The sequence below is a fragment of the Benincasa hispida genome, unplaced genomic scaffold (assembly GCF_009727055.1).
Source record: "Benincasa hispida cultivar B227 unplaced genomic scaffold, ASM972705v1 Contig446, whole genome shotgun sequence".
NCBI lineage: Eukaryota > Viridiplantae > Streptophyta > Magnoliopsida > Cucurbitales > Cucurbitaceae > Benincasa > Benincasa hispida.
In genome coordinates this window covers 1,241,527-1,313,615 of record NW_024064858.1, presented here as the reverse complement: position 1 = coordinate 1,313,615, position 72,089 = coordinate 1,241,527, and the positions used below count along the sequence as shown (strand labels likewise).

General features: G+C 38.4%; 1 protein-coding gene across 1 annotated transcript; it reads left to right on the top strand.

Moving 5' to 3' along the window:
- The first annotated feature begins 41,458 nt into the window (after positions 1-41,458).
- Positions 41,459-42,364, top strand: LOC120069503. Its single transcript, XM_039021278.1, has 3 exons — positions 41,459-41,607; positions 41,722-41,800; positions 41,891-42,364. Exons 1-3 carry the CDS (start codon positions 41,459-41,461, stop codon positions 42,362-42,364), a joined length of 702 nt encoding a protein of 233 aa, XP_038877206.1.
- Positions 42,365-72,089: the final 29,725 nt, after the last annotated feature.

The window sequence follows — 72,089 nt, the reverse complement described above, 5'->3', positions numbered from 1 at the left end:
GATTACGAATAAGTTGACAGAAGAACAGATGAGACTATATAGGAAAACAGCCTTTGGTTCGCTGTTGGATATAGATCTTGTTTTAATGGACAACTTTTGCAGCACTTTTTGTAAAAGGAGGTAGCGGATGCAAACCCATATGTTATATCATTCAACATTCTAGATAAGAAGGTAACATTCTCCCCAGATGATTTTAACTTGAAAATTTGGTTGTGGTCGACCAGGGAAATAGTTGAAAGAGAAACAAGTGGTAAAAGACTGCGAGAACTCATTCTTGGACTGAATGACCCAAATGAAAAGAATAGTTCTCGTAAGGATGTGGAGACCACATTTGAGAAGTTCAATTTTACTAATGACGAAGATGTTGTCAAGGTTGCATTGGCACTATTCATTGAAATGGTGATGATTAGAAAATACAAGAAAATCCAATTCGATGTGAATATATTTTGGATTGTCGATGACCATGAAGTCTTTGTACATTACGACTGGTCTTCTCTCTTTTATAAACATACATTGAATAACATGAAGACTATCATGCATGAGAAGAAGGAGGTATATGATTCAAAGAAAGTAGAAAATGATCACCATGCCTCGTAGTACTGTATAAAGGAATTCGCACTTGCATTCCAGATATGTACTTTTGTTTCTGATTCACTCTAATATACATTAAACCTGTGTGTTATGTACGTGTAACAAAGTTCCCATATTATAGGTCTGGGCTTACGAAATTTTATCCACATCAAGTAAGTTCATAGCCACCAAACTCAACAACCTGTGTGTTATGTACGTGTAACAAAGTTCTCTTACAAATCATTGAGCAATAAAGTTTTTCAGCCAAAAAAAGTAAGTAACTGATTGTTTATGACTTGTTCCTTTGTTTATAGTATTATGCATTCTGACTTGCTCATTTGTTTATGTATAGACTATTATTATGTCGATACTTGTACCTAGCGCAGAGGAGATAAGGTATAAGGAGGACCGATTGGAAGGACTTAATGTGGTTTATGTTGTTGGAGAAAGAATGATCGAAAGGGTTGAACACTTCATCGATACTCATGAGTCCTTTGGGGGGCTCGAAGAGCATGAACCCCATGTAGATCAGCCTGTAAATGTGAAACGTATAGAAGAACCATAAATGACGGTTCAGAAAAACCCTTTGAAAGGTAAAAGGGCACGTGACGAAACATCAAATAGGTAGCAAAAGTCCTTAAGACATCATGATTCCAAATCCTACATGGTTCTTAGGGAGGAAATTAATGAAGTTTGCAAAGATTTGGCGAACTTGACTACCATGGTTTGTCAGATGGGAGATACATTTACTGTCCAACAACATCTGATGGGCCAATAACTGAATGAAATAAAGATGATAGTCCATCATCTGAATGAGGTATGTTTTTCTGTATAGTCGTATAGATATTCTCAAATGGACGATCATTTACATAGTCTTATAAGATTGTTTAGATAATATAAACGATCGTGTAAATGATTGTTTAGAAAATCCAATTATCTAAATGATCGTCAAAGAATATTTTGTTTGATTTGTTCAGGATGGTAACAATATAAGGACTCATCATGATGAGAGGGACAATAATGAGGGGATTTCTCGTGATGATCATAATGATGATGGTAACAATACAGAGGTTCATTAGACCAGTGTATAAGATCCCCCCATACCCATAAAGAAACCCAACATGGAGAAGATCCCCCTCAGACCAATGCAAATGACACATGTCAATGAACAGCCAGCTTGGATGATTAATAAGTAGTCCAAAACTGAAGAACTGACTCCAATATCTGAATTGATGGACACTACTATCAATGATCCAACTGTCAATGAACAGCCAGTTTATCAGGTCGCTGATGAAATACATGAACTGCCCACCCAAACATTCAATCTTAGGGGCCCTTTCGATTTAGATTCAGCCAAGGTTGTGGGGACTTCAACTCAAAAGGATGCCACTGAAGTCAAGGTAAAACTATAGCATGAATTAGTTATCTTAACATTGTACTGTCACTAATTTATAATTTAAATGTAGGATAAAAATGACTGCGAGTGCCGAAAAAGGAAAAAACCAGCCAAATGTGAAAAAGGGGGAAAATGGGAGATTCTCTTTCTAATGTTCCTCAACCCCTTCATTCAAGTGATCCTTAACCACCTCCTTTGAAAAAATTTTAACCTCATTCACCTTCAAAATCTTTTGAACCTCAATCTCAAGAAGCTCAACCACCTATAGTGGGATTGAAACCGACCACTGGTGTTATCAACCTTAACCCCTTGGTCCTTACTTAACTTCCCCATAAGGATTGTTAGTTCCTATGACCCAGGCTTCCCAATCCCAGATGTTCTGTGAAATGCATACAAAAATGGAAAAGTCATCCTAAAACCAAAAATGAGGAGCAAACGGTAGTATATACTTTTAGGACCAAAGATTTCTTCAAAACACTTGAGCATAAAACATGGGTGCTTGGAGACATGAGTATTTTTATTAATTAATTAACCATAATCGAACTTTTAGAAAATTATAATCAATTGTTTAAAAGTTTCTAAACAATTGTTTAAATATTTATAAACTATCGCATAGCAAAGTCTAAATGATCGTGTAGACATTACCAAACGATCGTATAGAAAAGTCTTAGCGATCGCATAGAAAGCTCTCAACGATCAGTAAGATAGCTGTATTAGACATCGTACATTGACAAGATGTTGCTCAAGTACTCGATGTAGAACTCCAAACGAGCCCTACTACCTTTCAGGCATGGAGTACTTTGTCTAAGGAAATGTATCCTAAGACGCCTCAAGAGGTTGGATATTTCATTGATGATTACCCATTCTAATTTCAAGAGAACATGAATATTTTGTTACTTTGAGGGAATCACTTTCTTTCATTTTTTTTACACGGACCCTCCACCTATATTCCTCCACCAAACACTGGATAGATACCAAGCTCTTTGTTGACTTTTTTACACAGTAGTCAAAGTTTTTCTTATTGCAAGCACCGATAATTTAACTAACAAATCATATTTTGAAAAGAAAATTTGACCGACCTTTATATCCTCGTAGTCCATGTTTAGTATCAAACTGTTAAGTACATCTGGGTTCATTATTTTGACCAAACCAAGCTTCACTTTGGTCATCCCCCAAGTTACATGGCTCAATATGATCACCCAGTGAAGACATGATGTGAATATTACGTGTTGGAGTAGTTGGAAACCGAAAGTTTTGACTAGTTGAAATGGGTTGATCGGTTGGATTGCAATGTTGGTACATATTGTTTGTGTGTACTCCATGACTTTCACAAGGTGTAATTGATACAAATACCAGCATCTGAGATGCATCATTTCCTTCTAAAAAAAATTGTAACAAAATTTGATATGTATATCAAACATATCTGGATCAGTATTCAGCTATTGGTGCATAATACTCACTAATTCATTAATTGTTATATCATTTTTTACTTTCAGACCTTTCATATAACCTCCAACATAATTTCTTTTAGACTCATCCCAATCCCCACCAAATCGTACAAAGATATAAGTAGCATCATTGATCTGCAATGGGATAAGTAAATCTTAAGCAATGTCCCATAGACGTTTAAGAAATCGCCCAGTAGTTGACAAGTGATCACCCAACTATTTATAATTTACTTATTATTGTATATGCGATCATATATAAATTTCTAAATTATCGTTTATATAATACTACACGATCATTTATAAAGTATACACGATCGTTTATAAACTACTACACGATCGTTTAAAACTTACTACACGATTGTCTAATAATTTATGAATGATCGTTTATATTGTAATGAAAAATTTTGTATATATATTACTACGATCATTCATTTAGTACTAAACGACACTTATTATGAAAGCGATTTGCGATAAGAAATATTGTAGAATATCACTTACATTCACTCCATTTTTTAATTAGACGATAAAAGCGATTGACAAGGATGTTGGACTAAAACTCTGAGAGAACACTCCGAGAGAATAATGGGAGAATTTCATGGGGGGGTTCAACAAAAAGTGAATATTGAGAGTGATCTTCCATTATGTTCATACTAATGTAATTCAATACTATTGGTAGAATATTAGTTGGGAATAGATGCTTTGGTGGAATGTTGTGTTGCATTGAATACATATTGAATGAATGCTTGAGAAATGGTTGAAGGAAGAAGATGGAAGGCTTTGATCTGAAGGCTTTTTAAAATTGGGGTTAATTTTGGAATTTCGCATGGGCAAAAAGTCAGTGGTAGAAAAGTTTTTAGAAAGAGGTCATTGGTAGAAAAGTTTTTGTTTTTTGGTTCATTTTGTGAACTTTTCCCCTTAGAAATGAAGGATGAGAGAGAAGATACCATAAATGCCTGAGAAAGATGATCGAGGGGAAATGGTCATATTGGGGTTGATGTCTTAAATCTCGTAGGGTCTTATAGTTTGTAAACATTGTTGAACAAACTCATTATGGTTTTAATAAAATATTTGATATTTTATTCATTGTCTATAAAATATATGATATATTAGTTGCATTAACCACCAATAATCTAACATCCAAGGTTATCCTTGTAACTTAAACATGTATGTGGAGACATACGGGTAGATCATGTTTAAGTGATACCCTAAATGGTCTGCAGTAGATGGATAAGGCTGGATACCTTATCCTGGTGACACTACGAGTATCGCCCGCTTTGTAGGTGTTATAATTGTTGTAAAGTATTACAAATGATTTGATCCTGATCATTCATGTATGCACATGCAAACGGAGATATTCTATACAAAGGAGTTTGTACAAGACCGAACCGCGAAATGTTTAGTCTCATTATATAACGCCACTCATAATAGAGACTTACATTTCATCAGGATGACCATAGATAACATGACCTGAATTCTGAATGAGTTATGAACCTCTACCTATGAGGGCGGTCCTTTGATTTGTATGAGTGAGAGTGACCAGATCGCCGACTCAACAAACCTACCGTTTTGGAGATTCGTCTGATTGGGGAGTTAGGAATACAGCTACACAAGATGGAATTCACTCCTTCCCCGAGGCAAGGGTAAGTAGATAAATTGCTCCCTTAAAAGCTTATTCTGGGTCTTGAAAAATGTGGTGCCACACCCTCTCCTTGCCCAAGAGGGGTTTAATCATAGTTGAACTATGATCTATTGTTCATTAGAGGTAACTAGGGGCAAAACGATAATTTGGCCTAGCTATACTTACGAGCAATTTGTGAAGGGTCATCGTACTGTTGATTGGTTATATCTAATGGACACAAAAATATATATATATATAGTGCGAAGAGTGCAACTGTTGGTCTTTAGTGGAGTGTGCGACAGTTAACGGATAGTGAATAATGTAATTAAATAGTTTAATTAATTATTCATATATCGTTAGAGCTTCAAGTTACAGGTCCATGAGGTCCCCTTGGTAGCTCAATAGGATTAATTGAGAATCAGTTTTTGGACTAATTTGAATTGTTGAAATTAATAGAGGGATTTAATTATATATAATATAATCAAGTTGTGATATAATTGTCATAATGTATTTGATGCATTATAGCATAATGGGAGGAAATAAATATTTGAATGAGATTCAAATATAGTTTCTATGAGTTAGATTCATAGTTGTTAAATTTAATATAAATATTATTTATAGTAAATGCCATATAAAAGAGAAAAGAAACTATAGTTTATATTGTATGTGATACAATATTAAAACTATAAGTTATTTGTTATATTTGATATAACATAATTTAATACATATATAATATGGTAAGTTAGTTATCATATTTATATTTATATTATTATTATTATTTTAATAATAATGAAGGGAGTTACAACTCTCTTCCCATTCTTTTCTCTCCACCCACGTAAGTGGGTGGTGGTTATATTTGGCAAGTAGAAAAGAATTTTTCTTCTTCTTCTTATAAAGGTTAATCGAGATTGAGAAAAAGAGAGAAAGACAACAAAAGAGTTCTGTGGTTTTGAGTCTTTGAGAGAGTTCTCTATGTAACGACCTGACCCCTAGGACTTAAGTTAGGCCTTTACTAAATACATGCATGCATGGAACTTTTAGGCCTTTACTAAATACATGCATGCATGGAACTTAAAATGACACACTTTTATGGTGAAATAAATGCTAAAAAATAAGGTAAATGCAAAAGGCTTTCATTAAATTCAAATATTAAAAACAATAATAGGGTACCCATAAATCATAAATGATAATAAATAAGTCTGAAAACGATTCTTAATAATAAGTTTCAAATATCAAAACTGAAAGTTAAGAAAAACATGAAAAGAAATCTAAATCTCATGAGCGGAATCATAAAATTAGTCTTAGTGGCTCGATCACGAATTTCGCTTGTCAATCGTCGGTACATCTTTACCCTTACCTAAAATAGCAACATGAGAATGAATGAGTATAAAATACTCAGTAAGTAACCCCACTACTGGGTTCAGGTTAGGCATCCATGTCCTCTAAATGCCTACCTCTGGTGGAACATATAAGCTGTCCTAGTCCTCATAGGACACATACATACATGAAAAACTGAGTTCTATCCTACTGTAGCTAAATATGCCCACTACCTCTAGTGAATCCTGAAGGAAACACAATCTGGTGAATCCTAAAGAAAACACAAACTGGTGAATCTCGAAGGAAACACAAACTGGTGAATCCCGAAGGAAACAAAAACTAGTGAATCCCGAAGGAAACACAATAACTGGTGAATCCCGAAGGAAACACAATATCTGGTGAATCCCGAAGGAAACACAATATCTGGTGAATCCCGAAAGGAAACACAAACTGGTGAATCCCAAAGGAAACATAAACTGTGTGAATCCCAAAGGAAACACAAACTGGTGGGCATTCTAACTAATCAGTAAAATCACTATCACAATCTCGACATCACAATCTCAACATGGTTCTATAAACATACATATACATTTCATCATCATGATTCTACAATATACATAGAAATTTCTTCATCATAGCTTTACAACATATGTATGCATCTCATCCTCCTTAGATTTAGCAGGATCTCCAATAAAAATAATATACTCAAATCATACTAGTATTCAAACATCTCTATGGCAACTAGCCTTTTAAACTCTCATATCAGCAAGGCATACATAAACATCAAACTATCAATATATCCTCAGTAAATCATATTTGTCAATTTCTGACTCAAGTCATTTCAAACCTCAGTCAATGAAGCAGACATAAATATTCATGCTAACTAATAATCCTCAGTAAATCATAATTATCATTGTCGGGCACTAGGGCAGTTCTAGTAGTAAGATTACTTACCTCTACTTAGTAAAAAACGCAAAACAAATCTCCTTAGAACTTCTTTACACAACTTGAATCGACCTAAAGTTGTGGCTTGGTCCAAGATAAATTTCAATACTCGATTTAATTAGCCAATCTGATCATGAATTAAATCCAAAATCAATAACTTAATTTTTCCACTATTACTCTCAATCCAAAAGAATAACCATCCAACAACTTACAAAACCTACCGATCTTCACCAATTTTCTGCAAAACAAAAATGGTATCTAGCTTGATGGTCAATGCCTCAAAATTTCAAACATTGAATCAAAATTTCAAACTAAAGAGAGGTTACTAATTTAACCCAAAATCAAAGGGTGGACTTCACCTCCCAAATTAATAAGGAAAAATAAGTTTTACCCAAGTTTTAGCTCAAAATTCGGGCAAAGATTGAGGCAATGGCAGCCGACGACACGTCGACTTGTGACTACCATAGATAGGCAGCGTGTGTTGCTGTCGAACGACATAAATTGTTTAGGCTAGCGGCTGGTGTGAGGGTCTTACATGAGGAGGGTTTGCGAGAGTGGGGAGAAGGGGAATTTCTAGTTTACAGATTTTATTCAGCAACGATTACGAACAAACCAGAGCTTGAAACAAAAATCCAACCGTTTAAAATGAAACTCTATATGTCTTGAATAGATTGACCAAATTTGAGCACGATCCAACGATTCAAACTTTGACAATCAACAATTTTGTGGAAGCTATTGCTGAAAAATCGAATTACTTTCTCCCAATTTTTTATCTCTTTTCACTCTCATTTAATTTCGAAAAAATCTCAATTCTTTATTTTTTTCCAAATTTTGAAAATATAAATAAATTTTTTATCACAATATCTTTAAATTCTCCAAGATTCTATTAAATTTAGAAATCAATTAACTTTTCAAATTATCTTAATTTAGGCTTCAAAAACCAAAATTAAAGGGCATAAGATCCATCAATTTGATACAAATTAAATCCTTCCGAATATTTAAATGAATTCAAAACCAACATGAAATTAATTGTCTTTTTTAATTTTTTTTTTTTAAGTTGGCCCTAAAATCCAAAATCAAAGGGAAAGAAAATTCAATATTTTCAAGATAATAAGTTCGAATATCTAATCAATTAAATTCAATTTAACCAATAAAAGTTTTTCAATTATTTCAATTATTTCAATTTAACCCCAATTTTCCAAATGAAAGAGAAATTTAAATTCAATAATTTTAGATAATTAACTTAAATTTTCCTGAAATTCGAGATGTTACATCTCTAGCTTTCCTCCTCTACATTAAGTTTTCCCTAAAAAATCTAAAATAGCCAGAGCCCACCACTCTTGGGATCTCACTCTGAGAATACCAAAGTAGCATTTGTGGTAGTGTTCGATTTTGTTCGAGGAAGAAAGTCTTCAAGTTGTTCGTGAATTGTTCGAGGGAAAACATAAAGAAAGGTCTTCAAAAGTGAGGTTTCTTGAAACTCTTTCCAAAGCATGCTGTAATTTAGAATTAAATGCATATCTTGTTTACTTGTTTACTATAAACTTTGTATTCAATGAAAATGGAATTTGGTCGATCCACTACGACTCAAGGTTCTCTCCCGTTAGAGTTCCTTCAGGTCAAAATGGGAAAATTGTGAGACATAATTTGCTGAGTTTTCATCTTTCAAAACTAGCACTTCCTTTCAAAACTCGTTACAATAATTTTTTTTCACTACATCTTGTCCGAGATTGACTACTGAGATTACATAAAAATTTAACTTTTTTCTAACTTATTGATTATTTAATATTTGAAAGGTATAAAGAATCTCGATATATCTTGTGCAAAATTAACACCAACAATGTATATATTTGGGTTTTCTCGGTGAAATCTCGGATAGATTAACACTCAGATTCTTTAGTTCCAAATTTTTTTTATTTGCAAAATTTGATCTTTTACAAAACTTTAAAATCATATTGCACTTGAGCTCCATTTGAAAAATTATATTTGGTAATTTATTTGGAAATTTGAAAATTCATATAATCGTGGAAACAAAAATTATGGTAAAGATTTGAAAAATCATGTAAGAAAGTGATATAAGATTTGGTAAAAATTATTGAATTTAGAGAATATTTGAAAAGATATAATATTTAGTATAAGATTTGGAAAGATTATATAATATTTGGAAAAATTAGTAAAATTCCAGTGTTAATACTACTCGAGATTTCACCAAGAAGACCCAAAACAAACGCTAAGTTAGAAAAAGTTAACTTTTTAAAACTAAATCTTGGTGGTCGATCTCCCTGGAGATGACCGAGAAAACCTAGTTTAACGAGTTTTCAAAAAGCATGTTAGTTTTGAAAAGTGAAAACTTGATAGTGTTATTTCTGACTATTGTACCCAAAAGTTTTCATCTTTCTTTTTTGAAAACTCATTGAAATAGTTTTTGTCGGTGCATCTCAACCCGAGATCCACCACTGAGATTTGAATAAAAGTTGACTTTTTCATTAATCGATTGACTTGGACTTTCTTAATGAAACCTCATGCAAAATGAACATCAAGATTCTCCAAATTTTTCCAAATATTACGTAGTCTTTACAAATTTTAGATCAAATCTTACATCTTTTAAAAGGTTCTTTAAATTATGTTGTTTTTACCAAATCTTATATTAAAATTCTCAAACCTTTTGCTCAATTTTTGTTTCAATTATATGAATTTACAAATCTCAAAATGGATTTACCAATTATCTAAATTGATTTTCCAAATGGATCTTGATAATTTTTAAATTTTGGGAAAGATCAAATTTTGCAAGAATATTTGAAAAAAATACGTGGATGTTGGTTCATTCCGGGCAATGTGATTTTTATTTTAGAAATAGTTCCAAAGATTAAGTAAGATTTAGGAAAATTATGTGAATCTTTGTCCTCATCCTAACCACTGAGAAAGCCCAAATAAAATCTTATAAATATGCATTTCATGACATGTATCAGACATAGTCAAACTGTTATTGGGTATTGCATGTCTCTTGAAATTTAAATGATAAGGATGGATACCTTATCCTTGTGACACTACGAGTACGACCTGTTCTGTAGATGTTACAATTGTTGTAAAGTGCTACAAATGATCTTATCCTAATCATTCATGTAGAGACATCTGAGCGGGAGTATTCTATATAAAGGAGATTGTATAAGACCAAACCACGAAATGACTAGTCTCATTATATAACACCGTTCATAATAGAGACTTACATTTCACTAGGATGACCATAGGTGACATGACCTAAATCCTTAGTGAGTTATGAACTTCTGCCTATGAAGATAGTCCTTTGATTTGTATGGGTGAAAGTGGCTAAATCACTGAGTGGAGATCTGGGGATTCGTCTGATTGGGGAGCTGGGAACACAACTACACAAGACAGAATTCACTCCTACCCTAACGTTTGGGTAAGTGGATAAATTGCTCCTTTAAGGGCTAATTCTAGGGCTTGGATAATGTGGTGCCACATCTTCTCTTGGCCCGAGAGGGGTTTGGTCATAGTTGGACTATGACTTATTGTTCAATAGAGGGATCAATGGTACTTAAGAAGTTAGATGTAACTACCGGGGCAAAACGGTAATTTTGGCCCAGCTTGACTTACGAGCAATTTATGAAGGGTCATTGCACTGATGACTGATTATATCCAATGGACACAAAAATATTTCTGTAGTGCGAAGATTGCAGCTGTTGGTCTTTAGTGGAGCAACCGACAGATAATGGATGTTGAATAACTTAACTAAAGAAGTTTAATTAATTATTCAAGTGTCATTGTAGCTTCAATTTACAGGTTCATAAGATCCCTTTTGTAGCTCACAGGGATTTATGAGAATTAGTTTTGGATTAATTTGATTATTCAAATTAATTGAGAGAATTAAATATATGTGATATACTTAATTTAACTTAATTTTAAATAATATAATTAATAAAATGTAGTTGATATATTATATAAAGTTTATTTAAGAGGAAATAAATGTTTGGATATAATTCAAATATTAATTATGTGAATTGGATTCATATAATTAAATTTAGTATAAATGGGATTTATATTAAATACCATGCATTAATGAGAGAATTAAAACTATAGATTATATTATATTTGATACAATATTAAACTATAGGTTATGTGTTATATATGATATAACATAGGTATATATATATATATATTACACACACACAAGCACACACACATATCTATAACATATTTATTTAAATTTAAATTAATTTATTTAAATTTTAATTTTAAAATTAAAGGGAAGCCCTTAATTCACATCATGAGTAGGAAGTTAAGGGAGATCTGGTTCATCTTCTTTACAGAAGACTTGTGACATAGATCTTCTCTGGTTTTTTGAGATCTCTCTGAAAACTTTCCCAAATCTTCTTTTCTCCTCCCAATCTACTCTCCCTCTCACAAAATCTTATAGCCCACGCAACTCGTGAGAATTCTCTTCCCTAAAACAATACATAGGAAACTCTTGTGGTGGTGGCCATTTTGGATCGTTATTGTTCGTGATTGGTTTTGGAGAGGGGATTTCATGAAGAAGGTTCCAGTTCTTCAAGGGTAAGTCTTTCCTAAACCCTAATTCATTTTTCCCTTTCCATCATGCTGTAATTTTTGAAATAATGCATATTTTTTGTTCTATTAAAATTCTTTTTTGTGAAAATAGATTTTTGGGACCAATCCCCGCTTTCGCAATAGAACTTCACTGTTCCTTCAATTGGTATCAGAGCCAGGTTTTGGTCTCAAATTTTCTTGTTCTAGAATTGATTTTATAGAATTGGTGGGTTTCATTCTGTATTTTTTCATATGATGAATGGAGGTTGAATGTGTTGCAATCATTGGATAATTCCAGGATTGTATCACAACTTTTAGCTTTATTTTACAAATTTTGTTTGTAAGGGCTCTTTGTTTTTTGGCATAATTTGCAAAAGAGTATGTAATTCTTCAGTCTTGAGTTGCTCGTGTTGTTCCCGATGACCCGATGATTTTCTAGAGAAAACGAGGCCAAAATTGGAGAAGGATCGACAGGATTCGCAACTATACAGTAGCATTTCGATGGTTTGCCCTAGCATTGCAAGAATTTTCCGTAGCATTGCAATGCTTCAAGAAGAAAACTTTTTTTGGTTCATGTGCAGTTTGTGGTTCTCCCGTCCATCTATTTCATTTGGTTTGGCTGGTTCTAGCCAGTTCGGGTGTTGAGTGGCCCGGTTTGTGCGGTTCAAGGACCAGTTCATCTGTTTTGAACTGGTTTGCTATTATTTTTGTAATAGTTAGTTGTTTTTAATTAATTAAATTAATATATGTGTTATATTAATTTAATTAATTTCTTAGGAGTCCAATCTCGGTCTAATAATTGTTATTTAAATTATGCATTTGATGCATGATTCAATTTTATTTATATATGTCATATAGTAAAATCCTGCAATAGGTTATACATTATTCATGCATCATCAATATTATAAATGCTATAATAAAATGTTGTATGATTTAATTTTATAGCATGCTTATGCATCGTATAATTTAAACTTATAATATATGTTTGCATGCATTAATAACATAGGCATGCATCATTTATATTATAAGTGTTATAATATATAGTTCGAATGTAAGGATGGATGTATGTTATTAATTATTTCATTACTTTAGTATATAAGTGTAGTGTATGTTAAGTAATGAAAGGGAATTGCATAAAGAATGTCACTACTTTAGGTTATTTAATAATTGTTATAATTTACCTAAGTATGCTTTAACATGCAATGATTGGTTTTAATTTATTTTATAAAAGTTATAGTTAAATAAAGTTAGAAATTAAAATCAATAATTTTGCATACAAACCTTAAGTTAAAATTATTTTTTAAAATATTTTTAAAACATGATTCACATAGACCTAAGATCACATTTCTAATGAGATCAGAAATAAGTTTAATCTTTTAATTAGTTTAATAGGATTAAATTAGTTTTAATTAAAAGATTAAATTTGTAGCAAATGTATATATATGAGACTTTTGTCTAAGGCTAGTTTTGTCTAAGTTGGAGTATTTAAGTTGATGAAAACGGAATACCCCTACCTGGGAATGACTTGGAAAGGTGAATTAGATAGATTTGCTACAAGCATGCAATTGTTGATTAAAGTTTATTAAAGTGTTTAATGAACATTAATCAAAATTGTTTAACTATCCAAAGTAAATATTATTATTGGGCAAATTTAAACAATCACTTAGTAAAATAATTAGTCGTATTTTTCTAAGTTAAATTAACCCTAGGTAAAACACCCAGTGGGAGGAAAATAGGCTATATGACACTTCATTTTTCCTTTTTCACGTATCTTCCTTTAAGTACAAACTGTGAAATCTATACTCGGCCTCGAGGCACCTTTGCTTATATCCCCCTATAGATGGTGTTTGTATAGGTCAATATCAAGGTGAATGGAGAGACTGCTTATAGTAAATGGGAGTGGGTCGTGTGTCAACACATCCTACAATCTCTCTCATTAGTTTGTACTAAATTTTCATGCTCGACCTCGAGGCACCTTTGTTTGTGTCCTCTTATGGATCACATTTGCATGACTTTTTACTCAAACCCTAGAGATGGATAGGATTGCTTTAGTTGTTTCCTCAATCGGTTTTTCCCTAAGGTTGGTTCATTGGGGCGGAACTTTACAATCTAAAATGAGGAGTTACACTTCTAAGAAAATGTTAAGCAAGTTAACATTTTCTAGACCAAATAGTGGTGACTGATATTTACAGTAACAACGAGTTGTTATGTATATTGGTTCAGATGGTTTCATTTCAATGAAGGGGTACCTGATCACCCTACGGTGGCTTTTACTCTGCCTCATTGAAACATCGTCGCAAAATAGATGTCACATAGGGTGCATTATATTATTTTACTAAATTTGATTGGTTTTTCCAAAAGGTAATGCTTGAATACTAATTTAAATAAATTGTATGTTTCAACAATTTTTCCATTATGACTTCCACAACACCAATCTTACTTGCCACCAATAAACTTACTGGCAAAAATTACACTACATGGAAAAACACAATCAACACAATATTGATCATTGATGACTTGAGATTTGTCCTAATAGAGGATTGTCCTCCTGTGCTCAAAATGATCCTTGAAATGTTCGGAGACATATAAGCACTGGATACGGGCAAATGATAAGACCTGCACATATATCTTGGCAAGCCTTTCTAAAGTCTTGGCCACGAAGCATGAGCTCATGATCACTGGACCTGAGATCATGGAGTCCCTGCAGGGGATGTTCGGACAACTGTTCGCACGACTCAGGTAGGACGCTCTGGAAAACATCATCAATGCCCATATGCAAAAGGAGACATCTATTAGAGAACATGTTCTCAACATGATGGTTCACTTCATCGTGGCGGAGATGAATGAGTTTGTCATCGATGAAGTCAGTCAAGTTAGCTTCATCATGGAATCTTTACAGAAAATTTCCTACAGTTCCATAACAATGCTATTATGAACAGGATTGACTACAACTTAACCACCTTGCTCAACGAGCTACAAACATTCCGATCCTTGATGAAATCCAAGAAACAAAAGGGTGAGGCAAATGTTGCTTCATCATTTAAGAAGTTTTTTAGAGGTTCGACCTCTAGAACTAATTTTGTGTCTTCTTCTTATGGCACTAAAAAGTAGTAGAAGAAGAAAGGTGGAAAAGGGAAAGCTAACCCAGAAGGGCAAGAAGACCAAGGCTGCAAAGGGAATCTATTTCCATTGCAACCATGATGGACACTGGAAGAGGAATTGTCTCAAATACTTGGTAGAAAAGGAGAAGGCCAAGCAAGGTAAATGTGATTTACTTGTTTCCAAAACTTGTTTAGTAGAGAATGATGATTGAGCCTGAATAATAGATTCAGGTGCCACTAACCATGTTTGTTCTTCATTTCAGGGAATTAGTTCCTGGCAGCAGCTAAAGGCTAGGGAGATGACGATGCATGTTGAAACTGTGTATGTCATCTCAGCTATGGTAGTGGGAGGACTCCTGCTTACTTTACAAAATAGATATATTTTATTGGAAACTATATTTGTTGCTCCTGACTTAAGAGGGACTTAATTTTTGTAAAGTGTTCGATTGAACAAAAATATTTTGTACATTTTTGTATGAATAAAGCGTTCTCTAAGAATGGTATAGAACTTAGTTCTGCTAAGCTGGAAGATAATTTATATGTGCTCAGACCGTTAGCAACTAAAGTAGTCCTGAAAACTGAAATGTTTAAAACTACGGTAATTCAGAATAAAAGACTTAAAATTTCTCCTAAGGAAAATGTCGATCTTTCACACCTAAGATTAGGACACATAAATTTCAATAGGATTGAGAGACTTGTCAAGAATGGACTTCTAAGCGAGGATGAAAATTTTTTACCTGTGTGTGAGTCATGCCTTGAAGGCAAAATGACTAGAAGATCTTTTACTGGAAAAATTCACAGGGCTAAAAAACCCTTAGAACTTGTACATGTAGACCTCCGTGGTCTGATAAATGTTAAGGCAAGAGAAGGGTTCAAACATTTCATCACTTTTACTTATGATTATTCTAGATATGGGTATGTTTATTTAATACAATATAAGTCCGAAGCCCTTGAAAATTTCAAGGAGTACAAGGTTGAAGTTTAAAATGCATTAAATAACACCATTAAAAAATTTTGATCTGATCGAGGTGGAGAGTATTTGGATCTAAAATTCCAAGACTATTTGATAGAACATGGAATTGTATCCCAACTTTCGGCACCTGGTACACCTCAGTAGAAACGGTGTATCAGAAAGGCAAAATTGAACCTTGTTGGACATGGTTTAGTCTATGATGAGTTATGCTTCCTTACCTGACTTGTTTTGGGGTTATGTAGCACAGATTGAAACTTACATTTTGAACTACGTTCCGTCCAAAAGTGTTACTGGAACACCTTCGGAATTATGGAATGGTCGTAAAGGTAGTTTATGCCATTTCAGGATATGGGGTTGCCCAACACATATGCTTGAGGAAACTCCTATGAAATTGGAACCTCGTTCAAAATCGTGCCTATTTGTAGGTTACCCTAAAGGAATGAGAGGTGGTTACTTCTACGATCCTAAGGATAATAAAGTGTTTATGTTGACAAATGCTACCTTTCTAGAAGAGAACCAAATAAAGGAGCATAAACCCCAAAGTAAGATTATGTTGAATGAATTTTCCAATGAAACTACTGAACCTTCAACAAGAGTCGTTGAAGAACCCAATACCTCAATAGAGTTGTTGAAGTTGGTTCATCTAGTAGGTCACATCTACCTCAAGTGTTGAGAGAACCTCGGCGTAGTGAGAGGGTTGCGAACTCACCTGTTTTTTATATGGGTTTAACATAAACCCTAGCTATCGTAGCTGATAGAGATGTTGAGGATCCATTGTCTTACAAGAAGGCAATAGAGGATATTGATAAAGATGAGTGGATTAAAGCTATGGATCTTGAAATAGACTCTATGTACTTCAATATTTTTTAAGATCTTGTAGATCGAACTGATGAGGTTAACCTATAGGATGAAAGTGGATCTACAAGAGAAAATGGGTGTCGGGAAGGTGCAAACCTTCAAGGCTAGACTTGTGGCAAAGGGTTATACCCAAGTTGAAGGAGTTGATTATGTCAGACTTTCTCACCTGTTGCCACGTTGAAGTCTATTTGGATCCTTCTATCCATTTCCTCATATTATGACTATGAGATTTGGCAAATGGATCTCAAGACTTCTTTTCTGAATGACATTCTTGAGGAGACCATTTATATGGAACAGCCTGAGGGATTCATAACCCAAGGTCAAGAGCAAAAGGTTTGCAAGCTTAGTCGGTCAATTTATGGATGAAGCAAGCTTCTCGATCATGGAATATAAGATTTGATACTGCAATAAAATCTTATGGATTTGATCAAAATGTTGATAAACTTTGTGTTTACAAGAGAATCATCAATAGTTCAATAGTGTTTCTAGTGTTGTATGTAGACGATATCTTGCTCATTGAGAATGATGTAGGCCTACTAACTGAAATTAAGAATTGGCTAGTGACTCAATTCCAAATGAAATATTTAGGAGAGGCACAGTTTTTTCTCAGCATTCAGATCTTTAGAGATTGAAAGAACAAAATGCTAGCCCTGTCTCAAGCATCATACATTGACAAGATGCTTGTCAAGTTTTTGATGCACAACTTCAAGAGGAGTTTACTCCCTTTCAGGCATGGAGTTATATTGTCTAAGGAACAGTGTCATAAGACGCCTCAAGAAGTTGAGAAAATTAGACGAATCCCTTATGCATCGACTATTGGTAGCTTGATGTATGTGATGTTATGTACTAGACTTGACATTTGCTATGCGATGGAGATAGTCGATAGATATCAGTCTAATCTAGGATTTGATCACTGAACTGTCGTTAAGAACATCCTCAAGTATCTACAGAGAATGAGAGACTACGTGCTCCTGTATGGTTCTAAGGATTTGATCCTTACAGGATACACAGACTCTGGTTTTCAGAATGATAAGGATTCTAGGAAATTGACATAAGGATCAATGTTTACTTTTAATGGAGGAGCAGTAGTTTGGAGGAGAACCAAGTAGGGGTGCATTGCTGACTCCACTATGAAGGTTCAGTACATAGCGGCTTTGAAATTGCTAAGAAAGCTATGTGGCTCAAGAAATTACTAAAATATCTAGAAGTAGTTCCAGAGATATCTAAGCCCATCACCCTTTATTGTGATAATAGTGGTGCTGTGGCTAATTGCTGAGAGCCAAGGAGTCACAAGTGCGGGAAGCACATAGAGCAGAAGTATCATCTCATCTGAGAGATTGTTCATCGAGGAGACGTGATCGCCATGAAGATAGCTTCGGAGCACAATGTTACTAGTCCATTTACAAAGGACCTCATGGCTAAGGTGTTTAAGGGTAATCTGCAGAGTATGGGTCTATGGGACATGCCATCTAATCTAGGGCAAGTGGGAGATTTTGTACTAGGCGCATATCATGCCTTTGTTTATTTTTTTGGTACTTTTATTAGTGTGTCTTTTATATTGTACACCTCACTAGCTTTAGGACAAGTGGGAGAGTGCTGGGTTGTAAATCTTGTGGGTTTTATAGTTTGTAATCATAACATACAAACAATTTATTTATATAATAAAATATGATATGTTTTATTTGACATTTAGTAGAATTAACCCACAGACCAATAAGCTAACATCCAAGGTTATCATCTGTAGCTTAAACATGTATGTAGAGACATACAGGTGGATCATGTTTAAGTGATAACCTAAATGATCTGTAGTAGATGGATAAGGTTGGATACCTTATCCTGGTGGAATATAAGTCGACTTTGTAGATGTTACAATTGTTGTAAAGTGCTATAAATAATATGATCCTGATCATTCATGTAGAGACATGTGAGAGGGAGTCTTCTATACAAAGGAGTTTGTATAAGACTGGACCGCGAAATGACTAGTCCCATTATATAACACCATTCATAATAGAAACTTACATTTCACTAGGATGACCATAGGTGGCATGTCCTAAATCTTGAGTGAGTTGTGAACTCCTGCTTATGAAGGCGATCCTTTGATTTGTATGAGTGAGAGTGGCCAGATCGGCAACTCAATAAGCCTACCATTTTGGGGATTCGTCTGATTGGGGAGTTGGGAACACAACTACACAAGACAGAATTCACTTTTTCCCTAATGTCTGAGCAAGTAGATAAATTGCTACAAGGGCTGATTCTAAGGCTTGAACAATGTGGCACCACCCCTCTCTTGGTCCGAGAAGGGTTTGGTCATAATTGGACTATGATTTATTGTTCATTAGTGGGATCAGTGGTATTTAAGGAGTTAGATGTAACTGTGAGGGAAAAACAGTAATTTTGGCCTAGTTGTACTTACAAGAAATTTGTGAAGGGTCATCGCATTATTGGCTTGTTATTTCTAATGGACACAAAAATATATTTGTAGTGCAAAGAGTGTAGCTGTTGATCTTTAGTGGGGTGACTGACAGTTAATGGATATTGAATAATTTAATTAAAGGAGTTTACCTAATTGTTCAAGTATCATTGGAGCTTCAATCTACAGGTCCATAAGGTCTCATCTGTAGCTCAACAAGGGGACGATCGGTTACTGGTGCAACTTTGAGAGACTCAACGAGGAAGGAATCCGCATGGCCAGGTGGTGACGACAACATCCAAACAAAGACTAGAACGAGAGACCGAAAGTGGAGGCTAGTGGACAAAGGGATCTGGTCGCTCACGAGGTTGATGGCAGCTAGGGTTGGACGATGTCGAGCGACAGAGGCTTTGATGTCTAGTAGTGCTAAGGTTTCACGACTTGGACGCTTTGCATGTAGGAGAAGATGCTTCAACTTTTTTTTTTTTTTTGTAATTTCATCCTCATTCAACGTGTGAGAGAGAGAAGAGCTAACAATATTTCTTTTTCTCTTCTTGCTTATTTCATCACTTAATTCCAATATATATACACATGAAACAGATCCTTCCTTTTCCTTCTCCAATTCCAAATCCACAATCCTTTGGATTTTTTTTCATAAAAAGCCCAAATCCTATTGGGAAAATAGATTTAAATTAATTATCTCAATAAATCAATTTAATTTTAATTATCTCCTCCAAACTATAAACATAACCAAATCTCCTAATTTTAATCCAATTTTTAAATTAAATTACAATTGAGACAAATTGACATAAATCCCAAATTCTCCTTAAATTAAATTTAAAATCCAAAATCCAAAATCCAAAATCCTTCACTGAAGCATAATTTTTAAAATTGACTTATCTTTTCACAATAATTCAATTCAACCTCCAAGATTCAAAATGATTCTCAAATATTACAAAATAACTGAATTTAAATTACATAAAAATTTGGGATGTCAAAAGAGTTCTTTGTGTTATTCCCTTTCCTTCCACAAGGTTCCCACAAACTCTTCCTTGTCCAAGAGAATAGCAGATAAGTCTCTTTGAATAGTGTCTTGCTCGTGGAATCTATTCGTGCAGTGCTATGAGGATTCAATACTCATTGGGTGAAGGTTTTGAAGGCTGATCTTCAAAGGTAACATCCTCTTCCTTTCAATTCCTTTACAACATGATTAATTTTATAAATATTGTTCTGTACAAATGAAGGCAGACAATAATCACAAGCTTTCGCACAAGGAAATTGATTACATCAATTGGTATTAATACCCAATTTTTCCTTGAATTGTTGTTCTGAATTTTGTAGAATGTTATGGTGGGTTCTTTTGTGCATTTTGATGTATGAGATTGGTTTACGTAATAGATGTTTGCAAGATTGGCACTTAGTTTCAGATTAATTCCATTCATATAATCGACGTAAGAGCCCAGTGTTCTCGGCATTTATATTCTATAATCGTGTCTATAAGTCCGAGTAATTATTTTTGGCAAGAGTTGCTGAGCATGGAGATCAACTTTGGAGCAATTCGGATAAAAGAGCGAACTAGAGTATTGCATTATGTGTTGGAGCGTAAGGAACAATGTTGCACCAACTATTCTTTATGCTGCAGCACAGAAGGCCCAACATTGTGGCTCGGTAGGAGCGTTGCAACGCTATGAGGAGAGTAGCGTTACGCTCCTCCTAGACGAGCATTGGTATGCTTGGAAGGAGCATTGCAACGCTCTAAGCATCAGATGCGCGCGTGCAGGCAGTTCTAAGGTCGTAGGTTCGATCCTCAAAGCAGTTTTTGGAGCAATTTTTGGTGTTGATTTTGTTTTTGTTTTGTTTTTTTGATTAATTAAATTAATATAATTGTTATATTGATTTAATTAATTCTTAGGGGTGCCAATCATTGTCTATTTTTATAATATAGTTTTTAATGTGCATGAGATATATATTTTTTTTATTATATTGCCTAATGTATATTGCATATTGTATGCCATATAGTCTAAAATTCCACCATAGGATTAATCATGTTCATGCATCATATTAGAATATAATTGTTATATAATATGATAGCATGTTTAGATATTTCATTAGTTTAATATAAGAGTTGTATTATTTAGTGAAATTGTATGATCATGCATATTTTATATTTGATATATATGTGCATGATGTATGTTAAATAGTATGCATGTTATAATATAATTGTTTTATTATATAGTTTCATGTATGGTTAATATTTGTATACTATATCGTTTTATTTTTCATTAATTTTATATAATCGTCATACTTTAATTTCTTTGATATAAAATTTATATGACATAGAAATTAAAATCTAGTAAATAGTTACATGCAAATATAGAGTTTTAATTAATGTCTTAAAAGGACTAAGATTACATGCTAAAATATTTCTAATAAGACTAGAAATAAGAAGGTCTTTTACTTGTTTTAATAAGATTAAAATGAGTTAATAAAAGATAAATTTATAAAATATTGAACATAAGAGACCTTTGTCTAAGGAAGGTTCTGTTTAAGGATTGAGGTATTTAAGTTGATGGAAAGGGAACACCCTTACCTGGGAATTGACTTGGAAGGTGAATTAGTCAAGATTTTATAAGCATGTAATAATGCATTAATTCACTAAAGTGTTTGGTGAATTAAAACATTATCTTAAACTATCCAATATAATTGTTATATTGGACAAACTTAAACATCACTTAGATAAATGGCTTAGCCTATGTTTAACTAAGTAATGTAAAATACTTAGTGGGAGGAGAAGTATGTTTGATATACATTTGCTCTCACATTCTCCACTAAAAGTTCACACTGTGAGATCCATACTTGGCCTTGTGGTGCACTGGCCGCATCTTCCCTACAGAAGGTGTTTGTATGGGTCAATCCAAGGTGAATGGATAGAGTATTTATAGTGAGTGGTAGAAGGAACATGTGAGATTTCATACTCAGCCTCGTGATGTCCTGGGTGCATCGTACCTTCAGAAGGTGTTTTTATGGAGTCAAGATCCGGGCAAAACTCTAGAAATGGATGACTTGTTCTCCAATTAGGATACCATCAGCTAGGAGCCCCAAGATTAAAGACTTGTTTGACCAATTTCAGGGAGCTACGGTGTTCTCAAAGCTTGATCTCCGGTTAGGGTGGTACCATTAGCCGAAAATAAAGGATAGTGATATACCCATGTCGTTTCGGTTTGACGAACGATCCAACGATATTTATGGATCTGATGAATAGGGTGTTCAAGGAATTCCTCGACACCTTTGTGATTGATTTTATTGATGATATCTTGGTTTATTCCAAGATAGAGGCCAAGCATGAGGAGCATTTGTGAAAAGTTTTGGGGATGTTGAGGGCCAATATGCTGTATGCTAAGTTCTCTAAATGTGAGTTTTAGTTGAGGCAGGTGTCCTTTCGAGGGCATGTAGTATCGAAAGAAGGAGTCTCCGTGGATCCTGCAAAGATTGAGGCAGTTACAAGTTCGGCTCGTCCAACCACAGTTAATGAGGTGCGCTGTTTCCTGGGGTTAACGGGCTACTACAGGAAATTTGTGAAGGACTTCTCTCACATAGCCACCCTATTGACTCAGTTGACCTGGAAGAGTGGTTCTTTAATTTGGAATGTGGCTTGTGAGAGCAGTTTCCAGGATCTCAAATAGAGGCTAGTTTCAGCCCCAATTCTTATAGTACCAGATGGATCAAGTGATTTTGTCATTTATAGTGACGTGTCCAAGAGAGGATTGGGATGCATATTGATGCAGTAGGGCTGAGTAGTTGCTTATGCTTCTCGTCAGTTAAAGAAGCATAAACAAAAGTGAAACTCAAATTTCAATTTCCCTACTTAAGTAGGTAATTAAGGGAATTAACTAAGTATAAGTTAAATTCTATGTTGAAGAGAAGAAAAATTTCTGAGTGTGGAATAGATTTTCCTTGAATAGCTTTGAGTTGAGTAAATTTGGTTAAGTATGAAGTCAAAAGGAACTATGCGTTGGGTGTTAGGAAACATTAACGCGTGAGATGAGGTTGAGTTAGTAGAGGTTTAAAAGAGATTAAGTGTTGAAGCCAAAGGTAACCATGTGTTTGTGAGGTTGCACGCATGTTGGCCGAAGCATTGGCAAGAGGTGTTGCCAAGAGTTGGTCATGCGTTGAAGCTGCGTGAGCGAAGAGCGAAGAGATCGAGAGAAGCTTGAGCGCAAGTTGCTGGACCAACGATCGTATCGTTTTTAAGTGTATGTAACTCGCATTTTTTATTATGTAATTTAAGTAATTTTTATTATTTGAGAGCATTTTTGGAATTTTTGACTTCAAGTGTAATTGTGGGAATTTAATGGATTTGACGTTGAAATTATTCAATTTGAAAATTAATGGCAGGAATTAATTTCCTTTTTGGGAAAGAAAGAAGTAATAAAATAAAGTGGAATCAGGAAAGAATAAAATAAAGTTTATTTTATTTCCTTTTTAGTTATTATTATTATTATTATTATTATTATTATTTTATAAAAACAGAATTTCCCTTCTCCTTCTTCCTCACGCCGTGCACCCCCCTTGTATTTTCCTTACTTGCCGCCGAACTTGCCCAGCAGCCCATTCTTCTCAGCCGTTCGTCCAGACTGCCGCTGCCCGAGCCCAGTAGCTAGTCTCCACCGTTGCTCACCACCAATCTCGACCAGTAGGCCAGTCGCTCGTTCAGCATCGCTCGCCCCTCCACGCATCGATCTCGCCTAGCCAGTTAGAGTAGCATCCGCGCTGCCATCGCCCCAGCCACTTAATCGTCACATGCCGCGCCCATGTCCCAGCAGCTCGAGCTGCCACCACGAGATCCAGCCATGTCGTACCTGTTCGACGAAACTGTCCGCATCAGGACTGCCATCCCCGCTGTCGCCGCCTCCAACAGATCTCCTCCACCACCCATTGCCGCGCTGCCTAGCTTTTGTTACGTGGGTCTTCGTCGGACTCTTGGATTTGGGTAAAATCTTTTTTCTATTGGGTCGGGTTTCTTGAAGGATTTCTTTTGATGCCCATTAAGTTGGAATGAAAGTTAAATTAGTCGCATTATTTTGATTTTAAATTTGAGCTTGGGAAATTACAGAAGCAGCTGTCCAGCGGATTCGAGATTGTTCGGCAAGAGTTTTGGTAAGAGTTGTGGTCCTTGTTGTTGGTTTGTGGGCACGCTTTGATTATTGAATTAAATGTTGACTTAACCATTGTATCTTTAAGATTCCAAGACATCGTCCATTGGGATTTAAAGTCTGTTAGGAGAAGATGTTAGAGTCGAAATCTTAGGAGTGGTTATTGATCAAGTTTCTTTGGGTAAGCTTTTGGGTATTTTGGATTTGGGTCTGAGGTTTCGTAGTTATTGTTGGACTGAAATTTATCGTATGTTAGGGTCGTTACTTCAATCCGTTGTTATCGTTTGGTTGTCTGATTTTATCTATGGATTTTCGATTAAACTAAAATTCTTACTGGAATTGCCCACGTGCCAGACACTAGATATATGCTAGCATGATAGATGAATATTAGGACAGAATGATAGCATGATAAATGGATAGTATAGTATGACCATTGTATGAGAATCTGAAAAATTTATTTGTGCACATAGATACTTGTATGCTAGTAAGAGATGATACTTAATTCACTGAGGTTGTATGTTATATGAGGATATTGAGGCATATATGCATGTTGTATAACCATGATGTTGAGGTGTATATGTATGTTATAAAACCATATTATGATAATTGTGATGTTGAGACAGTGATAATGTCTTTACTGAGTAGTTAGATGCCCATTAGATATTGTGTTTCCTTTGAAATTCAGCAGATATTATGTTTCCTTCGGGATTCACCAGATATTGTGTTTCCTTTAAGATTCACGAGGGGTTATGTTTCCTTCGGGATTCACTAGGGATTGTGTTTCCTTTGGGATTCACTAGAGGTAGTAGGCATTCTTAACTATAGTAGGAAAGAAATCATTTTTCATGTATGTATGTGTCCCATGAGGACTAGAGCAGTTTTTATGTTCCACCAGAGGTAGGTATCCAGAGGATATAGATGCCTAGCCCGACCCCAGTAGGGGGGTTACTTACTGAGTATTTTATACTCATCCTTTCTCGCTGTTGTTTCAGAGAAAGGCAGAGACACACCGACGATTAACAAGAAAAATTCGTGATCGAGCCACTAGGACCAGTTTTATGCTTCTGCTCATGATATTTAGATTTATTTCCATGTTTTTTTCAACTTTCAGTTTTGTTGTTTGAAACTTACTATTAAGAAGTGTGTTCAGACTTATTATTATAATTTATGATTTATGGTTACCCTATTATTTGTTTTAATATTTGAATTTAATGAAGGACTTTTCAACTTACCTTATTTATTCAACATTTATTTCAACGTAAAAAGGTGTCGTTTTAAGTTCCATGCATGCATGTATTTAGTAACGGCCTAACTTAATTCCTAGGGGGTCGAGTCGTTACAGTTGGTATCAGAGCCCATGTTTTGGGTTCTGTAGACTGACTTACTACGTAAGTCTAGGTACTCCCTATGGCCTAGTAATAGATTCTTCGTCGTCACCAGGTATGTCATACTAATGAAAGTTTTCAGTGCATATATGAGATTAGTTATGTAATGCTTTAATAGCATGATTCCTGAGAAAGACCCAGAGGTAGATAACTAATTTATGAGTTCATGATAGGACATGACACCTAAACCTAAAGCAAGAAAGACTATTAGAGGAGGGGTGCAAGAAAAGGGAGCTGAGAGTAGCAAGACTGTCCTGACAGCTCCAAATCCACCTATGGCCCAAGTCAATCAGAAGGCAATGGAAGCCAGAATTAGTGAAGCTGTTGCATCCTCCCTAATGGAAAAATTGTAAGAGCTGATCCGTAACACGATGGCAGGATAGATTGCCCAGAATAAGGCTCAAAAGGAACTGGTGCCACCTGAGCAGTTACAGCAGACCTGACCGCAGAACAGAGATGTGCAGGGCCTGTCTCTTGAGGCTAAACATCTGAGGGATTTTAGGAAGTTTGACCCTCGCTCCTTTGATGGATTGTTGGGGATGCCACCCAAGCATAGATGTGGTTGTCATCTATCGAGAATATTTTCTATTTTATGAGGTGCCGGAAAGAGCACAAGCTCCAATGTGAAGTTTTCATGTTAACTGGCAACGCAAAAATCTGGTGGCGTTCAACAGAGAAAATGATTGATACTAGTGGGGAACTTGCAACTTGGGAGCAGTTCAAGGAGCATTTCTATGAGAAGTATTTTTCGGTCAACATTCGGTATAACAAGCAGGCAAAATTCTTGAACATGAAACAGGAAGTTATGTCGGTGGAGGAGTATGAGCAGGAATTTGATAAGCTATCTCACTTTGCTCCAGAACTAGTAGCCACTGAGGAAGCGAGGACAGAGAGATTCATTCAAGGTTTGAGGAGCAGACTGTAAGGTTTGGTACATGCCTTGGACCTCAAGACGTATTTGGACATCAAGACGTATGTTGCGGCAGTGCCAGTCATTGTGATGATTGATGCCGACTCCCAGGCGAGAAAAGAGTACAGGAGATTGCTCGGGGTTAGGTCCTCTGCAGGTCAGAAAAGAAAGGCTGAGCCCATGGCTTCTGAGCATCAACAGAGGAACCAGAACATAGTGATTGCTCCACGTTTGTGGGGACAACAGGGCTCCCAAGTTGTGACTGTTAAGGAGGATAAGTCGATATGTACTTCTTGTGGTAGACGACACTGGGGACGTTGCCTAGCTGGCATTGGGGTCTGTTTTCGATGTGGCTAGAAGGGGCATATATCAGAGAAATACCCAAGGAGGAACGCGCCTAAACTCAAGGGCTAGCCCGTAAGCTCATTTTAGGGAGGCTCGAGTCGTCAGCAATAGTAATAAGGGTGTTTTCTACCATTCGGCGTGAGGCCGAGAAGTCAGGCATGGTGGTGATAAGTATTCTTCTCATTTTGGGGCACCATGTTTTAGTTTTGTTTGACTTTGGCTCTTTGCACTCATTTATATCTTCTGTATTTGTAAGGCATGCCATGTTAGAGTCAGAACCTTTGCCCTTTGCACTATCTATTTCCACTCCATCAGGAAAGATCATGTTATCTACAAAAAGGATAAAAATATGTCAGGTAGAAATAGCAAATCACGCATTAGATGCGACCTTAATAATTTTAGATATGCGTGATTTTGATGTGATATTGGGCATGGATTGGTTAGCAGTTAATCATGCTAGCATAGATTGCCTCCGTAAGGAGGTCATCTTTAACCCCCCCTACAGAAGCCAATTTTAAGTTTAAAGTGGTTGGGACCGTGGTCCTACCCAAAGTGATTTCAGCATTAAAGGCCAGTAAACTGTTTGACCAAGGAGCCTGGAGCTTTATGGCCAGTGTGCTTGACACTAGAGAGGCTGAAGTCACCTTGACTTCAGAGCCAGTAGTGAGAGATTTTCCAGAAGTGTTTTTAGAGGATCTTCCCAGACTGCTCCCATAGTGGGAGATATATTTCACTATTGAGTTAGAGCCAGGCACAACCCTTATTTCGAAGGCTCCATACAGGATGGCACCAGTAGAGTTGAGGGAACTGAAGGTCTAATTGCAGGAGTTGTTGGACAAGAGTTTCATACACCGTAGTGTGTTTGTAACGACCTGAGTTCAGAAGGGGTACATGAATGAACTGATATCACATCTAAATGAGAGGGATCCTAAGGACATGAAAGTATGGTTAAGAAAGGCTTAAAAGAATTGAAAGTTACTACCTATACCATTAAGGTGAACCTTCCTTTTGGTGGCTCAATCATAAGAACTCCAAAGTTAAACGTGTTTTGCTTGGAGAAATCCTATGTTGGGTGACCTCCTCAGAATTTTCCTAGTATGCATGTGAGTGAGGAAGCATGCTGAAAGGACCTGTATTGGTTTGTAGGGACAACTTTCACTTCTAGAAGCCTTCAAGGCAAGTGAGGATGACGTAGTCAGGTCGCAAGTGGTATCAGAGCGGAACCTCTCCCAGTAAGATGTGGTTTCAGAACGAACCAAGCGGAAGCTGGTGGGCATGTAACAACCCGAGTTCAAGAGGGGTACATGAATGAATCGATATAACATCTGAATGAGAGAGATCCTAAAGACATGAAAAACTCCAAAATTAGCTAAGAATAAAGGATAGTACATACCCAAGACAACTTTTTGTTCGAGGTATGGACATTATGAGTTCGTAGTGATGCCGTTCGGTCTAACGAATGCCCCAACAGTATTCATGGATTTGATGAATAGGGTGTTCAAGGAATTCCTCGACACCTTTGTGATTGTTTTTATTGACGACATCTTGGTTTATTCCAAGATAGATGTCGAACGTGAGGAGCATTTGCGGAAAGTTTTGGAGACATTGAGGGCCAATAAGTTGTATGCTAAGTTTTTTAAATGTGAGTTTTGGTTGGGGCAGGTGTCCTTTCTAGGGAATGTAGTATCGAAGGAAGATGTCTCTATGGATCCTGCAAAGATAGAGCCAGTTACGAGTTGGGCTCGTCCAACCACAGTCAGTGAGGTACATAGTTTCCTGGGATTAGCAGACTACTATAGACGATTTGTAAAGAACTTCTCTCGCATAGCCACCCCATTGACTCAGTTGACCCGGAAGGGAGCAGCTTTTGTTTGGAATGAGACTTGTGAGAATAGTTTCCAAGATCTCAAGCAAAGGTTAGTTTCAGCCCCAGTTCTTATAGTACCAGATGGATCAGGTGGTTCTGTCATTCACAATGACACGTCCAAGAAGGGGTTAGGATGCATACTGATACAGCAGGGCAGTGTAGTTGCTTATGCTTCACGTCAGTTAAAGAAGCATTAATAGAATTATCCCACACATAACATGGAATTAGTAGCAGTAATTTTTGCTCTCAAGATCTCGAGGCATTACTTATATGGAGAGAAGATACAGATCTTCACCGATCACAAGAGTTTAAAATACTTTTTCACTCAGAATGAGTTGAACATGAGGCAAAGAAAGTTGTTAAAGCTGGTGAAGGATTATGACTGCGAAATTTTGTACCACCCAAGAAAGGCAAATGTAGTGGTAGATACCCTAAGCAGGAAGGTGGCTCATTTAGCAGCCTTCATTACTAGACAGACTCATTTGTACAAGGAGCTAGAGCGGGCAGAAATTATAGTGGCAGTGGGGAAGGTCATGATACAGTTAGCGCATTTGTTAGTGCGATTGAGTCTAAGGTAGAGAATTATTGATGCGCAGCGTTGTGTCACACCCCGCCCCAGACCACCCTCTTAGCCTAGGAAAGGGCGTGACTGCAGCAGTTATCAACCCTGTGGCTAACACTTACTGCCTACTAACTGTTGCGGAATAACTCTGATACCAATATCAAACTCATATACAACGGAATATCTTTAGGCCAAAATTTATTAATTCAGAAACATAACATATTTAGAGTCATTACAACACTAGATTCATAAGTCCAAAAACCCAAAAACCCTAGTCCCTATATGAACAACAGTAACATGTGTACAATATTAACAAGAACCACCTAAACTGACGGGTTACAAATCTCTTATTCCTTTAGTGGCAGAGCAGATGAAGAGCTATCTTCAGAGGATTGATCTATGGAGGGGGGGGTTAAAGAAAACATTTGTAAAACGGGTGAGCTTGCGCCCAGTGAGTGACTTAAGAAAGATAATTGATTCTATGCAAAATCTCAATAAAGAGTTTACTGAAATATAAGCTTCTACAAGTACTGTACTATAGTATAAACATTTTCCAAATTTAAACTATATAAAGTTGTTTTAATCATAAAACAGTAAAACTATTATTTTTTCTGAGATACGACGTTGAGAATAACCTTTGGATTAAATAATCCAACACAATTACTAGTCAAAGAGAACCCTTTTGCTCAATCTCTGACTCTACCTACGTGCACGTGGCCATACTAAGTACCGTCATACCTCTAGGTACTCATTCAGATACCTTCTCAAACGTCCTTCAGTATATTGGTTTGGTTTGGTACCTTCTCAAACGTTCCTTCAGTACCAATAGATACCTTCTCAAATGTCTTCAGTATCTAGTTGGGCAGATACCTTCTCAAATGTCCTTCGGTATCGTGTTTTTAATAAAACTAGATCATAAATGACCTTCTCTTTAAAGCATGTAAAGTATAAACACGATTTATTAAAAAACATGGCTTTAAAGATACTAACGCATGTTGAGTATATTTAACATATATAAATCGCTTTTCAACAATTTCTCACACATGCATGTGTTTAAAACATAACTCATGGTTTGCTTGGAAATTACTTTGTAAAACTAGCTGGCATGAGAATAATCTTCTTTAAAACATGCTTTTTATAACACGTTGTAATAAAAAATTTTAAGCAAATGTTTTAGTCAAAACGTTTTAGCCATTCACCCTGATTGCTTAGGAGCGTTTCACTCTAATAGCTCCCGTTTCTACCTCGGGCTCCCTTTTCACCCCTAGAATCTAGATTCAACTTACACCTTAGATTACTCATAGTTCTAGAGCTTATTTTGAAATACTTTCTTCTGCAAAAATATTCTACAATGTCTCAAGAAGCTTACCCTAAAAGTTTAGCTTATAATTCCTCGTGGTTTGGCCGAAATCATAGAATATTTAAGACTAGCGCAAACTGATTCGACAGCCTGACTCTTCTGTATTCTTCTCAGATTCCAGCCTGATCCCTTCAAGCTTTTCTTCCATTAGCCCTACCCTCAAAACTAGACTTTCATAGCTTTCATGTGGCTTTGAAATCACTCCAAACGCACGAGTAAATTGGAAGAACTTCTCGTCCCAAGTTGATGCATCCTCTTCAGATTTCACTGTCCAATGCGTCCTCTATGACTAACGCATGGATTTGGCTCCAACGCAAGGTTTGCTCAACTCTCCCACTCTTTTTATGGTATTTATAAATTGTGAGCTAAAAATGAAGTCTTTTGGTTCTATTTATAGGCTTCCAAACCTTCTCTAGAGTTGACACCACCTACTTGGCTGCATGGCCAAGTGTCTCCTTCTCACCCCATCAACGCAATGCTGTGATCATCGCAAGCTAAGTGTCTTCCTCCCACGTTGCCAACGCATGAGCCTCCAATATGATGCCACCACCTCAAATTATTAAGGATTAAGGTTTTCCTCCCAAGAAGACACATGGTTTTGATGATGTTCTCCTGCTGATCTCATCCTTTGTATGCGTCAGACTCTTGAATGTTCAACACATAATCCATACTCAATGCATAGCCGATTATCAATGCATAGCAAGCCAATTCACTCTCATTACAATTCAACTTAGCCATCGCAAGAAGCTAACCATCACCAACGCATAGGTGACCATCCATCCTTGATGCATGCTTACTAGGTAGCATCATACGGCTTGCTTGGCATGGGCGCATAGTGCTGGCCACCAACACATAGGCGCACTGCATAGGCTGGTCGCTCGACGCATGGGCGTGATGCTTCGATGGATGGGCGTGCGGCGTATGCTGGCCATCGCTCGCTCGATCTCTCATGGCTTCTATCACTTTCCACCAACTTCTCAACCCCTTTTCTGAGCAGAATGTCGCTAACTCGACCTTATGCGTCCTCAGGGCACCTCATAACCTTAAAACATTTCTTAATCAAATCCAACCAGATCTCAGCATCTACTGGTCTGGGGCTCCATCGAACGTCATAGCTCTTAAAGCTTAAAGCCTCTCGATGTCAAATTTTCTTTTCTGGATCATTTTTTGAATCGATCCTACCACTCACCGCCAAATCTTTGAGTGATTCTATCAAATACTTGATCCTTCTTAGGGTTCTACATTACCCTTGATGTACTCGACTCATTTACAGAAGTCGCTTCCTACTCTACTGAGTCCTCTATCTCTTTTCCCCTTCGGATATGGTCCTGTCTAACTTCAGGACCTCCCGCGCGTAGGGTCCAACATTCCTCTCCTCAGTTTACTTACTCATGCTTGCCACTTTTCCTCCAGCACTTTTGCCTAATTATTAGGTACACGTAGGCTATAGGGACTTATCCTTATTGGGAACTTAATCTAGTCCAATAGAACCAACTCTCTTTCACCCAATCCATAATATGCCTTTTAGTTTAAGTTAAAGTAATCGTTCCAGAAACTTTGGCTCCTTCCAGAAAAGATTATACAGTGTAAACTAAATAAACTTCGTCATATCCCTGGTAACACCAAAGTTGTCAATACTAGAGAACCTCATTTGAGCTCAGGCAAACAAAATGGTCGGTGGTGACTTGCTAGCTGATCTCTCCTCCAACACTGTTGACTGACGGAAACGTGTGCTCCTGCAAAAAATCTTAAACGAAAGGGACTAAGAACTTATCCCAGCAAAAGTCCTGTGGTATTTCCCCCAGTTCCACAGATTTGAAAGAAATTCGCCTATTTTCAGCTAGTTGAGGTATAAGACATCATGCGCATACCAATATAGCTTATAAACCTTTGTACGTGCATGCTAATATAACAGCGGAAAATCTTTAGGCCAAGAAACATTATTATTAAATGTCAGAAATGATAGAGTTATTTTGAAGTCTTTATACAACACATAGATATTAGCAGAGAATCCACATTACCCCAAACATAAGGTCCCCTATCATGAATAACAATTAGTGAAACATCGCTGTCACCCAATAATTATCACGAGTAAGCACCATAAAAACAAAAAATAGCACATAAATTATGTAGTTGTGCCAGGTCATTTACAGCATTCTTATGGTGTCGATAGGTCTCAAGACCAATTACGACACAAAACCCTAGATCCTTATATGAACCACACTCTCAGTGAAATTGTGTTACTAATTAGTTAACCGTTATACACCTTACATGAGTACAAGCGAGTTAGCAAATTTTTTATCTATTTAATGGAAAAGCCAGATGCCAGAGCATATCTTCAGAGCAATGTCTGACCTCGCTACCTGAGAGGGGGTGAGGGGCGGGACAGAAATACGAGAGTTTTGGTATACCGAGGTGAGTCTTTGCAGTCACCGCAGTGTATTGAAGCATTAAGATAAGATATAATGGATGGGATTTGCAAATTTCTTCAAATAAGGTTTAGACTAAAATATAATCCTTCTACAGGTCACTCTCTCACACTGCAGTATAAACATTTTCGCAAGCATAAAACATACAAGAATGTTTTTAGATGTATAAAATATAGTAAACTGATTTTCTCTAAGGTTAGGAATAACCCTTAGGTGGACTGAAGAATAAACAATCACCACACATAAACTGTGTACGTCAAGAAGGAACCTTTTATTGGCTCAATCTCTGACTCTAAACCTATTGCTCGCAGTGGCACATACTAAGTACCTGTCATCCTTAAGGTATTCTATTCAGATTAGCCTTCTCAGAACGTTTTTCTGGCTCGTATTTTGTTGTTGATACCTATATTAAGTCCTTCAGTACACAATAATACCTTCTCAAAATGTCTTCAGTATCTAGGTTGGAGATACCTTCTCAAATGTCCTTCGTTATCGGTTTTTAAGTAAACTAGTCATAAATGACCTTCTCTTTAAGAATGTAAAGTATTAACACATATAAAAAACATGGCTTTAAGAGTACTAACCATGTTAGTATATTTAACACTATATAAATCGCTTTTCAACAATTTCTCACACATGATGGTTTAACATAACATAACTCATATAATGTGCTCTTGGACAATTCTTTGCTAAACTAGGCATGGCATGAGAATAATCTAGCTTGTAAGAATATGCTTTATATAACTACGCTTGTAATAATCAAAATTTATAAGCAGAATGTTTTAGTCAAAACGTCTTTAGCCGGCAATTACACCTGATTGTTAGGAGCTTTATTCACTTCTAGTGAGTCCCCTTATATCTTACTCTCTTCGCTACCTTTTTCACCGTCTGATAGTATCTAAGTTATTAGCTTCATTACACCTATTTAAGATTAATCAAAGTTGTTTTATATCTCTCCTTATCTTTTGTCTAAATTACTTCTCTTCTACTACAAATCACATATTCAACATGTTTCTCACAAAACTGCTGTATAGCCTCCAAATATATTGTGTTAGTTGAGAAAAAGAAGAGCAAACAATTACCCTAATGGTACGAGACATAAAAGCTAAAACACTACAAAAAAGCCTGTCCCACCGAAATCTCTTTCGTGTTTTGGCCGGCCCACTACGGTCTGTCTTTCAATAAGCGAGCTCACAGAATACTGATCCGTCGGTGGACTAACCGCTTCTTCATAAATTCCTTATACCAATATATATACCAAGCCCTGACTCCTCTATCGACCTCTCATTGTCTCTCTGGAAAGCCTACAACTTGTAAATATGGGACGCATATTCAGAGCTTAGAATTAGTGTGCTATCTTGACACACTACAAACGCATACACTGAAAATGTGGAAACTTTTCAGTCACCCAACGATACTGAATGCTGATCTACTTCTTCTCAGACTTCACTGTCAATGACGTCCTACCTTAACTATTAGCTAAATCGATCCGACAATAGGATTTTGGCCTTCGCGAACGCAAGTTTTGCTCAAATCTATTCCCATACTCTACTAATCTGGTTTGAATATAGAGCTCACATGACGGATTTGTAGGATCTATTAACTAATGGAAAGTCTTGACTCTCGCGCAATGAGCTACTCTTAGCTAGGCGATCGAACATTCGATGAGATGTGCACAACTCCTACCTATTGGCGTGCCGATAGCATGCTATATACTGAGGCGGCAAGCAGGTACTACTATTACACAAAACATCTTCGTACTACCCGGATGCATAGCATAGGCCGAACTATGTGCTTCTTCTAGAATAGCTTGTTTAAGTGATAAGTCCTTAGGTACGCATATCCTACCTTCTTTCAATAGCACTTTGTCAGCTCTTAATTGGTAGTCTGTCCTCAATCCTTTATCTACTTTTTTAGCTAAGTTCTGAAGATTAGAATCCTTTAACTGCTTATGTAGAATATCTTCTATGAGTGTAGGGCGCACTTGAAATGAAGCTAATAACCCTTCTTTTTGATCGATTGATAATGCCGCTCTAGCATTATACAAATCATGAATCAGTGTACCCTTCACTGAATTGATACTAGCTCTAGCTGATCTAGTTTTTCGACTTAAAGTATCAGGTACTAAATTTGCTTTACCTAAGTGATAGTCAATGGTACAGTCATAATCCTTGATCAACTCGAGCCATCTTCTTTGTCTCAAGTTTAGTTCCTTCTGATCAAAGATATGCTTTAGACTTTTATGATTCATGAATATATGACATCGCTCACCAAACAGGTAATGTCTCCACAACTTTAAAGCTAACACAACTGCTGCTAATTCTAAATCATGTGTAGGGTAGTTACATTCATGCTTCCTTAATTGTCGAGAAGCATAAGCTACTACCTTTCCCTCTTGCATCAGCACACACCCTAACCCTTGTCGGGATGCATCACAATAGACCTCAAACTCTTTACCTGGTGTAGGTAGAGTTAATACGGGTACTAACACTAATCTCTGTTTCAATACTCGAAAACTATGCTCGCATTATGGCAACCACTCAAACTTCGCATCTTTTTTGGTCAGGTTTGTCAACGGTAGAGCTATCTTAGAGAAGCCCTCCACGAATCTCCTATAATAACCTACTAAACCCAGAAAACTGCGTACTTCGGTTATATTCAGGGGTCGTTCCCAATTAACTATTGCTTCTATCTTTTGGGAATCAATGCTAACTCCATCAGCTGAAACTATATGCCCAAGGAATACGACTTGATTTAACCAAAAATCAAACTTACTAAATTTGGCATATAACTCATTTTCTCTTAGAATCTGTAACTCCATCCTCAGATGTTTTTTGTGCTTCTCTGCACTATTAGAATACACTAGTATATCATCTATGAAAACCATCACAAACTGATCCAAATAATAATGAAATATCCTATTCATCAAGTCCATAAATACCACAAGAGCATTTGTCAATCCAAACGGCATTACTAGGAACTCATAATGTCCATACCTAGTTCTGAATGTAGTCTTTGGAACATCAGTGTCTTTCACCTTCAACTTGTGATAACCCGATCTCAAATCTATCTTAGAGAATACCGTGGCTCCCTTTAACTGTTCGAAGAGATCATCTATACGAGGAAATCCATACCTAAGATAACATCAAACTCTAGTAATTTTAATGGAACCAAGTCAACCCAAAAACTCTGATTTCCAAGAATTACTTCACAATTTCTGTAATACTCATGTACAACTAGAGTATCTCCTACAGGCGTAGAGATAAACAAATCCTCATTCATACGCTCAGGCACTCTATCTATATGTAATGCACACATGCTAGATATGAATGAGTGCATAGCACCAGGACCAAATAATGCATAAGCGGATTGATTACATAAAGTTATCGTACCAGTTACGACATCTGGAGCCTCTTCCGCTTCCTGGTGTGTCATAGTGTATACTCTACCCTGCTGCTGCTGCTGTTGCTGTTGTTGTTGGGGTCGTCCAGCTATCCCTTTCTGCTTAGCTACAACGGATCCCTCACCTCTAGTTCCGTTCACTCTAGGATGGTTTATAGTCTGTGCAACCCCTCTTTGCTCAATCTGTGCTCCATGACCTAGTTGAGAACTATCTCTCTTAAAATGCCCCGCTTGTCTGCATTGGAAACACACATTCCTGTTTCCATAACATGCTCCTGTAAGGGGTCTACCACAGTTTACACAAAGTGGTTTCCTCCCTATACTAGCTACTGACTCGCTAGCACGACCTGATACCGATCTACCACTCGGTCCAGCTGCAGGTCTTGACCTCTTTCGACCTGAACTTTGTTGGCTCGTGCCTCCAAAATTCCTCATACCTGACTATCCAGAGAACGGGGGTCTAAATCTCTTACTTTTCAGTTTCTCCAGACATCTTAAATTGTCCTTCACCTGGCTGGAGTACATCTCCTCGCTACACTCTACTCTACTCGAATAGTGGTCTCAACTAACTGAGTGAAATTCACCCAATTGGATGTAGAGGTAACGGGTGTACGTATCTTCTTTCTTAGACCATTCTCAAATCTTCTACACCTCCCATTCTCTTCCGTGATGATAGGAAGAGCATATTGAGATCACTTAGTAAATCTTTACTCATACTCAGCAATCGTCATTACTCCCTGAGTTAGCCTAAGGAATTCCTCCCTCTTTGCTTCTTTAAAATAACTAACGTGGTAATTATCCTCAAATACCCGTTTGAATTCAGACCAAGTCATAGTTTCCGAACTATTCCTCATGGCTTCTATCACTTTCCACCACTTCTCAACCCCTTTCTGCAGCAAGAATGTCGCTAACTCGACCTTATGGTCCTCAGGGCACCTCATAACCTTAAAACATTTCTTAATCAAATCCAACCAGATCTCAGCATCTACTGGATCTGTGGCTCCATCGAACGTCATAGCTCTTAAAGCTTCAAGCCTCTCGATGTCAAATTTCTTTTCTGGATCATTTTGAATCGATCCTACACTCACCGCCAATCTTTGAGTGATTCTATCAAATACTTGATCCTCCATCTAGGGTTCTACATCTACCCTTGATGTACTCGACTCATTTACAGAAGTCGCTTCCTACTCTACTGAGTCTCTATCTCTTTTCCCCTTCGGATATGGGTCCTGTCTAACTTCAGGACCTCCGCTGGTAGGGTCAACATTCCTCTCCTCAGTTTACTTACTCTGCTTGCCACTTTTCCTCAGCATCTTTGCCTAATTATTAGGTACACATGTTAGGGACTTATCTATGGGACTTAATCTAGTGCATGAACACTCTCTTTCACCCAATACCATATGCTTTATTAGTAAACTAGCTCAAACCTTTCCCAAGTTTACGTATACCTTTGCTCTGATACCAAGTTGTCATACCCCACCCCAGACCAACCTCTTAGCCTAGGAAAGGGCGTGACTGCAGCAGTTATCAACCCTGTGGCTGACACTTACTGCCTACTAACTGTTGCGGAATAACTCTGATACCAATATCAAACTCATATACAGCGGAATATCTTTAGGCCAAAATTTATTAATTCAGAAACATAACATATTTAGAGTCATTACAACACTAGATTCGCAGGTCCCAAAACCCAAAAACCCTAGTCCCTATATGAACAATAGTAACATGTGTACAATATTAACAGTAACCACCTAAACAAAACATAACATATTTAGAGTCATTACAACACTAGATTCGTAGGTCCCAAAACCCAAAAACCCTAGTCCCTATATGAACAACAGTAACATGTGTACAATATTAACAGTAACCACCTAAACAGACGGGTTACAAATCTTTTTATCCTTTAATGGAAAAGCAGATGCAGAGCTATCTTCAGAGAATTTGACCGCTACCTGGGGGGGAGGGGGGGAAGAAAACATTTGAAAACGAGGTGAGCTTGCACCCAGTGAGTGACTTAAGAAAGATAATTGATTCTCATGCAAAATCTCAATAAAGAGTTTAACTAAAATATAATCTTCTACAGTACTTGTACTGCAGTATAAACATTTTCCAAGCATAAAACATACAAAGATGTTTTAATTATAAAATAGTAAAACTATTTCTCAGTTGAGAATAACCCTTACTGTGGATAAAACAATCCCAACACTAACTGCTAGTCAAGAGAGAACCTTTTTGCTCAATCTCTGACTCTAACTACCTATGTGCATGTGGCCATACTAAGTACTGTCATACCTTAGGTACATCTATTCAGATACCTTCTCAGACGTTTTTCAGTATTTAGTTGGTTTGGTACCTTCTTAAACGTCCTTCAGTACCAATATATACCTTCTCAAATGTCTTTCAGTATCTAGTTGGGCGGATACCTTCTCAAATGTCCTTCGGTATCGCGTTTTAAGTAAAACTAGTCATAAATGACCTTCTCTTTAAAGCATGTAAAGTATAACACATATAAAAACATGGCTTTAAAGGTACTAACACATGTTAAGTATATTTAACACATATAAATCGCTTTTCAACAATTTCTCACACATGCATGCGTTTAAAACATAACTCATAGTTTGCTTGGAAATTACTTTGTAAAACTAGCTGGCATGAGAATAATCTGCTTTAAAATATGCTTTCTATAATACGTTGTAATCAAACATTTTAAGAAAATGTTTTAGTCAAAACGTTTTAGCCACTCACCTTGATTGCTTAGGAGCTTTTCACTCTAGTAGCTCCCTTTTCTACCTCAGGCTCCCTTTTCACCCCTAGAATCTAGATTCAACTTACACCTTAGATTAATCAAAGTTCTTTATCTTATTTTGTAATACTTCCTTCTATAAAAATATTCTAAAATGTCTCAAGAATCGTACCCAAAAATTTGAGCTCCGAAATCCTCGTGGTTTGGCCGGAATCACAGAATCTTCAAAACTGGCTCAAACTGATCCGACAGCCTAACCCTTCTATATTCTTCTCCGTTTCCAGCCCGATCCCTTCGCACTTTTCTTCTGGAAGCCTACCTTGAAAACTAGACTTTCAGAGCTTTCAAGTGGCTTTGAAATCACTCCAAACGCACGAGTAAATTGGGAGAACTTTTCGTCCCAAGTTGATGCGTCCTCTTCAGACTTCACTGTCCAATGCGTCCTCTATGACTAACGAATGGATTTGGCTCCAACGCAAGGTTTGCTCAACTCTCCCACTCTTTTAACGGTATTTCTGATTGTGATCTAAAAATGAAGTCTTTTGGCTCTATTTATAGGCGTCCAAACCTTCTCCAGAGTTGACACCACCTACTTGGCTGTATGGCCAAGTGTCTACTTCTCACCCCACCAACGCAATGCTGTGATCATCACAAGCTAAGTGTCTTCCACCCACGTCTCCAATGCATGAGCCTCCAATTAGATGCCACCACCTCAAATTCTTAAGGCTTAAGGCTTTCCTCCCAAGAAGACACATGGTTTTGATGATGTTCTCCTGTTGATCTCATCCTTTGTATGCGTCCAACTCTTGGATGTTCAACACATAATCCATACTCAATGCATAGCCTATCATCAACGCATAGCAAGCCAATTCACTCTCATTACAATTTAAGTTAGCCATCGCAAGAAGCTAACCATCACCAACGCATAGGGCGACCGTCCTTCCTCGACGCATGGCTCACTAGGTAGCATCGCACAACTTGCTTGGCATGGGCGTATAGTGCTGGCCACCAACGCATAGGCGCGTTGCATAGGCTGTTCACTCGACGCATGGGCGTGCTGCTTCGATGGATCGACGTGCGGCATATGCTGGCCATCGCTCACTCGCTCGATCACATGGGCTGCACGCTTGACTGCATGGTAGGGCACCTCGATGCACGGTATGGCTGCTCGGCAGGGCGCTCAACACATGGGTATGCCCACTCGATGCATTGGTAGGGCGTCTGGCCGAGGCTGCTTGATGCATGGCATGAGCGCTAGCCAAGGCTTCTCGATGCATGGCATGGCTGTTGGCCGAGGCTGCTCGATGCATGGCATGGGCACTAGCTGAGGCTGCTCGACACATGGGTTGCCTTTCTATGCATGCCTCGCCTATTTGTGTGCCTTCCAATGCATCATCTCCTTTTTCCTTTTTCAGCCGCATGCCTTCACCAACCACTCTTCCAACGCATCAACATATAAAATTCTATACTTAGCCAAATTTTCAAATTATTCCCAAAAGTTAAACTTCCAAATTTCCTCTTTTCTTCAAATCTCCACTTTTTCCTCTACCATTCCACACTAGTTTCCACATCAACCAACTCATCACACTAGTCTTAGTAGGGAACATACTCAAGTAGAGAAATTAGGATTTGGGGTTCAAACATTGTGACCCTTATATGGAGAGAGAGTTTGTAGGGTAGAGTCAGGCCAGGATGGCGAATTCTCGGTATCAACGGGAGGTGGTCTCCTCTATCAGGGACATTTGTGAGTTGTTGTCAAAGGCTCATAGTTCCTTATTTTTTATTCTCCTTGAAATGTATCAGGACTTGAAATGTTATTACTAGTGGAATGATATGAAAAGAGAGATTGCAGAGTTTGTCAGTAAGTGCTTGGTGTGCCAACAAGTGAAAGTCTCGAGGCAAAAGCCAGTAGACTTGTTAGAGCCATTAAGTGTGCCATAATGGAAGTGGGAGCATGTATCGATGGACTTCATCGTGGGGTTGCCACGGACAGCCAAAGGTTTCACGGTAATTTGGGTTGTGGTAGACAGACTTACAAAATTAGCACATTTCATACCTAGAAAGTCCACCTTTTCAGTAAATAAATGGGCACAGTTATACATGAAGGAGATGGTGAGATTGCATGGAGTGCCTGTGTTCATCGTGTCAGACAGAGACCTTCGTTTCATGTTTAACTTCTGGAAGAGTCTTCAGGTAGCTTTGAGGACTCGGTTGGATTTCAGTACAGCTTTTCACCCAAAGACTGATGGGTAGACAGAGCGATTGAATCAGATATTGGAAGACATGTTGCATGCCTGTGTCATAGAGTTTTCAGGAAGCTGAGATGCTCACTTGCATTTGATGGAGTTTTCTTATAATAATAGCTACCAGTCCACTATTGGGATGTCACCATTTGAGGCCCTTTATGGGAAGAGTTGTAGGTCTCCTGTGTGTTTGGATGAGGTAGGAGAGAGGAAATTTCTAGGACCTGAACTAGTGCAAACCACAAATGAGGCAATTTAGAAGATCAGGGCTCATATGCGAATAGCTTAGAGCAGACAGAAGAGCTATGCCGATGTGAGACGTAAGAACTTGAAATTTGAGACTATTGTTAAACTGTTCTTAAAAGGGGCACCCATGAAAGGTATTCTAAGGTTTGGCAGGAAAGGGAAGTTGAGTATGAGATTCATTGGACCTTTCGAGGTCTTGGAAGGAGTTGGCCCCATAGCTTACCGTTTGGCATTACCCCTAGCACTGCCTTCAGTTCATAATGTCTTACATGTTTGGATGCTGATGAAGTATGTGACAGACTTGTCCCATGTAGTTGACTTTGAGCCCTTGCAATTGAATGACAACTTGAGCTACGAGGAGAAACTTGTAGAGATTCTTGCCAGAGAGGTAAAGACATTACGCCGCAAGGATATAGCATTTGTGAAAGTCCTGTGGCAGAATCATCAGTTCAAGGAAGCCACTTGGGAGCTAAAGGATGAGATGAGGGCCCAATACCTAGAGCTATTCCAGGAGTAACCTTTCGAGGACGAAAGTTCCGTAAGTGGGGAAGAATGTAACACCCAAAATTTTGTCAGTAATGTAATTTCAGTATTTTCCTTTTTTTGAGGGCTTTTTTCGAATTTTAGACTTTTAAGTGTATGTAACACCCCACATTTTTTTTTATTAATTTAATTTCAGTAATTTTTATTATTTGAGAGAATTTTTGGAATTTTAGACTTCAAGTGTAATTGCGGGAAATTAATGGATTTGGCGTTGAAATTATTCAATTAGAAAATTAATGGCAGGAAATAATTTCATTTTTTGGGAAAGAAAGGAAGTTAATAAAATAAAGTGGAATAAGGAAAAGAATAAAATAAAGATTATTTTTTTTCCCTTTTTAGTTTTTTTTAAATTATTATTATTATTTTTATAAAAAAAAAATTTCCTTCTCCTTCTCCTCACGCCCGCACACCCCCTCCCTTGAATTTTCCCTGCTCGCCATCGTACTCGCCCAGACACTCATTCTCCTCAGCCGCTCGTCCAGACCACCGCTGCCCGAACCAAGTAGCTATCTCCACCGTTTCTCGTCGTCGATCTTGACTTGCCGGCCAACCGCTCGTCCAGTTCACTCGCCTTTCATGCGCCGATCTCGCCCAGCCGGTAAGAGTAGCGTCCATGCCGCCATCGCCGCAGCCACTTGACGTCCGCGTGCCGTGCTCGTCTCCCATCAGCTCGAGTCGCCATCGCGAGATTTGACCATGCCGTACTTGTTTGATGAAGCCGTCCACGTTAGGGCCGCCGCCCTCGCCTCCAGCCGATCTTCTCCATCGCCCATCGCCGCGCTGCCCAGCCCCTGTTGCATGGGTCTTCGTCGGAATCTTGGATTTGGGTAAGATCTTTTTTCTATTGGGTCGGGTTTCTTGAAGGATTTCTTTGGATTCCCATTAAGTTGGAATGAAAGTTAAATTAGTCACATCATTTTGATTTTAGATTTGAGCTTGGGAAATTATAGAAGCGGCTATCCAGTAGATCCGAGATTGTTCGACAAGAGTTTTAGTAAGAGTTGTGGTCCTTGTTTTTGGTTTGTGGGCACGCTTTGATTACTGAATTAAATGTCGACTTAACCATTATATCTTTAAGGTTCCAAGTCATCGTCCATTGGGATTTAAAATCTGTTAAGAGGAGATTTTGAAGTTGAAATCTTGGGAGTGGTTGTTGATCAAGTTTCTTTGGGTAAGCTTTTGGGTATTTTGGATTTGGGACTAAGGTTTCACAGTTATTGTTGAACTGAAATTTATCGTAGGTTAGAGTCGTTATTTCAAACCCCTGTCATCTTTTGGTTGTCTTATTTTCTCTGTGGATTTTGGATTAAGGTACGTAATCTTACTACTGAAACTGCCCACGGGATAGACACAAGATATATGCTAGCATGATATATGAATATTAGAACAGAACGATAGCATGATAAATAGATAATATAGTATGACCGATATATGTTCTTGTATGAGAATCTGAAAGATTTATTTGTGCACGTAGATACTTGCATGCTAGTAAGAGATGATACTTGATTCACTGAGGTTGTATGTGATATGAGGATATTGAGGCGTATATGCATGTGGTATGGCCATGATGTTGAGGTGTATACGTATGTTATAAAACCATATTGTGATAATTTTGATGTTGAGACTGTGATAGTGTCTTTACTGATTAGTTAGATGGCCATTAGCTATTGTGTTTCCTTCGAGATTCACCAAATATTTTGTTTCCTTCGGGATTCACGAGATATTATGTTTTCTTTGGGACTCACAAGATATTGTGTTTCCTTCGGGATTCACCAGATTGTGTTTCCTTCGGGATTCACTAGATATTGTGTTTTCTTCGGGATTTATCAAGGGTTGTGTTTCCTTCGAGATTCACCAGGGGTTGTGTTTCCTTCGGGATTCACAAGGGGTTGTGTTTCCTTCGGGATTCACAAGGGGTTGTGTTTCCTTCATGATTCACCAGAGGTAGTGGGCATGCTTAACTACAGTAAGATAGAAATCAGTTTTTAATGTATGTATGTGTCCCATGAGGACTAGAGAAGTTTTTATGTTACACAAAAGGTAGGCATCTAGAGGACATAGATGCCTAGCCCGACCTCAGCAGTACGGTTACTTATTGAGTATTGTATACTCATACTTTATCATGCTGTTGTTTCACACCATACACCCAACAGCCGTCGACGTTGCGCCAGCTCAGATCTCACCATGTTGGCCTTCGGCCTCTACCACTTGCCAGATCTTCTCCGCCACTCGTCCTCTAGGCAAGCCATCCAGCCCAGCCTCGTGACCTACACGTCTCCTAGCCATGCTGCTCCAGTTGTCAACCTGTGTTCCCAGACGTGCTGCGAGCGACTCCACTAACGACCACCATTGGCCGATGTGTCAGATCACTTTTTCCCTGTAGCGAATCGGTCGACCTGGCAGTTTTTACTCATATCATCATTCTGATTGACGTTCAACCTCAGGTTTTCGCCAAAATCTTGGATTTGGGTAAGATCTTTTCTTGTTGGGTTGGGTTTCTTGAAAGATTTTTGGATGCCCATTAAGTTTGGAATGAAAGTTAACTTTCGTTGCATTATTTGACTTTAGATTGGAGTTAGAAATTGTTGAATCAGCCATCAACCGGATTCAAGGTTGTTCGACAGATGTTTTGGGTAAGGTTTGCAATTCTTCTGGTTACTCTTGAACACCAATTGGTTTGGGGATTGTTAGATTAAAATTTATATGTGTTGGTTTTGGGTTAAAATTGTTCAAATATCCTTGGTTTGGACTTTAGATTCAAGATTTGAGACTTTTAGAGGCATTTCTCATCAAAGTAGAAGCCATTTTTCTTTTGAAGTTTGGTAAGTTTGGAGTAAGTTGTTGGTTGATTATTTTTTAATTAAGATTAATTGTGGAAAATTAAGTTATTAATTTTGGAATTTGTGTATGTTCAGATAGCCAACAAAATTGGGTTTTGGAATTAAGATTAGACTGAGCCATAGTTTAGGATTAGAGGTCTTTGAATAATTTTGTTAATTGGAGTTAGACCCAAAATATTGAGTTAAATATTGGATTTATTTTAGGTGTTGCTTGGATAGAAAAGGATAAGCTTGCTTGGGTTTATTTAGATTTAACTTTGAGGTAAGTAATCTTACAACTGGAACTGCCCACGGGCCAGGCACTAGATGTTTACTAGAATGACAGATTGATATTACGACAGAACGATAGCATGACTCACTGATAGTATAGTATAATCAATGTACGTTTTCTTATGAGGATTTGAAAGATTAAATGCACATATAGATATTTGAATGCTAGTGTTCTTTCCCCATATGCCAACGCAAAAAAGATATGCAATGTCTGAATCATGCTCACAGATTATATATGCAATGTTACAGAGTTTGCTGTAAAATACCAATTGATGCGTTCAGATAGTGTTATGCGTGTCACAAGTTTTCTCGTGATAAAGCAAAGTATAATTCCACTGCGAGTTTCTCAGGATGATCTGAGGTCGAACGCGGGGATTTGCGATGTTTGTGCGAATATGAGGTGATATGTGTGATAGTAAACAAATTATGATTGTGAAGTGCTAGAGAGTAAAATGCAATGGTAAATGAACAAACAGGTAGCAAATAAAGCTGAAATTATGCAAGGTGTGCATGAGTGAATGTGATGGCAGGTCTTGGATAGAAACGCAGAGTGAAACAGGTTAGGGGAAAAGATTATCGCGAGTTTTTCAATCCTGTTAAGGATGCAACTAAGGTTCCGTCTTCCCTTGGCTTACACTTCTCGGTGATCGCCTGCATCACCATATTTCTATGATAATCAGAGACGAATGTTTCCAAACGCAAGGTTGTTTACATCTCTAGAAATAATTCTTGCTTTAGTTAACGTATTCTATCAACCTTCTTTCGAGAGGTGGATTAACATCTTTACTTCATCTCTCGTAGGTGAAGATGCCATTGAGCACACGTTAAATAAACTTGGCTGACATCTTCAACATGGATTGACTCACTCGCTCAATCCTTCCCCCACACCCTAGAAGTTTAGTGACTCATGGTGAAAGAAATGAAGGATGAATGCATAATGGTGAATAGAGAGATGAAGATGAACATGGTAGTGATATTAATTGGTAAAGTGTTTGTTACAGAGATATGAATGATAGACAGAAAATGAACAACAAATGATGAACAGAAAGTAAGAACAGTCGAGAGCTACATGTCAATTTCTTGGCATGGATCTCGATCGAAGCTGCTTCTTTGCCAGTGCGTTGGATGAGTGGAGGAATGAGGTGGAGAACTTCCTTCTCAGTAGAGTTCTTGGGAGAAGAGTGCTCTTTACACAGAACTTCTTTTTGCTATTTTCCTCGTCTCTCCCTCTCCTCTTTAGCTTGTGTTGAGTGCTGCTATTTATAGACTTTAGCGCCTCTTGCCTCAGTGGTCCTGCTCTGAAAAAGTTAGTTTTTCTTGTCGCGACTGGTAGGAATGTTCGCTCTGCTCCACGTTCCATTTTTTCAGGTTGTACATCAGGAAAAGCTGCACGATTTTAGAAATCCCCAAGAATGTGTTGATCTTATTGTCTATGAGCAATTTTCGCATGTGGTGATACCTGCTACCTACAAAAAAAGGTTTGGATATCCTTTTTGCCCTCGTGATAACGGGAAAAAATGCACATTATTACAATGCATAGATATAAAACAATGTAGGATTTCGACAAAAATATGTAAAATCGTGTCCAAAAGCATTAAGTTAAGAACATTGCGATCGCATGCGCTCATCACATTAAAGCAGCTAATTTACGTATTTTGTGTAGGAAGAAAGTTGGCGCAAGGCAGATTGCGATCCAAGGAATTCAGCGCCCGAGCGCATTAGAAGATTGTGACCGCAAAGTTATGTGATCGTATGCATTCACAAAGATCTGCTCAAAGAGGTGGCCGCATAAAGACGGCACATCAAGGTGAAAGCTTAATAAATCATGATGGGACTGAAAGCTGATGACGGTAGAATCCGAATTTAGTTGACAATCCATTAACGACACACTGTAGCAAGTACACTCAACTTTTCGATGACAATTAATCGGCGCATCAGACAAAGATTTAATAAAATCCCATCAGTGCAATCATTTGAGAGAAAAGCTCTTCACCCTAAAGTTCTATAAATACCGAAGGCCACCTTCGTTAAAGGAGTTCAAAAGTTTAGAATTTTGGAGTTCTCTTTCACCATATACATAAAGATAATAGATAGTCATAGTCTGTTATTTTTATACTTAGAAGGCGGAGGCGAGTGAAGAGAGAGGACGCTGGAAGATCGTTCCTAGTCAACTCGAGAGACTGTCGGGAAGCACTGAGAATGAAGAGAGGGCCGACTCTTGCAAAAGCAAGAACATTCTTTTGGGCAGAGTAGAGTAAAACGCAGTGTAAAAGTGGGAAGCAAGACATTGCTACCAGGCTCCCTATCCTTACTTACCATTGTCATTCTATGGAATTTGCATCTTTACATCTATTCACTATCTTTAAATTACACATGAGTAACTAAACGTCCGAATGGTTTAGAAGAACTTAGCTAGCCTGACCTAAGATCTTTATTTAATGCGATCATCTTGTCTTATGTATGCGTCCATCACTGATGCGTTATTTTGTGAAGTGAAATTATGGATGATATGCGATGGTGAAATTTCATTGAGCACTCAAGTTTCCTCAGCGGAATCCAAGTGTAAACTCCAATGAGTTTCCTGGTAAGTCCAGGGTCGAACTCAGGGACTTGTGAAAACAGGTTGTGATGGTAATTTTTAGGAAAACTTTGCAGTAACCAAATAAATCAATAGTTGTTGAGGTTGTTGTTTGCGGTGATGAAAAATAAATGAATGCGGCGGATTTGAGAAAAGTTAGACTACGTGATAGATGAACTAAGTATGTAGATGAACGGGTTGAGAAGGTCTTTAGCTAGCATTACTTGGGAATGCGTCAGACTATGCGATCATGCTCCAACTATGCACAACAAGTGATTTTGCAATGCAAATGCGATGCTCCTAAGTCTAGGACACATGTGTTGAATGAAAAAGTGTCCATAGAGCTTATTCCTAAGTCTCTACTCTTGTCCTATGCGATGATGCAAGATGCATAAAAGCAAGGTGACCACACACAATCATATCCTATCTCTAGGATGCATGTGATGCGTTAATAGCAAATAGTGCTTATTCCTAAGCTCCTATCTCTTGATTATACGTTCTAATCTAACTCTCCCAAGCCTAGATTCTAACCTGACTTTCCAAAGCCTAGATCCTGTCCTTAGACTACCCTCCCGAGTATCTCTAATGGACGAATGAAGCATACATAATACAAGATAATCGCATAGAATGAAGATTCCCAGTTGTGCTAGCTAAATGCTTCTCAACCCATTCAATAGATTTACCTACTCATGCGTAAATAATAGAGAGTGAACATATATAGAGAAGTAAATTCTATTTTTATAAATGATTTTGAGTACAAAATAACAATGGAAGTTAAAGGTAGAGAGCCTGCTAGCAATTCCTTGCTAACTGAGGCTTTTACATTGTCAATCTCTATTTGGTTCAAAAGATAGCCCTCTCTCTGTCCTTGAACCTTCTGATGCTCTCCCAAGCTTATTGAAACGATCTGTTGGCACAACCTTCTTCTCTCGCGTTCACCTTAAGGTAAAAGAAAATCTAAGAACAAGGCTAGACTATGAATAGAACGGTGAACTCGTAAAATAGCTGAACCCCTTTTCTGAAGGATGCCTTTGGTATTTATAGAACTTCTAGGGTGAAAGGTAGCTTCTTTCTCATGATTGCACATATGGGACAACTTTAATTCCTGACTGATGCGCCGAATATTTGTCACCGAAAAGCTTAATGTACTTGTTCGTTAGCGGTTGTCAACTTAATTCAAATTCGATTGTCATTAGCTTTCTGTCCAATCATGATTAATTATACCTTTCACCCAAATGCGCCCACCAAGTTGCGCTGACCAGGTTGCGACAATCCTTCTTGAGCAAATGTTTGCAAGCAAAATCACTGCAAAGCCTTATGATAATGCTGCACTCGGCCAATGATTTCCTATGATCGCAATTTCTGCCTTGCGTCAATTCATTTTCTGCACAAAAATACAAAAATAAACTATTCCTATACGATGAACGCATGCGACCGCAATATTATGAATTTGATGCTTTTTGGATGCAATCTAACATGTTTTATAAATGCAAGCCAGCATTGTTTAAGAACTTAGCACTATGATAACGTGCATTTTTGCCCGTTATCAATCACCCTTTAGAGATACTTGAGACAGTAGTCTAAAGAAAGAGCCTAGACTTGAGAGAGTTAGGTTAGAATCTAGGCTTGAGAAAGTCAGGTTAGAACCACATAAGCAAGAGATAGAAACTTAGAGATAAGTTATGTTTGCTATCCACATAGGATTTATACTTAAAACATACCAACCAAATTATTGTTTTGATTGTTACCGCAAAGAAATCAGAATTTACCAGGCAACCTAATAGGATTTATACTTGGATTTTACAAGGAAAACTTGCATGTGCAACGCATACACCACCATCGCAAAACACACCATTATTTCATCATATTCACAACTCATCAAGTTTTTGGCATTGTTGTCGGGGATTACGGCAACACATATTGTGCTAACGGTAACTTTTTTATTTTCTTTGCAGCTTTCCATCTCTGTGCACTACCTCTCCTTTGGTAAGGGAAGAAGCGGGTGTCATATGAGCAAAGGACAAGTTCTTGAGCCCAATTACGACCCAGAGATTGAAAGAATTTTTCGAAGAAGAAGAAAAAAATGCCTACATCAACAACAAGAGAGAAATCCCAACATTGCGGAGCCACCGGAAGACAGAGCATCGAACGAAAATAACATCATGGCGAACCCCATTCTCTTGGCGAACGACTGCAGTAGGCCTATCCGGGACTATGCATCGCCGAACCTTTAGGATTTCTCACCAGGAATCATGAAGCCATCCTTGGACGGATCGAGGTTCGAGATGAAACCGGTGTTACTCCAAATGATACAAACTGCCGGATATTTTGGCGGTAGGCGTGGCGAGGATCCGCATACCCACCTCTGGAGTTTTATTGAAATCTACAATACATTTGTGTTCCCAAACATCTCTGCTGAGGAGGTTCGACTAACGCTATTCCCATTTTCGCTGTGTGACCAAGCTCGGAAATGGGCTTATTCTCTCGAACAAGGGGAGATCACATCGTGGAAACAAGTAATTGAAAAGTTCATAAAGAAGTACTTCCCCTCGACAGAGAACGCAAGAAGGAGGAAGTTGATTACTACTTTTGAACAAGATATTGACGAATTGCTCAGTGACGCCTGGGTGAGGTTTAAAAGACTAGTGCGAGATTGTCCGCACAATGGCTTACCAGATTGTCTCCAAATGGAAATTTTCTACCACGAATTGAACCATGCATCGCAGACGGTTGCAAATGCGGTAGCAGCTAGTGGTTTTCTTGACAAGACATACAATGAGGCTAAGAACATACTTGATCGCATTTCGAAGAATCACGAAGACTGGAGAGAAAGCGATCAACGACTGAGAATTAAAGATAGTGACGCAAACAATGGGGCCATTACATCCCTACAAAACCAAATGAAAGCGATGACGAATTTAATACAAGGAATCGCAATCAGCAGCCCAGGAATGCATAGGGGACAGGTCAACGCAATCGATCAAACGAGCGCAAGCTGTGCTTCTTGCGTAGAAGCCCATCCAACGGAAGAATGTCCGAGAAATCCACAGTTTGTTTATTCCGAGAAGAATAATCCTTTCTCTAATACTTATAACCTGGTTGGAGAAACCACCCTAACTTTGCATGGAAAAATCAACAAAAAAATTTCAACCGATGGCACAAAAAGAAGGGTTGCAAGGAATTTTCCCGCGAACAAACGGTCAACCACAAAATCAAGCAACTAGTTCATAGGCGCCGTAAGCTTCATCTCTGGAGAGCTTACTGAAGCAGTATATTTAGAAGAATGAAACAGTACTCTAGAATCAAGCAACGTCTATCTGCAATCTTGAAATTCAAATAGGACAGATTGCAGGCGCGCTCAAAAGTAGACTGCAAGAGGCATTGCTAAGTTCTACTAAACTCCCGCGCAACCCAAGGAGTATGGGAAAGGAGCAATGTCAAGTTGTGACCTTGCGAAGTGGAAAGATAGTGGCGGGAGAGAGAAAGGAGCCAAGCTGGACTATTTCTAGTTGTGATGGAACCACAGACCCGTTGACTCAAGAAGAAGCAGAAGAACAGGAGACGATGGGACTGGAAATTGCATCCACCTCAAAGTCGATAGAGTAAGAAAACCGTGAAAATAAAACTACCACTATTTCCCCCAGAGACTTAAAGAGGAAAAAAATGGATAAGTGCAGTATCAACATTCATGGACATGCTGAAACAATTTCATATCAACAAATGCAGAAGTAATGTGAAGTTTTTGAAGGAACATGGTGACGAAGAAAAGGAGCACAGGTAAGTTCGCAATAGTGGCATTAATGCAAAGATTAAAAACAACAAATTCACCAAAAATGGGAGACCCTGGAAGTTTCACAATACCCTGCTCAATTGGCGGGATATATATTATTCAATCTGCTTGCATCTTGGGGCCAGTATCAAATTAATGCCCCTTTCAATTTTTCAGTAGCTGAATGTGAGGCAGCTGGCGCCCACGATGGTGACTCTCTGGCTAGTCTGACAATCCCTTGTTCATCCAAAAGAGAAGGGGAAGGATGTTCTGGTCTCGATTGACAAATTTTATTCTTATCGCGACTTCATCATCTTTGATTATGAAAACGACAAAGACTTGATTCCCATCTATAGACCCATGAAGACATTTGAGTCACGAAGGATGACTTCCGATCTGCCACTCAGATCGAGTGTACAAGGAGAGATACACTGAGCGGTGACGAAAGGAAGACCAGGTTTGATATTATCAAAGCCATGAATGTATCCGGAAGAAAAAAGACCTCACAGATTCGACAATGAACCTAGTTTGTATGAAAGAAAAAAGTCTGAGATGAAGAGTGAAAGAGAGGAATGCGACTGCATCGCAAAGTATACCTGCAATGCGATCGTAGAATAACAACCAAAGAGAAAACTGACAATGAATAAAGAGAGAAAGCACAAAAAGCATACTTGGAACAACCACCCACAGTAGAACTAAAAACCTTGCCAAACACCTGAAGTTGCTTATTTGGGGCAAAATGAACTCTACCAGTAATAAATTTCCTCCGCACTTCAAGAAGATCAAAGAGATGCACTGCTGAGCATCTTGAAAAGTACATAAAAGCATAGGATAGACGCTAGCAGACATTAGAGAGAATCACCCTGCATATTGCATGCATAGGATACGTCTCGAGGACAATAAAAATGGATCAATTGAACATCATGAACGCAGACTAAACCCTACGATGAAGAAGGTCGTGAAGAAGGAGATAATCAAATGGTTGGATGCTGGCATTATTTATCCAATCACCGACAGCACGTGGGTCAACCCCGTGCAATGTGTGCCAATGAGGGACGACAGTAGTCCTAAATGCAAATAATGAACTAATACTGATGAGAACCGTTATTGGCTGGCGGATCTGCATGGACTACCGCAAACTGAATGTGGCAACAAAGAAGGATCATTTCCCCTTGCCTTTCATTGACCAGATGCTAGACCGCCTAGCAGGAAATGATTACTTTTACTTTTTGGATGGATATGCAGGCTACAACCAAATCATGATTGCTTCTGAAGATCAAGTGAAAACCACATTCACCTGCCCCTATGGAACATTTGCATTTCAATGCATGCCGTTTGGCCTATGTGATGCGTCGAGCACATTCTAGAGGTGTATGATGGCCATCTTTTCTGAGTATCTTGAAGATTTTGTAGAAATTTTCATGGACGACTTCTCGGTGTACAGGCAAAATATGAAGACTATCTCAATAATCTTGAGAAGATACTTAGGAGATGTGAAGAGACGAACCTTGTGCTGAACTAGGAGAAGTGCAACTTCATCATGAAGGAAGGTATTGTGCTCGGGCACAAAGTCTCCAAGGATGGGTTGGAGGTGGATAAGGCGAAGATTGAGGCAATTGAAAAGCTCCCACCTTCAGCAAATGTGAAGGCTGTCAGGAGCTTTTTAGGACATGCAGGCTTTTATCGACGTTTTGTGAAGGACTTTCCAAAGATTGCACGACCATTGAGTGCATTGCTGGAGATAGAAAGAATGTTTGACTTTGATGAAAAATGCCTCAAAGCATTCAAGATACTAAAGAACGCATTAATAACCACACCTGTGTTAGTCGCATCGGACTGGATGAAGCCATTTGAATTGATGTGCGATGCAGGCGGTTATGTGATGGGGGCGGTATTGGCGCAAAAGAAGAAAACAATACTACAACCCATCGCATCTGTGAGTAGACTGAACCCTGCCTAAAACAAATGACACTACCACAGAAAAAAGAACTTCTTGTGGTGATCTTTGCATTGGAAGAAAGTCAGAGCTTACCTGCTGTGGATACAAAGTGATCATGCACACTGACCACTCGACAATCAAGTATTTAATGACAAAGAAAGATCGAACCGAGTTGATTTGATGGATTCTCCTCCTTCAAGAATTCAATATGGAAATCATTGATTGCAAGGGGATGGAGAACCAAGTTGTGGACCATTTATCAAGATTAGAAAATCTGGAAGCCGACCGCAACCAGTCAAAGATGAACACAACTTTCCCAGATGAGCAGCTGTTTTAAAATTGAAGAGTTACCATGGTTATGCAGACGTGGTAAATTTTCTGGTTTGTGAACAATTTCTTTGAGAACTACACACCCACCAAAAGAGGCGGCTCATACATGAATGTAAATCATATTATTGGGACGAGTCAATCTTTACAAGAGGAGATCAGACCAGATTTTGCGCTTATGCGTACTAGACGATGCTCACCAGCGCAACTATCGCAATGCCATGACTCGCTATATGGTGGACACTTTGGAGGCCAATGCATAGCAGCAAAGGTGTTACAAAGTGGATATTTTTGGCCAACTTTATTCAAGGATGAAAGAGACTATGCAATGAAATGCGACTGGTGCCAACGCACGGGAAACATTTCATGGAAGAATGCGATGCCCATGAACATCATCTTAAAATTGGAACTATTCGACGGCTGGGGCATAGACTTCATAGGACCATTTCCACCATCAAATGGTCACAAATACATTCTATTGGTCGTCGACTATTTTTCCAAATGGGTAGAAGCAGTATCGTGTGTCGCAAGCAATGCAGCGGTAGTCTCCAAGTTCTTGAGGAAAAAAATTTTCACTCGTTTTGGCATTCCACATGCAATAATAAGTGATGAAGGCTCTCACTTTGTTAATAACATCGTCAAAAAATTGCTACTCAAGTATAATATCCACCATAAGGTGGCCACCACATACCATCCATTAGCAAATGGTCAAGTTTAAGTGTCCAATAAGGAAATCAAGCTGATATTAGAGAAGGTGGTGAAGCCTTCATGCAAAGATTGGGCAATGAAGTTGGATGATGCCTTGTAGGCATATAGGACCGCCTATAAGACACCTATAGGCATGTCCCCGTATGCGCTGGTGAGGCTGATGCTTGGTTTTATAAAGACATGCCACTTACCGCTTGAGTTGGAGCATAAAGTAATGTGGGCAATGAAAAAGTTCAATTTTGATTTAAAGGCCGCAGGGGAGGCTGATGCTTGGTTTTATGAAGTAGAAATGTGGATGATATGCATTGATGAAATTGCGTTGTGCACTCAAGTTTCCTCAGCGGAATCCAAGTGTAAATTACTCTGAGTTTCCTGGTAAGTCCAAGGTCAAACACAAGGACTTGTGAAAACAGATTGCGTTAGTAATTTTTATGAAAACCTTGCTGTAACCGAGTAAATAAATAAATTGTTGGGTTTGTTGTTTGAGAAAAGTATGCAGTGAACGGGTTGAGAAAAGTTTTGGCTAACACTTCCTAGGATGCATTCATGCTATGCGATCATGCAACCTGCATGCAACAGTAAACCACCTCTCGGTGCGAATGCCACGGCTTCTAAGGTTAGAACGCATGCGATATATGCGCTAAGTCTATAGAACCTACACATAAGCCACTATTCTTATTTATGCGATGACGAAATGACACACACACAAATAAGGCGAACACATAATATCATTCCCATCTCTAGGATGCATGCGATGCAAGTTGACAAATAGAGCTTATCTCTAAGTCTCTATCTCTTGTTTATGTAGTTCTAATCTTGTTCTCTCGAGTCTAAATTCTAACCTAGCTCTCTCGAGTCATTAGGTTCTTTCTTTGGACTCTCTCTCGAGTAGCTCTAAAGGGTATTTGGCACAACATAAATCAAGACAATCGTAAGCAGTGAACTTCCTAGGTCATGTTAGCTTAGTTTTCCTCAACCCATTCGACTAGTTTAGCTACTCATGCGTGCTAAGAGAGTGAACAGATGTAGAAAAAGAACTTCCATTGTATAAATATGAAGATGAAGTACACAATAACAATGCAAGTATAGAATAAAGGGCCTGGTAGCAATCTCTTGCTGCCAGGCGTTTACACTGTTTCTATTCGTGCTCAAAAGATAATCTCGCTCACACGAGAGTCGGCCCGCTCTCTGCTTCTTCGCCTCAAGGTTCCCTCTCGAGTTTCCCTGAGCGATCTCCGATGTCCACACTCTTCTCTTGCTCCGTCTTAAAATGAAAAGAGAAACGATGGACAGAGGCGTGAACTTGTGGAACAAAAGATTGTAAAAACGATGAACCCCTTTCCTGAAGAATGCCCTTGATATTTATAGAGCATCCATGGTGAAAGGCGGCTTCTCTCTCATGATTGTACAGATGGGACGACTTCAATTCCTGACTGATGCACCGGATAATTGTCACAGAAATGCTGAATGTACTTTGTGCCCGTTATCGACTGTCAACTTAATTTGGATTCGACTGTCATTAGCTTTCTGTCCCATCGTGATTGATTAGCCTTTCACCCAGATGCGCCCATCATGTTACGCTGACCAAGTCTTGGCGATCCTTCTTGGGCGAATGTTTGCGAACATAATCATCGCAAAGCCTTGCGGTGAAGTTGCACTCGACCATTGATTTCCTATGATCATAATTCTTACATTGCGTCAACGCATATTCTACACAAAAAAACAAAAATCAACTGTTCTAATGCGTTGAACACATGCGACCGCAATATTATGAAGTTGATGCTTAATGGACACAAATTAACATATTTCATCAACGCAATCCAACATTGTTTAAGAACTTAGCACTATGATAACGTGCATTTCTACCCATTATCAGAGGCAAGGAAACTTCAGTTGGTCGAGCTTGATGAATGGAGGACTCAAGCATATGAGAATGCCAAAATCTACCAGGAGCGCGCAAAATGTTGGCATGACAAACAACTATGTGAGAAGAATCTCCAAGTCGAACAGAAGGTTTTGTTGTACAATTATGGTCTTTTATAATCAAAGAGGTATTCCCGCATGGAGCGGTTGAGTTATCCAATGAGGATGGGAAAAACGCATTCAAAGTCAACGGACAAAGAGTCAAAATATATCACGAAGAAGACTTGCATCACGAGAAAACCTCCGTGAACCTGAGGAATTTTCACTAAAGAAGAAGTGGGCAGTCCCTGCACAATCATGCAATTCAAATTTATCGAACACAATCTTTTTGAAGTATCATTTGAAATCTTCAGTTCATGAACTCAAATCTTCAGTTAACTCTGTCTTTTATATTTTTTATCTCTCGATTTTTTTTGCAACGATCGTGGTGAACGATTGCGGGGGAGCTACACGATAACTGAAAAACGTGACTAATTCGTTTCGCGATCGCAATCGAAGGATGTGATCATAGATGATGCGGGCAGAGCAAATTTGGGGGTTGTATCTATCCTTGACTTTGTTTATTCCAAATTTTACACTCTCGCACCTCGTCTTTAACTTTGATAATTTTATCATTGCATCCTCTTTAGTCGACGCAATCATTAAATATTGATTACTTTAGTTAGTCATCGTAGTGTTTTTCTATGCCAATAATGATTTTAATGATGAAAACGCATGCCTCTATTTCTCATCGCATGTACTAGAATCAACTTAATTTTAGGATAGTCAATTCATGAAATATTTCTAGAAGTTAGTGGTCCACCAGCTTTCTTTCAAACTTAATTTTACAAAACCTCCTAAGAGTATCTCATGAATTCTATTAGTCTTTCAGCAATGAGGACATTGCTTCATTTAAATTTGGGGGTGCAGTATTTATTTTCAACCTTGCTACTTTTACATCAAAAAAAAAAAAAAAAAAATCATAACGTTGCGATCGGATCCTTCTCGTAGTTGGATGTCCGCATGACACTGATAACAGGCAGAAATGCACAAAAAAAAAAAAAAAAAAATCATAACGTTGCGATCGGATCCTTCTCGTAGTTGGATGTCCGCATGACACTGATAACAGGCAGAAATGCACGTTATCATAGTACGAAGTTCTTAAACAATGTTGGATTGCGTTGATAGAATACGTTAAATTGCGTCCATTAAGCATAAATTCTACAATATTGCAATCGCATGCGTCCAACGCATTAGGGCAGTTGATCTCTATATTTTTGTGTAGAATAGTGCATTAACGCAATGCAATGAATGCGATCATAGGAATACATCGGTCCAGCGCAACTTCACCACAAGACTTTGTGTTGATCATCCTCGCAAACATCCACCCAAGAAGAATCACCGCAACATGGTGGGCACATCCAGACGAAAGGACAATCAAGATCGATGGGACGGAAAGCTGACAGCAGTCGGATCCAAATTAAGTTGACAGTCGATAACGGTCACAAAGTACATCCAGCTTTATCAGTGACAACTATCCGGTGCATTAGTCAGGAATTAAAGCTATCCCATCTGTACAACCAGGAGAGAGAAGCCAACTTTCACCTTTGATGCCCTATGAATACCAAGTGCATTCTTCAGAGAACGGGTTAAGCAGTCGATTACTTCATCACTTTACAAGTTCACACCTCTGTTCGTAGTCTTTTTTTCCATTTCACGGTGGAGCTAGAGAAGAGTGGTGACGCTGGAGATCGTCCAAGGCGGCTCAAGAAAGGACCTTGGGGCGTAAAAGCAGAGAGCGGGTTGACTCTCACGAAAGCGAGAATATCTTTAGAGCATAGTAGAACAGTGTAACACCTGGTGGTAAAAATTTCTCCATGCTCTTTACTATACTTGCATTGTTATTCTGTACTTCATCTTTTATCTATTCAATGGAAGTTCTATTTCTACATCTGCTCACTCTCTTAATACGCATGAGTAGCTAAACTAGTTGAATGGGTTGATAAGAACTAAACTAACATGATCTAGGAAGTTCATTGCTTGCGATTGTCTTGTTTTATGCTGTGCAAAACATCCCTTTAGAGTTACTTGAGAGAGAATCTAAAGAAAGAACCTAATGTCTCGAGAGAGCTAGGTTAGAATCTGACTTGAAAGAGCAAGATTAGGCCTGCATAAACAAGAAATAGAGACTTAGAGATAAGCTCTATTTGTCAACTTGCATCGCATGCATCCTAGGAATAGGAATGATATTATGCGGTTGCATATTTGCATGAATGCCATCTTGTCATTGCACAAATAGAAATAAAGGTTTATGTGTAAACCCTGTAGACTTATCGCATATTTATCGCATGCGTTCTAGCCTTAGAAGCCGTGGCATTAACACCGAGAGATGGTTTACTATTGTATGCATGTGGCATGATCACAAGGCATGAACGCAACCATTCTCAACCCGTTCACCGCATATTCATCGTATTTCCTGTTGCCAACTCTTTTCGAACTCTGCCGCATTTATTATTATTTTCATTAATGCAATAACAAACTAACCACCTTATTTGTTTTACCGATTACCGCAAGCTTTTCTCAACCCGTTCATTGCATATTCATCGTATTTCCCGTTGCCAAATCTTTTTGAACTTTGCCGCATTTATTATTATTTTCATTAACGCAAAAACAAACCAACCACCTTATTTGTTTTACCGGTTACCACAAACTTTCATAAAAATCTCTAACACAACTTTTTTCACAAGTCCCTGTGTTTAACACTATCGTTCGAAATCATGTGCGACACAAGCGGGTATGCGATGGGAGCCACACTAGCGCAAAAGAAGAAAATTTTTTTTCACCCCATCGCATATGAGAGTAAAACCCTGAACCCTGCTCAACTTAATTATACCACCACTAAAAAAGAGCTCCTGACTGTGATTTTTGCATTGGAAAAATTCCAGGCATACTTATTGGGAACCAAGCTATTCATTCATACTAATCACTCGGCAATCAAATATTTGATGACAAAGAAGGATGCAAAGCCAAGATTGATCAGATGGTTTCTCCTCCTTCAAGAATTTGATATCGAGATAATTGATCGAAAGAGGATAGAGAATCAAGTTGTGGATCACTTTTCCAGACTAGAAAATCCTGAGGTTGACCGCAATGAATCTGAAGTGAGTGCCATGTTCCCGGACGAGTAGCTGCTTCACATAGAAGAACTGTCATGGTATGCGGACATCGCTAATTATTTGGTCTGTGAACAATTTCCTGAAGATTACACCTACCATCAACGGAAGAAGCTCAAGAATGAATACATACACTACTATGTGATGAGTCGAATCTATATGAAAGAGGTGCAGGCCAAATCATTCGATTATGCGTACCAAATGCTGCTCAACAACGGATATTGTTAGTGTCACAATTCACCTTATGGAGGGCACTTTGGAGGACAACGTGCTGCAGCCAAGGTTTTACAAAGGGGATTCTTCTGGCCTTCGTTATTTAAGGATGCTGCTGACTATACAATGAAATGTAATCGGTGTCAACGCACTGGCAACATTTCATGGAAGAATACAATTCCGATGAATACTATCTTGGAGCTGGAACTATTCGACGTATGGGGGATTGATTTCATGGGACCATTCCCTCCTTCAAACGGTAAGCACTATATTCTATTAGCCGTTGACTATGTCTTCAAGTGGGTAGAGGCAATTGCATGTGCTGCAAGTGATGCGGCAGTAGTCTCTAAGTTCCTGAAGAAAAATATTTTTACGTGTTTTGGCACTCCTCGTGCCATCATAAGTGATGAAGGATCACACTTTGTCAACCACAGTATAAAGGAGCTACTGCGCAAGTACAGTATCCTCCACAAAGTGGCCACCATATACCATCCACAAACAAATGGCCAAGCTGAAGTGTCCAATCAGGAAATTAAATCGATACTTGAGAAGGTAGTCAAACCTTCATGGAAAGATTGGGCAATGAAGCTTGATGATGCATTATGGGCATACCGGACCGCATTTAAAACACCTATAAGAATGTTCCCTTATGCATTGGTATTCGGCAAAACGTGTCAATTGCCCTTGCAGCTGGAATATAAAGCATTGTGGGCGATCAAGAAACTGAACTTCGATTTAAAGGAAGCAGGGGAAGCGCGGAAAATGCAATTGGTCGAGCTAGAAGAATTGAGCAACAACGCATATGAAAATGCGAAAATTTATAAAGAGCGCACCAAGCATTGGCATGATCAACGCATGTGCAAGACTCTTATCGGGAAAGCTAAAGTCTCGTTGGTCCGGACCATTCATAATTCAAAAAGTACTTCTGCATGGCGTGGTGGAAATATCAAATGACATTCGGTACCAACATATTCAAAGTCAATGGGTAGCGAGTAAAGGTATACCATGGAGAAGACTGGCATCGCCAAGTCGACTCCATGGAACTAAGAAACTTTGAATAAATAAGGGAGTAGGTGGTCCCTGCGTTGTCACATGACCAGCAATTTCTCAGGGACGCAATTTTGGAAAACTTCAAGTCTTCAACTCTTTTCTCCACTACTCAGAATCTTCACTATCTTTCAGCTATCTTTTCATTTTTCAGTTGTATTTCTACAAAAAAAAAACAATAATTTGCGTTAATAATTTTTCTTTTGTTTAAAATAATTTGACCCTCTCTTTATTTTTCTTACAACGATCGAGGCGCTGAATTGCGGCGATGTTACGCAAAAAAGCATTCATCTTATTCCATCACCGCAACCCACAGAAGAAAGATCGCCGCAAGGATGGATGCGTCAATACAATGCAGGCGACAACGCTAAATTTGGGGGTGTACTCTTCCTTATCTTTATTTCAAATTGTGCACTATCACATTGGAAGTTTTATCACCGCATCCTTCTTGATTACTGAAATCATTTAACAAGTAGATAAATTTAGTAGTTTACCGCATTCTGTTTCTTTACCAAGTAAGATTTCAATGATGAAAAATATGCTTCTATTTCTTTCGTATATATTAGAGTCAACTTAATCTTAAGATAGTCACCTCATAAAATATTTCTATAAGTTAGGGGTTTACTAGCTTTCTTTCAAACTCTCTTTACAACGTATTCTAGAACATTGCATACTTTATTTTAATCTTTTGGCAATGGGGACATTGCCGCATTTTAAATTTGGGGGTGAGGTATTTATTTTTCGACCTTCCTATTTTCATTGTAGGAAAAAAAACATTTTTTTGAGAATAACAACTCCACTGTCAACGTAAAGGGGAAACCCATGTTGATAAGAGTTAAGTTGTGAAAGGAACTTACCCGTAGTTGGATGTCCGCATGACACACATGGGGGCAAGCCAAAACGAAAGTAAGTTACCAGGATCAATGCATAAATGAATGACCGCAACTCCAATGCCAAATCGGTATGAGTTTAGTCTGAGAAAGAGGCATTGCTCGTAGTTGGATGTCTGCATGACACCCGTGGGGGCAAGCCAAAACGAAGACAAGGCACTCGGATCAGCGCAAGGTCAGAAAAAAAATAGCAATAAAGAAAATTTTTGTGCAAGGATAAATCTTTTGTCTACCCGGTAGAAAATTTTCTTTTTGAAATAAATCATGCGATGTTCCAAGAATTTAGTAAAGTCCTTTTGAAAGTTAAACTTGCAATCCCTAGGTCTTAGAAATATTTTAAGAGTAGACTTGAATAAGACTTAGGAAAATTCTAGTATATAGGATTTGAATGAAGTATCCTTGAGAAATCTAGGAAAAGAACTTTGAGGCTAACTTGCTAAAGGAATCTTTAGCTTATGCTTGAGGACAAGCATTGTTTAAATTTGGGGGTGTGATAACGGGCAGAAATGCACGTTATCATAGTACTAAGTTCTTAAACAATGTTGGATTGCGTTGATAGAATATGTTAAATTGCGTCCATTAAACATAAATTCTACAATATTGCGGTCGCATGCGTCCAACACATTAGGGCAGTTGATCTCTATATTTTTGTGCAGAATAATGCATTAATGCAATGCAAAGTATGCGATCATAGGAATACATCGGTCGAGCGCAACTTCACTGCAAGACTTTGCGTTGATCGTGGTCGCAAACATCCACCCAAGAAGAATCACCACAACATGGTGGGCACATCTAGACAAAAGGACAATTAAGATCGAAGGGACGGAAAGCTGATAGTAGTCAGATCCAAATTAAGTTGACAGTCGATAATGGTCACAAAATACATCCAGCTTTATCGGTGACAACTATCCGGTGCATCAGTCAGGAATTAAAGTTGTCCCATCTATACAACCAAGAGAGAGAATCCACCTTTCACCTTTGATGCCCTATAAATACCAAGTGCATTCTTCAGAGAAGGGGTTAAACAGTCGATTACTTCATCACTTTACAAGTTCATACCTCTGTTCATGGTCTTTTTTTCCATTTCACGACGGAGCTAGAGAAGAGTGGTGATGCCGGAGATCGTCCAAGGCAGCTCGAGAGAGAACCTTAGGGCGTAAGAGTAGAGAGCGGGTTGACTCTCGCGAAAGCGAGAATATCTTTAGAGCATAAGTAGAACAGTGTAACACCTGGTAGCAAGAAATTGCTCCAGGCTCTTTACTATACTTGCATTGTTATCTTGTACTTCATCTTTTATCTATTCAATGGAAGTTCTATTTCTTCATTTGCTCACTCTCTTAATATGCATGAGTAGCTAAACTAGTTGAATGGGTTGAGATGAACTAAGCTAACATGATCTAGGAAGTTCATTGCATGCGATTGTCTTGTTTTATGCTGTTCGAAACATCCCTTTAGAGTTACTCGAGAGAGAATCTAAAGAACCTAATGTCTCGAGCGAGCTAGGTTAGAATCTTACTTGAAAGAGCAAGATTAGGCCTACATAAACAAGAAATAGAGACTTAGAGATAAGCTCTGTTTGTCAACTTGCATCGCATGCATCCTAGGAATAGGAATGATATTATGCGGTCGCATATTTGCGTGAATGTCATGTTGTCATTGCACAAATAAAAATAGAGGTTTATATGTAAACCCTGTAGACTTATCGCATATTTATCGCATGCATTCTAGCCTTAGAAGTCGTGGCATTCATGCCGAGAGGTGGTTTACTATTGTATGCATGTTGCATGATCGCAAGGCATGAACGCAACCTAGGGAGTGTTAGCCGAAACCCTTCTCAACCAGTTCACCGCATATTCATCGTATTTCCCGTTGCCAACTTTTTTCGAACTCTATCGCATTTATTATTATTTTCATTAATGCAACAACAAACCAACCACCTAATTTGTTTTACTGGTTACTGCAAACTTTCATAAAAATCTCTAACACAACTATGTTCACAAGTCCCTGTGTTCGACCCTGGACTTACTAGGAAACTCAGAGGAATTGACACTTGAATTTCGCTGGGGAAACTTGAGTGAAAAACGTAATTCCATTAACGCATATCATCCATTTTCCACACTTAATAAAACAACGCATCAAGTTTTTGGCGCCATTGCCGGGGACTTCGGCAACATAGTTGTTAACGGTAATTTTTGTGAATTCTTTGCAAAACACTCAATCTCTGGCGAACTACGACCTAGAGATTGAGAGAACATTTCGAAGGAGAATAAGGAATCACCAACAGCAACCACAATCCGATAAAGAAGAGACTAGGATAACAATTAAGGAGATTTTGGTTCATAGTGTTTGAATAAGGCACCTCGAGAAATCTAGGAAGGGAAAAGGCAACTGACTCTCTAGAAAAAATCTTTAGTTTATGCTTGAAGACAAGCATTGTTTTAAGTTTGGGGGTGTGATAACAGGCATAAATGCGTGTTATTAGAATGCAAAGATATAAAACAATGTTGGATTGCGACAGTAAAAATATGCAAAATCGTGTCCAAAAGCATTAAGTTGAGCCCATCACATTAAATCAGCTAATTTATGTATTTTGTGCAAGAAAATGTGTTGGCGCAAGGCGAAATTGCGATCCAAGGAATTCAGCGCCCGAGCGCATTAGAAGATTGCGATCGCAAAGCTATGCGATCATATGCGTTCACGAAGATCTGCTCAAAGAGGTGGCTGCATAAAGATGACACATCAAGATGAAAGCTTAATAAATCACGATGGGACAAAAAGTTGATGACGGTCGAATCTGAATTTAGTTGACAAGCCGTTAACAACACACTATAGTAAGTACACTCAACTTTTCGGTGACAATTAATCGGCACATCAGATAGAGATTTAATGACATCCTATCAGTGCAATCATTTGAGAGAAAGCTCTTCACCCTGAAGCTCTATAAATACCGAAGGCCACCTTCGTTAAAGGAGTTCAACAGTTCAGATTTTTCGAGTTCTCTTTCACCATATACATAAAGATAATAGATAGTCGTAGTCTATAATTTTTATACTTAGGAGGCAGAGGCAAGTGAAGAGAGAAGTCGCCGAAAGATCGTTCCTGGTCAGCTCGAGAGACTGTCGGGAAGCACTGAGAACGGAGAGAGGGCCGACTCTTGCTAAAGCAAGAACATTCTTTTGGGCAGAGTAGAGTAAAAAAAAGTGTAAAAGCCTCGGGAAGCAAGACATTGCTACCAAACTCCCTATGCTTACTACCATTGTCATTTTGTATTCTGATTTTATTTATAAAATGGAATTTGCATCCACACTTGTTCACTCTCTTTACATTACGCATGAGTAACTAAATGTCCAAATGGGTTGAGAAGCACTTATTTAGCATGACCTAAGATCTTCATTTTATGCGATCATCTTGTCTTATGTATACGTCCATAACCCTTTAGAGATACTTGAAAGACTAGTCTAAAGAAAGAACCTAGACTTGAGAGAGTTAGGTTGGAATCTAGGCTTGAGAAAGTCAGATTAGAACCGCATAAGCAAGAGATAAAAACTTAGAGATAAGTTTTGTTTGTTATCATGCATCGCATGCACTGTAGAAATAGGATATGATAGTATACGGTCGCCTTATGTATGTGTGTGTCGTTCATCATCGCATAGACAAGAATAGAGGCATAGACATAAGTCCTATAGACATTAACGTATACATCGCATGCGTCCTAAAATTAGGAACTATAACCTTTGCATTGAGAGATGACATGCTGTTGTATGTGTGTAGCATGATCGTATAACTTGAATGAAATCTTAGAAAGTGTTAGCTAAATCTCTTCTCAACCCGTTCCCCGCATACTCATTGTAACTTTTTCTGTTATTAACTCTTTTCTCAATTCCGCCGCATAGAATTTATACTTTAAACAAACATACCAACCAACTTATTGTTTTGATTGTTACCGCAAAGGAATCATAATTTACCGTCGCATATTGTCTCAATAGTCCCTGTGTTCAACCTTGGACTTACCATGCAACATAGTAGGATTTATACTTGGATTTTACTAGGAAAACATGCATGTGCAATGCATACACCACCATTGCAAAACACACAATTATTTCATCATATTCACAACTCATCACCTCGCAATGCGGTCAGCGGGTGCATTTGTCATGCTTTTACAAGCTTCACGTTTCTAAGCCAGTTTTACTACATTCGACGCAACTTTTCCTTCCTATTGTCGCATATTCTAGGTATGACGATATAAATAACTTGTATTTCTACAAGTTATCACACCCCCAAATTTAGAAGTATGCTTGTCCTCAAACATATCCTATACTAGTAATTCAGCTAAAGTCCTAAGTCCTTGTTTTGCGTCGATCAGCTACTCAGAATGCTAATCCTTTACATAATTTCTTAAAATCACTTATTCTTTCTATCCTTTGGAATTTCTTCAGAATGTTCTATTTAGTCTTACTTTAGTCAAACCTCTTGCTCAAAGTTCTCTTCTTGATTCGAAAAGATGTTTTCTCTTTCTTCTAAAAATGAAATGCACCTTTTATGTCATAGCCTAGTTTGCGTCATATCATAGAGATTGTTGATCATGGTTACACTCTTTGTTTTGGCTTGCCCCCATGGGTGTCATGCGAACATCCAACTTCAGTTGTGTACCAAGCTCAACTTCAACTCTTGTCCCTTGGCCAAGTTTTACTTTACCTGGACAATGGAGTTGTCTCTTCTCTTTTATTCTTTCTTGTTGTGTCAATCTTGGCACGGCTGTCCAACTATGAGCAGGTTCCTTTCATGGCTTAACTCTTATCAGGTTGGGATTTTCCCTTACGCTTACAACGAAGTTTTATTTAGGTTTTCCCCTTTTTTATTTAATAATTTATTATTATTATTATTTTTTATCGCATCTTCTTGATCACATCTGCTCAGACCCTTCCTACCCCCAAATTTTTATGGTTGCAAGGTGCTCATATTGTTTGGAAAGAAGAGACAAAACACTTAGTCAAAATTTTTAAAATAAGTGTTAGGCAGAACATGCGATATGTAAAGAAATTGCGTTAAGGTTACGCATAATACTCATCATAGCAGCGTAAATAAACAAGGCAAAAGAAGAAAAAGGAAATACAACATTGAATTGACAAAGGATGAGATAAACAAAGAGGCCAAGCATAAGGGATAAGGAAAGATAGACATTCAATATTCATAAATTTACTAAGTACAGAAGATTGTAATAGCAGTAAACACAAAAATTTCAAAAGATAATGAAGAAAATACAAAGGTAGGGAAGGTGATACACCCCCAAATTTAGACTTGAGGTGGGGCCTCATTGCACGGTGGAGGTTTCAAAGCTCCAAACGATGCCTTTTGAAAGTAAAGTGGCTGTCGCAGATGGGGAGGAACCACAAGGCCATGTAAATATGCGGTTAAGAAGTTGAAGTACTCGTGGTTGCGTTATGCTAACTGTCTCTAATTCAGGTGAATGGTGAAGATGTTGCATTGTATGTTAATCATCGCCTGGCATAGCTCTACGTTGCTTTCACGCAACTCCATGAGGGTTTGGCAGAAGAAGAAGAGTTCATGGTTTAAGAAGCCCTAAATGTCATCAAGGGTAGCAATAATGGATGTGATGGGAGAGGTGCCTTTGATGTCTCGCTTGCATGGTTTGGGGCTAAGCGGAAGGGCCAGCACCCAAACTGTGTGGGTCATCAACATGCAGCGAAGCTCTAGGAGATTGGTGAGCTGGTGAGGGATGGCTATTGGATGTTGTTGGTGATGGGGGGTCAGAGTCAAGGACAAGAAGAAGGTTGGCAAGATGATCGGGAAGAGGGGAAAAGGGGATCAATAGTGGGGCTTGGTGGTGGAATGACTAAAGGTGAAGGCTCTTCCAAGGGTTCATTAGGTGGTTGATGCGATGCACTTCCTTGCCTTTGTCATTGTGTTGCCATCGTCTGGGTCTGGGTAGTTACGGTGCATTAAGATCGATGAGGGGATGCTTTGGTGGAGGCTCGGGGCACTGAAGCAAAACCTTGAGAAGAAATCTCAGGACTTTAGTGCTGATAAGGCCATGGACTTATGGCATAGGCTCGTCTTCAATGTCAGCACCTACAGAAATGTAGAGGCTGGAGATAGTCCATGGAAAGAAGTATTGACCCCTGATGTGGCCTACATAGCTTTTAATTTGCCTCACAATTAATCTACCCACATCGATTAAGATGCCATGTGCAATGTAGTACGCAGCCATAACTCGATCCCTTGAAATTGTTTTGTTGTGAGTGGTTGGGAGGAGCCTCTTTTTCACTAAGTAGACCCATAGACGCATTTCTGTCAGCAGATGGTCAGATGCGAGGGTCTTAATGCCAGTTAAGGACACCGTCCAAGTGGTGCCTGGTTACTTCAATATTCTCAATGCATCTTCCATATGCTCCTCAGCAGGATCGTCAATCAGCTTGTTGTCGGATGCTTCCAGTAAATCCTTTAACTTATATAGCTAATTGATATCCTGAGTGCTAAATGGTACTACCCACCCATAGACGATCCTTTTCTCTTTTTCCTTCTCTCTTCTAGTTCTCCCCCTATACTAGATTTGATAGGGGCATACTGCATCCTCGGTGTTATGGAGCCTGCCTTGATAAAAGACCCACACTAGCTTTGGGAAGACTATGGATGGGCATTGATAAAAAATGTACCATCTAAGCTCAACCATGATGTTGATGATGAAATCTAGTAGTGGGGCTGGCGTAGGGAAGAAGTCCATCTACATCAGTAAGTCATCATTTTCTTTTCTGGCTTTTGGGCGCCTCCTCGTCGGCGAAGACTCGCTTCCTTCCACCTTTTCCTTTCCTTTTTCCTGAGCGACCGTAAGGTGGGTCCTTTGTCGTTTGACACATACCATTTCCTTGTCTTCCTCTTCTTTTTCCCTTTCCCATTCTCCTTTTTCTTTTATTTTCAACTCAATCTTGTGCTACACTTTGGCTCTTCTACACAACACCTTCTTGGCTTTCTTCTTCTTTTTGACTTCGTCTTCTTCTTGTAATTCTTTTTCAAGCTGCTCGACGGCGAGCGCAATGCGCTACTCATCTTTGAGCTTGTTCTTCGCTTCCTTCTCCACCATTGCGTTGACACGACGAACCTCCTCATCGTGAAGTTGATAATGGGCATAAATGCATGTTATTACAGTGCTAAATTATTAAACAATGCAGGTTTGCATTGATAAAATATATAAGATTGCGTCCAAAAAGCATTAAGTTCATGACAATGCGGTCGAAAGCGTTCATCGCATGAAAAAAGTTAACTTTTGTATTTTTATGCAGAATATGCGTTGACGCAAGGTGGAAAATGCGATCACAAGAAAGCAACGGTCGAACGCAGCGTTATCGCAAGGCTTTGCGGTGATTTGTGCTCGCAAACATATGCTCAAGAAGGATTGCTGCATAGAGCCGGTGCAACTTGGAGGGCGCATCTGGGTGAAAAGCATAATTAATCACGATGGGATAGAAAGCTGATGACGGTCCAATCCAAATTAAGTTGACAAGCCGCTAACGATCTACTTTAGCAAGTACACCCAACTTTTTGGTGACAATTATCCGATCATACAACACACATACAATAGCAAACCATCTCTCAACGCAAATTCTACAACTTCTAATACTAGAACGCATGCGATATATGCGATGAGTCTATAGGACCTAAACATAAGCCTTTATTCTTATTTATGCGATGACAAAATGACACACAGATAAATAAGGCGACCACATAATATCATAACCTATCTCTAGGGTGCATGCGATGCAAGTTGGAAAACAGATCTTATCTCTAAGTCCCTATCTCTTGCTTATGTAGATCTAATCTTGCTCTCTCGAGTCTAGATTCTAACCTAGCTCTCTCAAGTCTTAGGTTCTTTCTTTAGACTCTCTCTCGAGCTCTAAAGGGGTGTTGGGCACAACATAAAACAAGATAATCGCATGCGATGAAGGTCCTAAGTTATGTTAGCTCAAGTCTTCTCAACCCATTCGATAAATTTAGCTACTCATGCGTGCTTTCAAGAGAGTGAACAGATGTAGATAAAGAAATTCCATTGTATAGATATAGAGTTGAAATACAAAATAACAATGCAAGATGAGAATAAAGAGCCTGGTAGCAATCTCTTGCTTCTCAAGGCTTTTACACTGTCTTTTCTACTCTGTTCAAAAGATAGTCTCGCTCGCGAGAGTCGGCCCGCTATCTGCTTTTCTACACCGCCGGGTTCTCTCTTGAGTTGCCTTGAGCGATCTTCCAACGTCTCTTCCCTTCTCTCGCTCCTCCTTAAAATAAAAGAAAAACAAAGAACAAGGTTATTCTCTCTAAGGGAAAATTCTCTAACTATCCGAACTATCCGAACTCTTTTGCTGAAGGTTGCCCTTGGTATTTATAGAGCTTCGAGGTTAAAGGAGGCTTCTCTCTTATGATTGCACTGATGGGTTGGCTTTAATTCTCTAACTGATGCACCGAATATTTGTCACTAAAAAGGTGAGTGTACTTGTTATCGTTAGCGGCTTGTCAACCTAATTCGGACTCGACCGTCATCAGCTTTCTGTCCCATCGTGATTAATTATGCTTTTCACCCAGATACGCCACCAAGTTGCGCTGGCTCTATGCGGCAATCCTTCTTGAGCAGATGTTTGTGACACAAATCACCGCAAAGCCTTGCGGTATTGCTGCGCTCGACACATTGATTTCTTGTGATTGCGCTTTCTGCCTTGCGTCAACGCATATTCTGCATAAAAATACACAAGTTAATTTTTTTTAGGCAACGGACGCATGCGACTGCAATGTTATGAACTTAATGCTTTTTGGACGCAATCTAACATATTTTATCAATGCAAACCTTCATTGTTTAATAATTTAGCACTGTAATAACGTGCATTTCTGCCTGTTATCAAAAGAGAAAGTCAATACAATTTCTCAAACGACCGCAAGTTGTGTCATCTGTGGAGATGCTTATCTGATAGAAAAATGCCCAGGAAATCCGTAGTCAGTATGTTTCATAAAGAACAATCCCTATTTCGATACATACAACCCCGGGTAGAGAAACCACCCAAATTTCACGTCAAAGAATCAGCAACAAAATTTCCAATCTATGGCGCAAAAAAGAAGGGCCACCCGGATTTTTTCCCACAAAGTAACGGTCCGACGAGCAGTCAAGCCAGTAGTTAGCAACCACCACAATATTTGTCCTTAGATAGCTTGCTGAAGTAGTACATTTAGAAGAACGAATCAGTGCTTCAGAATCAAGCAATGTCCATTCGAAATCTCGAAATTCAGTTGAGAAAAAATTGCAGGTGAGCTCAAAAATAGACTGCAAGGAGCTTTACCGAGCTCAATTTGAGCTTCGTCGCAACGCTGGGGGTACAAGGAAAGAACAATACTTTGCAGTCTCCTTGCTATGTGAGAAAACAACTATGAAGTAGAGGAGGAACCCATTACGACCAACTTGAATGCGGTAACAACCGAGGACCTGTTGGCTTGTCATTCAAAAGAGCCCAAACAAATGAAACCAGAAGTTGCGTCCATCCTCAAGCCTCTAAATCATGAGATAGAAAAAGTCCAGCTACCGCCATCTCCGTAAAGAGTGAAAAAGAAGCAGAATGATGAAGAAAAGATCGCGACAGTGGCAGAAACGCAAAATGCGATGATCCCACCAAAAATGTGCGATCCAGGAATCTTCACGATACCATGCTCCATTGGAGGGGTCTACAGTGGCCAAGCACTATGCGATCTTGGGGTGAGTGTAAACATAATGCCGATATCACTCTTCAAAAGATTGAATATTGGCACACTCACGCCCACGACAGAGTCTCTCCTACTTGCGGATAGATCCAGAATACATCCCGAGGGAGAGTTGAAATATGATGCCAACTCAATTGATAAATTCATCTTGCCGGAAGACTTCATCATTTTGGATTATAAAACGGACGAAGATGCGCCCATCATATTGGGACGACCATTCCTCTCGATCGGTCGCGCTTAAATTGATGTGCACAAGGGGGAAATCATAATGAATATTAACGAGGAAA

What these genes read in the sequence shown, in the direction of transcription:
- LOC120069503 (XM_039021278.1), top strand. Translation starts at nt 41,459, where the DNA reads ATGAAGGAGATGGTGAGATTGCATGGAGTGCCTGTGTTCATCGTGTCA. An exon ending in TTTCACCCAAAGACTGATGG is followed by an intron (nt 41,608 to 41,721) that starts GTAGACAGAGCG and finishes TTATAATAATAG; the next exon opens with CTACCAGTCCACTATTGGGA. An exon ending in CTCCTGTGTGTTTGGATGAG is followed by an intron (nt 41,801 to 41,890) that starts GTAGGAGAGAGG and finishes CGAATAGCTTAG; the next exon opens with AGCAGACAGAAGAGCTATGC.